Source organism: Stomoxys calcitrans, chromosome 4, assembly GCF_963082655.1.
Source record: "Stomoxys calcitrans chromosome 4, idStoCalc2.1, whole genome shotgun sequence".
Classification (NCBI taxonomy): domain Eukaryota; kingdom Metazoa; phylum Arthropoda; class Insecta; order Diptera; family Muscidae; genus Stomoxys; species Stomoxys calcitrans.
In genome coordinates this window covers 47,316,751-47,388,839 of record NC_081555.1, presented here as the reverse complement: position 1 = coordinate 47,388,839, position 72,089 = coordinate 47,316,751, and positions in this window count along the sequence as shown.

Here is a 72,089-nt window from a genome sequence, read left to right as displayed (position 1 = left end):
AAGAGAAAACTTTGTTCAAAACTTAAGCTAATCGGATGAAAACTTAAGCTTCCAGAGGCTTTAGAAATGAAATCGGGAGAGCGGTTTATATGAGAGCTATTTGGACCGTACTTGACACAGTTGTTGGAGGTCATAACAGAATGATTTGTGCAAACTTTTAGCCAAATCGAATGAAAATTGTGGATTGTTCAGGCTCAAGACGATAAATCGGGAGAACGGTTTATATGGCAGTTACACCAGGTTATAGACTATACTTGACACAGATGTTCAATTTCAATAGAAAACACCATGTGCAAAATTTCAGCCAAGTCGGGCAAATATTGCGGCTTCCAGAGGTTTAAGAAGTCAAATCGCGAGATTGGTTTATATGGGAGCTATATGCACAAATTAACCGATATAGCCCATTTGCAATCCCCAACGACCTACATCATTTTTAAGTATCTGTGAGAAATTTTAAGCGGGTAGCTTTACTCGTTCGACCGCTATCGTGATTTTGACATACTGACGGACATAGCTAGATCGAATCAGAATGTCGAGAGGATCCATAATATACATACTTTATAGGGACGCAGATCAATATTTAGAGGTGTTAAAAATGGAATGACTAGATTAGTTTACTCCCATCCTATGGTGGTGGGTATAAAAAGAAAACTTTTGTAGCGCTATTATCGAAAAACATAGTTTGGCCGGGCCGAACTTTGTATATCCACTACCTCCGGTATATATATAAACCCCCTTTCTTAATTCTTCGCTTAATCTCAAAAATGGTGTCATTCGTTTCGGTTACAGCGGTGCCGAGGTAGATAAAGTTACTGACTGTCTCAAAGTTGTGGTTCCTAACTTTCTCCATTTTTATACCCACCACCGAAGGATGGGGGTATATTAATTTTGTCATTCCGTTCGCAACACATCGAAATATCCATTTCCGACCCTATAAAGTATATATATTCTTGATCGGCGTAAAAATCTAAGACGATCTAGACATGTTCGTCCGTCTGTCTGTTGAAATCACGCTACAGTCTTTAAAAATAGAGATATTGATCTGAAACTTTGCACAGATTCTTTTTTTATCCATAAGCAGTTTAAGTTCGAAGATGGACTGGATGGATATCGGACTATATCTTGATATAGCCCCCATATAGACCGATCCGTCGGTTTAGGGTCTAAGGCCAATAAAAGCCACATTTATTATTTGATTTTGCTGAATTTAGGGCAGTGAGTTTTGTTAGGCTCTTCGACATCCTTAGTCAATTTGGCCCAGATCGGTGCAGATTTGGATATAGCTGCCATATAGACCGATCCTCCGATTTAGGGCCTTTGGCCCATAAAAGCCACATTTATTATCCGATTTTGCTAAAATGTGGGACATTGAGTTGTGTTAGGCCCCTTGACATCCTTCGTCAATTTGGCTTAGATCGACCCAGATTTGGATATAGCTGCCATATAGACCGATCCTCCGATTTAGGTTCTTAGGCCAATAAAAGCCTCATTTATTATCCGATTTAGCTGAAATGTGAGACAGTAAGTTGTGTTAAGCCCTTCGATATCCTTAGTCAATTTGGCCTAGATCGGTCCAGATTTGGATATAGATGCCATATAGACCGATCCTCCGATTTAGGGCCTTTGGCCCATAAAAGCCACATTTATTATCCGATTTTGCTAAAATGTGGGACATTGAGTTGTGTTAGGCCCCTCGACATCCTTCGTCAATTTGGCTTAGATCGACCCAGATTTGGATATAGCTGCCATATAGACCGATTTCTGTATTTTGAGCTGTGTTTTGAGCATATAAAAGGAGCATTTATTGTCCGATGTCGCCGAAATTTGGCACAGTGAGTTAAGTTAAGCCCCTCGACTTAATTTTGCGTTATGGTACAGATCGGTCCAGATTTGGATATAGCTGCCATATAGACCGATCTCTCGGTTTTAGGTTTCGGGGCCATAAAAAGCACATTTATTGTCCGATGTTGCCGCAATTTGGGAAAGTGAGTTGTGTTAGGCCCTTCGACATCCGTATTCAATTTCATTAAGATCGTTCAAGATTTGGATATAGCTGCCATACAGACCGATCTTTCGATTTAATGTTTTGGGCACATAAAATGCGCATTTATTATCCGATGTCGCCGAAATTTGGGACAGAGAGTTAAGTTAAGCCCCTCCACATATTTCGGGAATTTGGTCTAGATCAATGAAGATTTGCATATAGCTGCCATATAGACCTATATCTCAATTTAAAGTCTTGGCCCCAAAAAAGGCGCATTTATAATCCGATTTAACTGAATTTTGATACAGTGACCTATGTTAGGCTTTTCGACATCAGATCGGTTTATTTTTAGAAAGACCAATATTTTGTTATGCACAATTAAACAATGACTTGTACTTATTAGTATTTGGTCGAAATCGGATCTTATTTCGATATAACTGCTATGGGACACAGGGTGGCTATCCATAGTTCGGCCCGGCCGAACTTAACGCCTTTCTACTTGTCTTTATCTGCTCGGTTGTGCAAGGCTTTTTGGGAGTTGAAACCATCCATATATCTTAGCACAGTTCTAATTTTACCATATTTGGGTCTTCCCAGATCGGTCTATATAGCAGCTATGTCCAAATACGGTCTGATTTGGGCCGTTCAAGAACTTAACCAGAGTGCATCAAAGAGACGTCTCTGTGCCAAATTTCAGCTCATTATCTCAATTTTTGAAGGCTGTAGAGTGATTACAACAGACGGACGGACAGACGGATAGACGGACGGATAGACGGACGGATAGACGGACAATCGGATAGACGTACAGAGGGATATACGAACAGAGGGACAGACACACAAACATCGTTAAATCGTCTTAGAATTTTACGACGATCCGAAATATATATACTTCATAGGGTCGGAAGTGGATATTTCGAAGTGTTGCAAACGGAATGAATATACCCCCATCCTTCGGTTGTGAGGTGACCACTTTCATGTTGTCATCAATTTTATATCATTTTATATATGTTTCGCTATATTTTTCCACTTCAGGTGATAGCTTTTACTTTGTACTCTAATACCGATGACAAAAACCAACTTTCACATGTATTAAATGGGTTGAACTTCCAAGGGGAGTTAGTTCCTCCACAACAAATTTGCATCAATTTTTATTTTCTCTTTGTTGGCTTTGTCCGTTTTTAGCGATTACAGGCTGCTATGTGAGAGTGGCGACATGTCAACTTTTAATACCTTGGCAAATGTAAATTCCTTTGCAATCCGCTTAAAAATTATAAGCTTTCAGTGAGTGGTGGTGGTGCTGGTAGTAGTTCCTTGTTACCATAGTGATCGCAGTGGATGTGTCATTTTAGTTGTGTTTTTTTAAGCTTTAGAGACAAACTGTGGTTCATCTTGACCAGAAAGAGTGTTGTCGAAATCGTGATAATATCGGCAAAGGTAAAATTTGGGACAGCAAATTACAAACAACGCGAGCAAACTTAACTACCAGTTTGCCAAAAAGGGAAAGGCTAAACTTTAATGTGAATTTTCTAAAACCAATTATGAGAAAGATTTATGGGTCGAATTTTTTGAGATAAAACCATAACAAAAAAAATGTGATTGTGAAAGAGGCTTTTTTGGGATTAATTATTCGCACTGCACCCAAATTGTCAGCATGCACTTTATGGCTAGAGCTATACTCCTTAACCCATTGCCTGCGGATAGGTGTATATCTCACATCATCAAACAAATAATTTTCCAAATTGACAGATTAACCAAAAAAGTATTCCTTATTGACAAAACGAAGATGAAAAAAAGAACAAACTGGGAAATTTAAAATGCTAAATTTTGTTTTAATGTTGATTTGGCGCTTTAAGCCATCCGAATGCGATAAGCTTTAATAGAAGTCACGTCAGCTTCCTTTGCAGTTGTTCGGCTGTTCGCCCGTTTCCTTTTTGGATTTGCCATTTATTCTATTCATTGCATTTTATTTGGCTCTGCGTTGAGTTTTTGTTCTGCTTTTTTGGCCAAGCTGTCTCAGCTGTCCAACTGTCAGCATGTAGTCCATCAAATTCAATTCGTACATCAGCATCACAATTGGAAAAGAGATTTTTTAAAGTATTCCAATGGAAGTTGAATTCATAATGGCTAGTTGTTGTACCTGGTGGATAGACACTCAACAAAATTACGCAGTTGAAAATGAATACCACAATCGCGAAACACAATAGCAAAGGGAAAATATGGAAGGGAAAACTTAAAAATTGGCAATTAAAGCAGTAATAAGCAGTTAAGTTCGGAAGTTCATAAAATATCCTCGTCTAAGAACATGACAATATACTCGGACAAGTATAACATTGGACAAGAATAACATTGGTGTTCGACATGGAATAAGAACACAGGTAATGGAGGATAAGTTAATGCTTTCGACGGAAGGCAAAGGACTTTTGAAATGAATGCAATCGCCACAATGAGTTGTTAGTTGTTATCGTTGTTTGTGGATCATCATGTATGACAGAATTCTTCGACCAGAATTACCAGAAGAAGCTGCAATGGTTGGATTTGCTGAAGTCATTGATATACCATGAAAGTCAAGTCACTTGAAGGGAGTAGAGCTGAATGCGGCAATATGGAATATTCATATCCTCCAAGCTCCTCTGCAGGACTTTGAATTTTCCATGGTTAGGGGTATCCGACTATATTCGAACTGAATCTTGCTGCAACCTGCAAGTAATTTTGTCAAGTTATTGCCGTAGTACCCGGGGCAAGGCAAGTTATGCGACACCGAAGGCCTGCAAAGCTATAAGCCTAACGTTCTTTCTTCTCAAAACGATGGAAAATATTGTGGATACCATGATAAAGAGAAGGACAATCAGCGAACTGCTCAAATACCAGCAGCATTGCTATGTCAAGGGAAGGTCGGTGGAGACTAGGTTGGGCATAAAATATTGGGTTGCCCAAAAAGTAATTGCGGATTTTTTAAAAGAAGGTAAATGCATTTTTAATAAAACTTAGAATGAACTTTAATCAAATATACTTTTTTTACACTTTTTTTCTAAAGCAAGCTAAAGTCCGGTGAAAATTGCATACCTTATGCCCCATAGCAGTTATATCAAAATATGATCCGATTTGGACCTAATACTATTAAGTACAAGTCATTGTTCAATTGTGTATAGCAAAATATTGGTCTTTTTAGTAGCTATATCAAAAAATAAACCGATCTGAACCATATACTCTGTGTCGAAAAGCGTAACATAAGTCACTATGTCAAATTTCAGTTAAATCGAATTAAAAAAGCGATTTTTTGGGCCCAAAACATTAAATCGAGAGATCGGTCTATATGGCAGCTATATGCAAATCTTGATCGATCTGGACCAAATAGCAGAAATATGTGGAGGGGCTTAACTTAATCCTCTGTCCCAAATTTCGGCAACATCGGACAATAAATGCGCATTTTATGGGCCCAAAACATTAAATCGAAAGATCGGTCTATATGGCTGCATTGTCCAAATCTGGACCGATCTAAGTGAAATTAAAGAAGGATGTCGAAGAGCATAACACAACTCACTGTCCCAAATTGCGGCAAATTCGGACAATAAATGCGCCTTTTATAGACCTGCGACCCTAAATCGGAGGATCGGTCTATATGACAGATATATCCAAATCTGGACCGATCTAAGCCAAATTGACGAAGGATGTCGAAGGGCATAACACAACTCAATGTCTCCAATTTCAGTGAAATCGGGGAAAAAAATTTGGCTTTTATGGGCATAAGACCCTAAATCGGAGGATTGGTCTATATGGGGGCTATATCAAGGTATAATGCGATATAGCCCATCTTCGAACTTTACCTGCTTGTTGACAAAAAAAGAATCTGTGCAAAGTTTCAACTCAATATCTCTATTTTTGAAGACTGTAGCGTGATTTCAACAGACAGACGGACGGACATGTCTAGATCGTCTTAGATTTTTTCGCTGATCAAGAATATATATACTTTATAGGGTCGGAAATGGATATTTCGATGTGTTGCAAACGGAATGACAAAATGAATATACCCTAATCCTGGTGGGTAGTGGTGGGTATAAAAACAATTTTTGGGTACTTTAATCCGTTTGCAAATGTAATATCTTGGAAACTAGATAAGGGATTGTTATTTTTATACCCTCCACCATAGGATGGGGGATTACTAATTTCGTCATTCTGTTTGTAGCTCCACGAAATATATGTCTAAGACCACATAAAGTATGTATATATTTTTGATCGTCGTGACTTTTTATGTCGATCTAGCCATGTTCGTCCATTTGTCCGTCCGTCCGTCTGTCAAAGCACGCTAACTTTCGAATTAGTATAGGTAGCCGCTTGAAATTTTGAATAAGTACTTCTCATTAGTGTAGGTCGGTTGGGATTGTAAATGGGCCATATAGGTTCATGTTTTGATATAGCTGCCATATAAACCGATCTAGGGTCTTGAGTTCTTGAGCCACTAGAGGGCGCAATTATTATCCGTTTAAGCTGAAATTTTGCATGAGGTGTTTTGTTATAACTTTCAACAACTGTGCTAAGAATAGTTCAAATTGGATTATAACTTGATATAGCTGCCATATAAACCGATCTGGGATCTTGATTTCTTAAGCCTCTATGGGGCGCAATTATTACCTGATTTAGCTGAAATTTTGTACAGCAACTTCTCTCATGACCTTTAACATATGTGTCGAAAATGACATGAATCAGTTTATAGCCTGATACAGCTCCCCAATAAACCGATCTCCTTATTTTACTTCTTCGGCCCCTAATGTGCGCAATTCATATTTTTTGGCTGAACTTTTACACAATGACTTTTACTATGGTCTCCAATATTCAGTTCTATTATGGTCCGAAATGAACCATAACTTGATATTGTTCCAAGAACATAGCAATTCTTTTCTTTTATCCTTTGTTTGTCTAAAAAGAGATACCGTGGCAGAGCTCGACAAATGCGATCCATGGTGGAGGGTATATAGGATTCGGCCCGGTCGAACTTAGCACGCTCTTACGTGTTATGAATTGCTTCTTCGTCACGAGCAGAAGTATCTAACCTTGGAAATGAAGTCAATCTTACTTGGTTCATACCCCCTCTGTGAACAATTCGAGTCGGATACTCATTCTCCCAGTGCGCTGTCGGAGAAAACTACCAGAAGCTCCCCACCTTTGATGGGATATAAGAGAGCAATTTCTCTGCAGTATGTCTCGGCCTAGAAGAAGTCTCCGCCACACTACGAGGGACCGTCTACCTCGCGGCAGGCTGCTTCAATCTTAAAATCCACTTTTCACAGACACCTGTGAAGAGCAATAGCGTAGACTTAAGTAAAAAGCTCAACAACTTGCGTATTAGCCAGACAATCTCTGACCTCTAAATATGTTCTACAGTGATAATGTTCGTAGCCAAGAAGCCTTGGAATTTGCTTTTCCTAGCCCTTGTTAAACCCACCACCATAGGATAGGCGTATACTAATCTGATCATTCCGTTTATAACACCTCGAAATATTAATCTAGGACCCCATAAACTATATATATTCTTGATCGTCTAGAAATTCAGACGCTTGAAATTTTGCACAGATACTTTGTACCGATGCAGGTCGTTGGTGATTGCAAATGGGCCATATTGGTTCAGATTTTGATATGGCTCCCATATACACCGATCTCCCGATTTGACTTTTTGAGCCCATGGAAGCCACAATTTTGTTCGTTGTTATGACTTCCAACAACTGTGCCAAGTACGGTCCAAATGGGTCAAGAACCTGATATAGCTCCCATGTAAACCGATTTAACGATTTGACTTCCTGAGCCGCCAATTTTGCCCGAAGCCTCAATTTTGCCCGATGTGGTAAAATTTTGCACATAGTGTTCTATTTTGACTTCTATCAACTGTGCCAAGTTCGGTTTAAATCTGTGTATAACCTGATATAGATGCCATATAAATCGATCTCCCGATTTGACTTCTTGAGCCCGTGGAAACCGCAATTTTCATCCGATTTGGCTGAAATTTTGTAAATGGTGTTCTGTAATGACTTTCAATAACTGTGCCATGTACGGTTCAAATCGGTCAAGAACATGATACAGCTCCCATATAAACCGATCTCACGATTTGACTTCTTAAGCCTTTACAAGCCGCAATTTTTATCCGAGTTTGCTGAAATTTTGCATATAGTGGTCCGTTATGACACTCAACAAATGCAACTAGTACGGTCCAATTAGGTCTATAACTATGGGTTGCCCAAAAAGTAATTGCGGATTTTTCATATAGTCGGCGTTGACAAATTTTTTCACAGCTTGTGACTCTGTAATTGCATTCTTTCTTCTGTCAGTTATCAGCTGTTACTTTTAGCTTGCTTTAGAAAAAAAGTGTAAAAAAAGTATATTTGATTAAAGTTCATTCTAAGTTTTATTAAAAATGCATTTACTTTCTTTCAAAAAATCCGCAATTACTTTTTGGGCAACCCAATAGATATAGCTCCCATATTTTAGCAGAATCCATGATGGTGCCCGGCTGAACTTAGCACGCTTTTACTTGTTTTTTTCTTAGCTCAAACTAATAGACGCCCCAGTCGTGTGGTTTCGCCCTATTGAAGAGCTTTTTACAATCCTTCTTAGACCAACCAACTTTGTTTGGGTTGGTTTGAATTACAAGATAGGCACTATGATTTACACTGATTTAGCTTATTACCTTCTATTAATGTTGAACAGTCACCTTTCTTTGGGTCTATCATTACGTACAATTGGTCAATAATAGTGCTGCAAGAGCAAAACATCATTTCGTCTGTCTTCCGTCACCACCGCCCTGTGTGAAACACCACAGGAAAATTGAATTCAGCTCTGCGAAGAAACAAAATGATGGATTTACTTTTAAAGCTATAAACAGACAACATCAGACCAATGCCGCTGTAGAAACATTTCACAAAAAAAGTAAAGTAGGAAAAAGAGAAAATGAGTAAAAGCAGCAAACTGCACTCACTGGCGACCAATGCGAAGATTGAAAGAAAAATGCGGATATATAAACATTGATTGTTCACCGGGATGACCGAGAAGCAAGGAAGAAGACATAGTAAAACTTTATAAGTTCAGCCAGTAGACAATGAGTTGACTGAAGTAAAATGCTCAATTGATGCATATAAATCGCAGGACCAGTAGTAGCAGGAGTTACCTACCTACCAATGAGACGTAGGCCACGGGGGCACTGGGGAGATGGACAGAACGTATGAAATACAAATAAATTGCATTTGATTGAATAAAAAATGAAGAATTGACACGAAGATGAATTGCATTTAAAATCAATTGATTCGATTTCTTTTTTTTTTGTTTTGCTTCCATCGAAACCTTGCAATAATCAGAAGAGACTTCATTACTACTCTTCCTCACTATAATAGAAAAATGTGGAAAATCAATGTGAATTCATAAATTTCTATGTGCCAAGCAACCATGAGAAAAACGAATGCAGCAATCCATTGATTTATTCATCAAGTTTTCTAGCTGTCAAATATGCATTGTTTGAATTTATTTCGTTTATTGCAAGCCATTCATAAATTCAGAGATTTGCCTGAAAACTTTTTAATTGGAAATTGTTTTTTTGATAATTTTATCGATCAATATAATCGTCATTGAATATTGGATAAATTTCAATAAGCGGGGAGGCTTCAAAATGTTTAAATCTCTTGACATAAATCAAATCATTGTTTGAAATTTCCAAGTTGCATACTGCTTTCAGATTTAAATCAAGTTTTAGGTAGCTTCCTTTTGCAGATAACAGGCAGCACCTCCAATATGAAGCAAACATCTACAAAATACAAAAATGATATGAGGATGAGCATCAAATTTCCCCGTTTTTCCCTAAAGCGAAAAGGGAAGTTCACGCATTTAAGTATGCACTAGAGTTGACGATCGGCTAGGCTATAGCTGCGGACAAGACATTTGGGTTATGTTAGTTTACGTTTAATCCGCCCCATGCCACTATGGACCACTTTTGCCAGTAATCGGATTGCTGTGCGCTCTAACTACTAAAAAGTAATCTCGAAATAATCTAAGCCAGGTGCGCACTGCTAACAAAGTCCTTAATTGTTCTCCATATCACGACCCTAATTCGTTTCATGTCTAGTATTGTGGGCCCACCCAAGTGCCAGTGTGTCTTAGTTGCGACAGCAGGGAAATGCATGGGATATACTCTAACATTTCATCAACTTCCCCACATGCCATTACTTGCAGCACCGATTATTCTGGATAAGTTAACTCGTAGTCTTATGTATCCCGTTATGATACGGAAAGCTATCACTCTATTTTACTTCTCCTAAGTAATACCTGCTCCACCGTTTCGCTGTTCCATAGTGTCACATGTGTTTTCGTCGCCTACACTCTTAACTCGTACTGCGTCGACCCGAGAGAATTTGGAAAACCAGTTTTATTGATAACGGTCCTCTGGTTTAAACTGCCAAATCATCTCTTTTTATACCCACCACCGAAGGATGGGAGTATATGCATTTTGTCATTTCGTTTGCAACACATCGAAATATCCATTTCCGACCCTATAAAGTATATATATCTTGATCAGCGTAAAAATCTAAGACGATCTAGCCATGTCCGTCCGTCTGTTGAAATCACCTTACAGTCTTTAACAAGTAAAAGCGTGCTAAGTTCGGCCGGGCCGAATCTTATATACCCTCCACCATGGATCGCATTTGTCGAGTTCTCTTCCCGGCATCTCTTCTTAGGCAAAACAGGATATAAGAAAAGATTTGCTCTGCTATTAGAGCGATATCAAGATATGGTCCTGTTTGGACCACAATTAAATTATATGTTGGAGACCTGTGTAAAATGTCAGCCAATTCGAATAAGAATTGCGCTCTTTGTGAGCTCAAAAAGTAAAATAGAGAGATCGATTTATATGGGAGCTGTATCGGGCTTTGGTCCGATTCTGATCATAATAAACACGTATGTTGATGGTTATGAGAGAATCCGTCGTACAAAATTTCAGGCAAATCGGATAATAATTGCGACCTCTAGAGGCTCAAGAAGTCAAGATCCCAGATCGGTTTATATGGCAGCTATATCAGGTTATGAACCGACTTGTACTTTATTTGCCATAGTTGTTGAAAGTAACAATAAAAAACGTCTTGCGAAATTTCAGCCAAATCGGATAGGAATTGCGCCCTCTAGAAGCTCAAGAAGTCAAGTCCCCAGATCTGTTTATATGACAGCTATATCAGGTTATGAACCGATTTGAACCATATTTGGCACAGTTATTGGATGTCATAACAAAATACTTCGTGCAAAATTTCATTCCAATCGGATAGAAATTGCGCCCTCTAGAGGCTCAAAAAGTCAAGACACAAGATCGGTTTATATGACAGTTATATCAGGTTATGGACCGATTTGAACCATACTTAGCACAGTTGTTGGATATCATAACAAAACAGGTCATGCAAAATTTCATCCCAATCGGATAAGAATTGCGCACTCTAGAGGCTCAAGAAGTCAAGACCCAAGATCGGTTTATATGGCTGCTATATCAAAACATGGACCGATATGGCCCATTTACAATACCAACCGACCTACACTAACCTACACCGTCCGTCCGTCTGTCTGTCGAAAGCACGATAACTTCCGAAGGAGTAAAGCTAGCCGCTTGAAATTTTGCACAAATACTTCTCATTAGTGTAGGTCGGTTGGTATTGTAAATGGGCCATATCGGTCCATGTTTTGATATAGCTGCCATATAAACCAATCTTGGGTCTTGACTTCTTGAGCCTCTAGAGTGCGCAATTCTTATCCGATTGGGATGAAATTTTGCATGACCTGTTTTGTTATGATATCCAACAACTGTGCTAAGTATGGTTCAAATCGGTCCATAACCTGATATAACTGTCATATAAACCGATCTTGTGTCTTGACTTTTTGAGCCTCTAGAGGGCGCAATTTCTATCCGATTGGAATGAAATTTTGCACGAAGTATTTTGTTATGACATCCAATAACTGTGCCATGTACGGTTCAAATCGGTTCATAACCTGATATAGCTGTCATATAAACCGATCTGGGGACTTGACTTCTTGAGCTCCTAGAGGTCGCAATTATTATCCGATTGGGATGAAATTTTGCACGACGTGTTTTGTTATAATATCCAACAACTTTGCAAAATTATGGTTCAAATCGGTCCATAACCTGATATAGCTGCCATATAGACCGATATCTCGATGTAAATTCTTTTCCCCATATATGACGCATTTATAATCATATTAGTATTTGGTACTCATAGTATTTTGTTCAAATCGGATCATATTTCGATATAAGTGCTATGAGGCATAAGGTGTAAATTTTTCACCGGATATTGACAAAAGGTGGTTTACCCGAGGTGGTGGGTATCCAAAGTTCGGCCCGGCCGAGTTTATCACCTTTTTACTTGTTTTAATTGAAACTGCTTCAGTCGGATCGACTTAGAATGTCAAGACGATTAAGAATATATATACTATATAGGGTCCCAGATAAAAATTTTGGGGTGTATATGGAGGGTATGAAAGAATACTGAGTCTATCCATCTACTTATCAATTGGTCTAATTCTCTTTCTTCTGGGTGTTGATACCTTGCAGTATCAACTACCGCTGTAGTGGTGTAGTGTATACAACTTTGTATTTTATGCGCCAAATAAACGGAATCATGGCATACTTTCTAAAGGTCTCCGGAGACAAATGAGTTTAGAATTTAAAGCGTCTGCCAGGTGAATATAACCAAATCTACAATCAGCAAACAAACTTGTTATATTGGGAAAAAAATTATTTTTTTTTTTAAACAATTTATGCTTTATTTTAGAAAAGTGTTAGAAAAAAAATCTTTCAACTTTACCTAGAAATAGACAACTAGAAATACATATGCCAATGGTTTTTTCTGTCTTGCCCAACATTTGATAGTCGAATTGAATAAAAGTGAAATCACACAAACGAGCCTTGGAGGTAATAGCAAAAGTAGGAAAAACAGTTCAACTCTTCGTTCAAATTTCCTTTCAAATTGACGGACGTTGCTTAGAGCAAATGGCAAACGGCATGGAAGGATGGCTTTTTGCCATATACCACAAACATGGTCCATTTAAGACAATTTATATGTGTATAAAAGAGGGAGTCGCAAAAAGGGATATGATAACTACCAAGGATATGATAACTACGGCTGACCACAGCGTTCTCGCCATGATTTTCGATTAGCAAAATATCGAGGTCGAATATCAAAGTTGAGCGGACGGGCATTATGGAGTTCCGTTGATATGATAGGATGCCAAGATGTATACAGATCAGAAGAACAACACTTATCAAGCTTTGTTAAACTTTTCATCGATAGTCACGCGGCACTCCTGGTCGCTTGGACCTCCGGCCAAAGGAATATCCTCCACCATCAATAGCATTTATGAAGTTTTAAATACAGTATCCCATGATAGCGGTTGGAGTCTTAATATCAGTCATAACAAAGCACTACATGCTCAATTTCAGCCTAATCGGACAAAAATTGCGGTTTGTAGAAGTCAAAGAGGGATATCGGTTTATATGGGAGCTATACTAGGTTATAGACCGATTGGAACACTATATGCAAAAAATTTTTCTCTAAATTGGATAAAAATTGTGGCATCCAAGAGCTCAAGAAGTCAAATCGGGAGATCGTTTTATATGGGAGCTGTATCGAAATCTGAACCGATAAGGCCCAAACGACCTACATTAATATAAAGTGCAAAGATTCATGCTGCTAGCTTTACGGGTTCGACCTCTATCGTAATTTCGACGGACGGACATGGTTTGGTTGCCTTGGCATCTGTAGTCGAGAGTAAAGCTTTAACAGCACAATCAGCCGTCAGACCAACAAATAAGGTAGAGACTTATTAAAGAGAGGGATGCACAGTTCAACACCAGCCTTTAAATAAAGGTGTTGTTTCCGATTCGGGAAACAACACATTGAGTGAATCAATGGAACAGTGATCGCAGGCAAATAGAGAGATGAAGACTGGGATGTAGGCAGTAGTGAGTGGGGGCGTTGCTAAACTCACAAGAAGACAGTGAACACAACGCGATGAAGGAGACTGAGGAGTATGCATCCGCAGCGTTATCAGGCGAAAGTTCAGGATGGTGAAGGGATAGAACCGACATTCCAGGTACTTTTAGGGAAGCTGGAAAGAGTATCAGATCTCCTGAAGAGCATAACACTGTGAAGACGCTGAAGCAGAAAAAGAGGGTGTCCACGAAGAATTCATGTTCTCTGAACCTGTTGTACAATCCTTATATTGCACTTTTTCTACATCGCAATCCACCAAACTATTGAGGCGTAAATCAGTATTGGTCTAATCACTCTCCTGTAGAGCCAGCGAGCATTCCTCGGATTCAAGCCACATTTCGAGTCTACGGCCCGTCTACATAGTGTCCAACATCTGAAAGCTTTATCGGTACTTTACTAAATGTGAAACCTCAAACTCAGATTCCTTCCAACTCAGTTTCCTGTCCAAGACACTCCTATATATTTTACCTTGTCAGATATCGATATCGTTCTTCTGAGAAAGCGTGTTGCGTCAAATTTGCACACATTCGTCTACCTCATGAACAACCAGATTTCAGTCTTCTCTGGGTTAACACTTCAAGCTCAAGCCCAGTTGTATGCCATCTGCCAGACCATTTCGGGACTTCTGCATAGCTTGTTCACATATCCCATCGGGTACACATCCCTCCTCAGTCAGCATCTGCAATGGGTTATTTATAGTGACCACACGTAGAAGGGACGATAAAATGCCGCCCACTTTCTCCCTTATGTCACGGGACCCACAACTTATTTACCTGCTCCATATCATAGGGTTAAGCCAGTCTCAAAGGAACCTGTCCAGCCGGTACTCGTCTACTTAAGACCTCTCGATGTCAGTGCATTCTGCCAATGTGTACGACTTGGCATCAAAGGATTCTTCTATTTTATGCTCAACCTCGTACAGGGTAGTCTTACCGACCTTCTCTTGACATTACCATGCTGTTTATATGTAAGCACTTCGATGGATGTCCTTGTCGTTTGGGATTGTAAATAGACCAAATCAGTCCGTGTTTTGATATAGCTGCCATATAAACAGATCCGGGGTCTTGACTTCTTGAGCGTCTAGAGTGCGCAATTCTCATCCGATTTGTCTGAAATTTTGCACGACTTGTTTTGTTATGACTTCAAACAACTGTGTTAAGAATAGTTCAAATCGGTCCATAACCTATATAGCTGTCATATAAAACGATCTGGGGTCCTGATTTCTTGAGCCACTAAAGGACGCAATGATTATCCGATTTGGCTGAAATTTTGCATGAGGTGTTTTGTTATGACTTTCAACCACTGTTCTAAGAATAGTTTAGATCGGTCCATAACCTGATAAATCTGCCATATAAACCGATCTGGGGCCTTGACCTCTTAAGCCTTTACAGCCGATTTTTCTTAAATATTGTAAGACGAGTTTTGTTATGACTTCCAACAACTGTGTTAAGAATAGTTCAAACCGGCCCATGTTTTGATATAGCTGCCAAAACCGATCTGAGGTCTTGATTTCTTGAGGTACTAGTGGGCGCAATTATTATACGATTTAGCTGAAATTTTGTACAACGGCTTCTCTCATGACCTTTAACATACGTGTCGAATATGGCATGAATCGGTTTAAAGCCAAATACAGCTCCCTTATAAACCGATCTACCTATTTTACTTCTTCGTACCCTAAAGTTCGCAATTCTTAGTAGATTTGGCTGACATTGTACACAAAATATTCAGTTCAATTATGGTCCGAAATGAACTATAACTTGATATTGTTCCAATAATTCTTTTATTTTATCCTTTCTTTGCCAAAAAAAGATACCGTGGCAAGAGCTCGACAAATGCGATCCATGGTGGAGGGTATATAAGATTCGGCCCGGCCGAACTTAGCACGCTTTTACATCATTTTGTCATTCCGTTTGCAACACATCGAAATGTCCATTTCCGATCCTATAAAGTATATATATTCTTGATCAGCGTAAAAATCTAAGACGATCTAGCCATGGCCGTCCGTTTGTCCGTCTGTCTGTTGAAATCACGCTACAGCTTTAAAAATAGAGAAATTGAGCTAAAATTTTGCATAGATTTTTTTTTGTCCATAAGCAGGTTAAGTTTAAAGATTGCCTATATCGGACTATATCTTGATATAGCCCCCATATAGACCGATATGTCGATCTTAGACCCATTAAAGCCACATTTATCATCCGATTTTGCTGAAATTTGGGATAGTGAGTTGTGTTAGGCCCTTTGACATCCTTCTCCAATTTGGCCCAGTTGGGTCCAGATTTGGATATAGCTGCCATATAGACCGATCCTCCGATTTAGGGTCTTAGGCCCAAAAAAGCCACATTTATCGTCCCATTTTGCCGAAATTTCGGACAGTGAGTTAAGTTAAGCCCCTCGATATACTTTTGCAATATGACACAGTTCGGTCCAGAGTTGGATATAGCTGGGCCCATAAATGGCGCATTTATTTTCCGATTTCGCCGAGATTTTGGACAATGAGTTGTGTTAGGCCCCTTGACATCCTTGTTCAATTTGGCCAAGATCGGTCTAGATTTTAATATAGCTGCCATATAGACCGATCCCCCGATTTAGGGACTTAGGCCCATAAAAGCCGCATTTATTTTCCGTTAGGCCCTTCGACATCCTTCTCCTATTTGGCTCTGATCGGTCCAGATTTGCATATAGCTCTCATATAGACCGATCTCTTGATTTATTTATTTATTTATATTGTGCGATTTCGCCGAAATTTGGGACAGTTAGTTATGTTAGGCTCTCCGATATGTTTCTGCAACTTGGCCAAAATCGGTTCAGATTTGAATATAGCTGCCATATATACCGATAACTCGGTTTAAGGTTTTGGGCCCATAAAAGGCGCATTTATAATCCGATTTCACTGAAATTTTACACAGTGACTTATGTGAGTCTTTACGACATTCGTGTTGTATATGGTTCAGATAGGTTTATTTTTAGATCAAACTTTTAACCAACTAAAAAGACCAATATTTTGTTATACACAATTGAACAATGACTTGTACTTATTAGTATTTGGTCCAAATCGGAACATTTTTCGATATAGCTGCTATGGGACATAAGGTATGTATTTTTCTCCTGATATTGACGAAAGTTGGTTTACATATATACCCGAAGTGGTGGGTATTCATAGTTCGGCCCGGCCGAACTTAACGCCTTTTTTCTTGTTGCCATATATACCGACCTGTTGATTAAGAGTCTTAACCCCATAAAAGCTGTATTTATTACCAGAGTTCGCTGAAATTTAAACCAGGGAGTTTATTTAAGCTTCCCGTCAGCCCATTCAAACATGATCCAGATAGGAGCATACTTAAGTATTGACCGATCTGCCGATATAGTGTCTAAATCCCGTAAATTCTTCTTTTACTATCCAATTACAGTGTAATTCGATACAGTGACTTATATTAAACCTTCCGTCATCCGACCAGCCTATGTTCCAAATCAGACTATATTTAGATATAGCTGCCTATATGGATCGATCTTCCAATTTTGAGTCTGAATCCCAAAAAAGAGGATTTATTGCCCGATGTCTCTATGGATATGGTAGTGGAGTGGGAGCCACCGTGGTGCATAGTTTAGCATGCCCGCCTTTTTGCCCAAACGTCCGTGTTCAAATCCTGCCAGCGAGAACACCTTAAAACATTTTTCAGCGGTGGTTACCCCCTCACGAAATGCTGGCAACATTTGTGAGTATATCAGCCATATACAACTTCTCAACAGAGAGGCGTCACTTTTCAGTGACACGCCGTTCGGACTCGTCAAAAACAGGAGGTCCCCTTATCATTGAGCTTAAATTTGAATCGGGCAGCACTCAATTGATATTGTGAGAAGTTAGTTTCCCTCTAATTTGTTCTATAATGGGATGTTTGGGAAACACTAAATCACATTGTATGGTAGTGGTGGCTGGTATCATAACACGTTTTTACTTGCCTATACACAAATTCTAATGATTTTATGTCACTCCACACTAAGGCATTTACATATGTAGAATTGCCACAGCTATTGGTAATCCAAAGCTCTTGGCTCTTTTGAATCCTAATGTGAGACTCACACAAACTTGTGATTGAGTTGACCTGATTCTGTTGGATGTTTCCATGCCATTCGACTTTTCATTCAACATGGATTTAGATCCTCCTTTTCTCTTCTCGGCTTTTCTACTATGGTTGTGCTAGACATTCTCTCCTTTGAATATTAAATGAAAGTTCTTAATAAAAAGTCCTCTAATTGCCTACAAGGATATGCAGGCATGCACACTTCTATGTATTTCCAAAGCGATAGCAGTTTAATTGTTTGACATGATAACAACTATTTCATTCTTTTCATCAATTTAAATAATTTACAAATAAAAGAGTATCAAAAATGATTTGTGAAATTAAAAACCTTTTTGGATACAAACAAAAAAAAAAACAAAAAGAATTTCAACTAAAATATTCAACTAATTGATTTCATGTTTCAAAAGTATGCCATTCATTTTGTTTATTTTTAAGTGTTTAATAACATGTTATTTAAGAATTTTAAATGCAAGGCATTTCTGCATCACAGTTATGGGCATATAGATTTGTTATATCACAACTGTCTTTATTATCTAAACCAATTTGCTGAATAAATTCATGACACATATTATTAGAGTATATAATATCCATAAGCTAGCAAAGTAGTTGGGTTGTGTAAAAGCCAGAATTTGTTTGAAATAATTTATGGTTACATAATAAGCTTAGATATTGGCTACAGCTTCAAGTTTATATTTCACCTACAGTCAACATATCCAAATTTTAACAAAGTGTGTTAGTGTATAGGGCTCTCAAAAATTTGACTTTTGGGTGTAAAGTTTAGCCCAACTTCTGAAGAAAAATACATGTAAAAAGGCGTTAAGTTCGGCCGGGCCGAACTTTGGATACACACCACCTCGGGAATATAAGTAAACCACCTTTTGCAAAAGCCGGGAAAAATGCATACCTTATGCCCCATAGCAGCTATAGCGAAATATGTTCCGATTTGGACCAATTACTAATAAGACCAATTACTAAGTCATTGTGCAATTGTGTATAACAAAATATTGGTCTTCTTGGCAGCTATATTCAAATATAAACCTATCCGAACCGTATATGGTACCGAGTACCGAATCGGACAATAAATGATCCTTTTATGGGCCCAAAATCTTATATCGAGAGATCGGTCTATATGGCAGCTATATTCAAATCTGACACGATCTGAGCCAAATTGAAGAAGGATCCAAATTGAATTTTGGCAAAATCGGACATAAAAAGGCGCCTTTTACGGGCCCAAAGCCTTAAATCGAGAGATCGGTATATATGACAGCTATATCCAAATCTGGCCCGATCTGGGCTAAATTGAAGAAGGATATCGAAGGGTCCAAAACAACTCACTATCCCAAATTTCGGCAAAATCGGACAATAAATGCGCCTTTTATGGGCCCAAGACCTTAAATCGAGAGATCGGTCTATACGTCAGCTATATCCAAATCTGGACCGATATGGGCCAAAATAAAGATGGATGTCGAAAGACCTAACATAACTCACCCTTCCCAATTTCAGCTAAATAGGATAATAAATGTGACTTTTATGGGTCTAAGCCCCTAAATCGGCCGATCGGTCTATATGGCACCTATATCCAAATCTGTACCGATCTTAGCCAAAATGAAGAAGGATGTCGAAGGGTCTAACACAACTCCCTGTCTCATATTTCGACGACATGGGAAAAATAATGCGCCTTTTACGGGCCCAAAAGCTTAAATTGAGAAATCGGTCGATATGGCAGCTATATCCAAATCTGGACCGATCTGTGCCATATTACAGAATTATTTCGAACGGCTTAACTTAATTCACTGTGTCAAATTCCGGCGATATCGGACAATAAATGCGCCTTTTACGGGCTCAAATCTTTAAATCGGAAAATCAGTCTAAATGGCAGCTATACCCAAATCTGGACCGATATGTGACATTTACAGAAGTATATCGAACGGTTTAACTTAACTCACTGTACCAAATTTCAGCGACATCAGACAATAAATGCGCTTTTTATGGGCCCAAAACCATAAATCGAGAAATCTGTCTATATGGCAGCTATATCCAAATCTAGACCGATCTGGGCCAAATTGCAGAAGAATGTCGAAAGGCCTAACACAACTCACTGTTCCAAATTTCAGCTTAATCGAGTAATAAACAAAGCTTTCATGGGCGTAGACCCTAAATCGGCAGATCGGTCTATATGGGGGCTATATCAAGATATAGTCAGATAGAGCCCATCTTCGAACTTAACCTGCTTATGGAAAGAATCTGTGCAAAGTTTCAGCTCATTATCTCTATTTTCAAAGATTGTAGCGTGATTTCAACAGACGGACGGACATGGCTAGATCGTCTTAGATTTTTATGCTGATCAATAATATATATAGTTTATAGGGTCGGAAATGGATATTTCGATGTGTTGCAAACGGAATGACTAAATGACTAATAATTTCCCGTCGACATGGGGGTAATATGGGTCATAAGCACCTTTATTGATGAGAGAAGGGTACATGCATCGACGGTGTTTCTGATGACAGATGCCAAGTTAAGTAGTTATGAGGAGAACTGCCCTCTGGTCTACCCCGATAAAAAATCTTAGCTTTTGTGGTAGAACGGGGTCTTAAGGAGGCTTAGGCTGACTACGAGCTGGCTCCATGATAGGGCAAACCAAACCAATGTTCGAGCAGTTTGAGATATCAACGGAAATCCATAAATAAGTAAAACAGTGAGATGAAGTCGTTAATAAGAGCGTCATTGATCTGAGAAACTCACTCTAAGGATCCTAGAACCCTTAGGAGTGTTGTGAGAGACGATGTATTTTAAGGATCCTAGAACCCTTGGAAGAGTTCTGAGAGACGATGTATTTTATCTTTGAGTAGTTCAGGCTACTGACTACGACACACTTCCCTGGTTGCTCATAAGTAACAGGATAGTCTATGTACCCGGATGTACCGCAGTGCAGTGCCGAGCCCGCGGTTGCTGACATGATAACGAAGGTGAAGGTGGACGGAGAATTCGTTTGAATCCTAAAAGTCATCAGAACCAGATGGCGTACTGCCTTCTAAGCCCCAAAGAACAGGACGGTAAGTATACGACTCTTTGATGCGATTTTTATACCCTCCACCATAGGATGGGGGTATATTAATTTGGTTTCTGTATTTGTAACACATCGAAACATGCGTCTAAGAACCCATAAAGCATATATATCCTTGATCATCATGACATTTTAAGTTGATCTGGCCATGTTTGTCCGTCTGTCTGTCGAAAGCACGCTAACTCCAATGACCCAAAAGATGCGGTGGTGGTATCAGCCCGTAGCATGTTGTCTGCTACTTAAACTAGCCAACAGACGACTGGTCCGCAGGGGCTTTTGACGAAGTCACCTGGTTGGAGTCTCAAGGACAAGGTCAAACCAATTCTACCTTCGCATGCCTATAATTTGTCTAGGCCATCGGCCTTCCCGGGCAAACAAACACGCCGGTTTGCATCGCTCTCAGATTTATTGAGAGGCTTGGTGCGAATGATACTAAGACTCTCACTAATAGGGAGAGAGACTCCCTAGATTGGGCTCGGGAACAGGCTACCCCAAAAACTACACGTCTAGATTCAGAAACTGCACAGCAGCCAGCCAAAGGTTGCGGTCACTTGGAGGGCGTCCTATGCTTAAAAGAACTAGGGTGAACAAAAGAAAGATGTGTCTCAAACCCTTGCTAATATCGCTATGGACAATTAGGTGATGACAGTTGTCGACATGGGAGATGAACAGAGATTTCCTCTGATAAAAAAGATTCCCTCAGATCCTGAATCCATACTTGGAAAACTTAGGGAATGTAATCCCAATCTTTCAACCATCGACTGGAAGATTGATAGATTTGATGAGGCTGAGGGTGACCGGAGACATGCAGTATTCAAAAAGTCTGAAGGTGATGTATCCTACGGATTCAACAAGTTGAAACTGAAGGTCTATACAAGCGGTAGTGTTGAGACATCAGGAGACGACTCAGCAGTTGTTGCTGAACACTTGCCTGAGAAACTATCGAACATATCGTTTAGGTCCGGCGGATTGCAGGAGACTGAAAAGTCCCCTGGCACAATGGAGATAATAGGGGAAGGCATTGAAATGGCTCCCTTTGTGGGTGGGTCTACCGGTTGAACTGGGCTCAAGGTGTGCGCCAGTGGGGAAGGACGGATCTCAAAAAGTACTTCGTCAGCAGCAGCTAGTGAATCATCTAAGGAGGAATCGGCCATAGCGCAAGTGTTTAGTGTCCTGAGTGATTCCACAGCTTTTTCATCCGCCCTTGGATGAGTACGGAAGCTTATCATGACAAGATTTAACGAAATTTGTGATGATGAACTCCTGGCGGAATAAGAAGACGAGGCTAACTGAACAGTGGTGAAAGTTCTGAATCCTGACTCCGGTCCGATTTCTACAGATAACTCATCACCATTGTAAGGCTGGTTCGGTGGCACTAAAGGTTCCCTGATGGCTGGGGGATCTGACGTTGTTCTTACCTAGGAACCGTGGGTGTGTGGAGGAATCGTTCGTGGACTGAGAATTCCGAGCTTTAAACTACTCAAGGATATGGGGAATGGGAGAGCCTGCATTCTTGCAAAGAGTAGTCTAAATGATTTTATACCCACCACCGAAGGATGGGGGTATATTCATTTTGTCATTCCGTTTGCAATACATCGAAATATCCATTTCCAACCCTATAAAGTATATATATTCTTGATCAGCGTAAAAATCTAAGAAGATCTAGCCATGTCCGTCCGTTTGTCTGTTGAAATCACGCTACAGTCTTTAAAAACAGTGATATTGAGTTGAAATTTTGAACAGATTCTTTTTTTCTCCATAAGCAGATTAAGTTAGAAGATGGGTATAGCGGACTATATCTTGATATGGCCCCCATATAGACCAATCCGGCGATTTAGGGTCTTAGGCCCATAAAAGCCAAATTTATTATCCGATTTTGCTAAAATTTCAGACATTGAGTTGTGTTAGGCCCTTCGACATCCTTCGTCAATTTGGCCCAGATCGGTCCAGATTTGGATATAGCTGCCATATGACCGATCCTCCAATTTAGGGTCTTAGGCCCATAAAAGCCACATTTATTATCCGATTTTGCTGAAATTTGGCAAAGTGAGTTGTGTTAGGCCCTTCGACATCCTTCGACAATTTGGCCCAGATCGGTCCAAATTTGGATATAGCTGCCATATAGACCGATCCTCCGATTAAGGGTCTTAGGCCCATAAAAGCCACATTTATTATCTGATTTTACTGAAATTTGGGACAGTGAGTTGTATTACGCCCTTCGACATCCTTCGTCAATTTGGCCCAGATCGGCCCAGAGTTGGATATAGCTGCCATATATACTGATCTCTCGATTTAAAGTCTTGGCCCCATAAAAGGCACATTTATTAGCCGATTTCGCTCAAATTTGACACAGTGAGTAATGTTAGGCTTTTTGACATCCGTGTCGTATATGGTTCAGATCGGTCTATATTTAGATATGGCTTCCAAAAGGGTCAATATTTTGTTCTACAACATTGAACAGTGAATTTACTTATTAGAAGTCTCAATATCCGAGTCCAATTTGCTCCAAATTCGGCCATATTTTCATAAAGCTGCTATGGGGGCCCAAATTATGCATTTTTCACCAGATTATACCCGAGGTGGTTGGTATCCAAAGTTCACCACGGCCGAACTTAACACCTTTTTACTTGTTTTTATATTGTTTTGTATAATAAACTAAAATCAGATTGGAAAATATGTTAAAAATAGTTAAAAAAAAAATTCCCGTTATAAAAGATCATATTTTGGGGGAAAATTGTCTTCTCGAAAATTAGCACATTTTTATAGCTCAAAATTCAGACAAAATTCTCCCTCTAGGTACAAAGTGGGGGCTATATCTTATTCTGAACCAATTTTGAGGGACCTCGGCTTATGTTGTCAGATGGGTTATTATACAATCCGTATCAAATTTAAAGCAAATAATAAAATAATACTCTGTACCACAGTGGTGATTTAGGGTACAAAAATAAATTAATGGCGATAAGCCTACTACTTTTGAAAGCAGGTGCAATTTTATATCAAAGTCACTTTAATCTACAATTCTTCGCTAAATGCTCATAAATTTTAGGAAAAAAAATTTTTTTTTTGTTTGTTTTGAAAACAAATTGCCTTAGGAAATAAAGATAATTGCTTTTTAAATTTTTTCCAACAATGTGTAAAAAAAAAAAAAAAAAATATTGTTAAAAAGTTTTTTAAAACAAGTAAAAAGGCGTTAAGTTCAGCCGGGCCGAACTTTGGATACCCACCACCTCGGGTATATATGTAAACCACCTTTCATCAAAATTCGGTGAAAATTTCATACCTTATGTCCCATATCAGTTATATCAAAATAGGTTACGATTTGGACCAAATACTAATAAGTATACTAGCTAAATCTAAAAATAAACCGATCTGAACTATATACGACACGGATGTCAAAAAGCCTAATGTAAGACACTGTGTCAAACTTCAGTGAAATCGGATTATAAATGCGCCTTTTATGGGGCCAAGACTTTAAATAGAGATATTGCTCTACATTGCAGCTATATCCAAATCTGGACCGATTTGGAACAAGTTGCATAAAAATGTCGAAGAGCCTAATACAAAGCACTGTCCCAAATTTTGGCGAAATCGGACAATAAATGCGCCTTTTATGGGGCCAAGACTTTAAATCGAGATATCGGTCTATGTGGCAGCTACATCCAAATCTGGACCGATCTGTGCGATATTACAGAAGTATGTCAAGGCCCTTAACCTAACTTACTGTCCCAAATTTCGGAGACATCGGACAATAAATGAGCATTTTATGGGCCCAAAACCATAAATCAAGAAATCGGTCTATATGGCAGCTATATCCAAATCTGGACCGATCTGACCGACGGAGGATGTCGATGGGCCTAATACAATTCACTGTCCCGAATTTCATCAAATCGGATAATAAATGTGGCTTTTGTGGGCCTAAGACCCCAAATCGGAGGATCGGTCTATATGGCAGCTATATCCAAATCTGAACCGATCTGGTCCAAATTGACGAAAGATGTTGAAGGGCCTAACACAACTCACTGTCCCCAATTTCAGCAAAATCGGATAATAAATGTGGCTTTTATTAGCCTAAGACCCCAAATCGGCGGATCGGTCTATATGGGGGCTATATCAAGATATAGTCCGATATGGCCCATCTTCAAACTTAACCAGCTTATAGACAAAAAAAAGAATCTGTGCAAAATTTCAGCTCCATATCTCTATTTTTAAAGACTGTAGCGTGATTTCAACAGACAGACGGACGGACATGTCTAGATCGCCTTAGATTTTTACGCTGATCAAGAATATATATACTTTATAGGGTCGGAAATGGATATTTTGATGTGTTGCAAACGGAATGACAAAATGAATATACCCCCATCCTTCGGTGGTGGGTTCGAGTCGAGTTCGGATTCGAGCAATCTTCCCGGAGTTGGAGTCGAGTGAAAATTGCTCGCCTCCGAAGCCCTGATCCTTACGTTATGCTTTTTCTCCATCGTAATCCACAAAATTACTGAGGCGTAAGTAAGTATTGGTCTAATCTGTAGAGCCATTGGATTATTCTACACTGGATAGTCTACATAGTGCTCAAAATCTGTGAGCCTTCTCGATACGCGCCTGAATTTGACATTTCCAATTAAGTTTCCTGTCAGAGATCACTCTTAAGTATTTGACCTTGTCAGATATCGAAATCGTCTTATTGAGGAAACGTGGTACGTCGAATTGGTCCACCTTCGTCTTTCTCGTGAACATAAAGTTTAAGGTTAATTACTGTTGATGAAATGCCCACCTATGGCGTGCCTTATCTTGATGTCATGGGATCCAAAATCTATGCACCTGTTCCTTAGCATATGGTTTATCCAGTATCTATGGACGCGGTCCACCTGGTATCAATGAGTGCTGTCCGATTCAATTTTAAGCTCAATGTTAACATTTCTCCTTTTTATAGCCGAGTCCGAACGGCGTGCCGCAGTGCGACACCTCTTTGAGGAGAAGTTTGTACATGACAAATTACCTTACAAATGTAGCCAGCATTAGTAATAACCACCGCAGCGTCATAGGCGGGCATGCTAACCTCTGCGCTACGGTGGCGACCATACGACATATATGGCTATCTATTTGCAAACACATTTGGATTTGTTAACCATTGCATTTATTTCTTTTCTTTGTTACCTAATTGATGAGAAGGAAATTCATGAATGAACTACTAAGGGCAAATTGCAAGATGTAATTTCTCGCTTAGTTCTGACATGAGACATATGCACAATTCACACTCAAACCTCTATTTGTGTTCCTTAAAAAAATTTATAATAAATTGAAAAAATCAATTACGAACTGAAATGGCTTTGAACACGTATGTTTAACATTTACAAACGAAAAGACTGAAGTGTTATTTTCTTAATTACATACTACACGCACAATTGTAAGCACTTAAAGAATCCGCAGTTGAACGCACAAAGAGGCCGAAACGCCATACAAATTACAGGCTATAAGCTAGGTGGGTTATTACGATTGTTATAATTTAGGCAGTTAATGTTTTAAAACAAAAGAGAAACGGAAGGCCATTGTTAAATGGAGTTTCACAAATGCTCAGAATCACCGAAATGGCCATGGAGCTACGAAAATGTAGTTTGTTAAAAATGAAGATTTTCATATATGTCCCCGACTTTGTTATGTTTGGGTGTATTCGTTAATATTCAATAGATCAATGCAAAAACAAGTAAAAAGGCGTTAAGTTCGGCCATGCCGAACTTTGGATACCCACCACCTCGGGTATATATGTAAACCACCTTCCATCAAAATCCGGTGAAAATTGCATACCTTATGTCCCATAGCAGTTATATCGAAATATGATCCGATTTGTACCAAATACTAATAAGTACAAGTCAATGTTCAATTATGTATAACAAAATATTGGTCTTTTTAGTAGCTATATCTAAAAATGATCCGTCTGAACCATATACAACATGGACGTCGAAAAGCCTAACATATGTCACTGTGTCAAATTTCAGTTAAATCGGATTATAACTGCGCCTTTTTTGGGACCAAGACTTCAAATCGAGATATCGGTCTATATGGCAGCTATTGGGTTGCCCAAAAAGTAATTGCGGATTTTTTAAAAGAAAGTAAATGCATTTTTAATAAAACTTAGAATGAACTTTAATCAAATATATTTTTTTTTATACTTTTTTCTAAAGCAAGCTAAAAGTAACAGCTGAAAACTGACAAAAGAAAGAATGCAATTACAGAGTCACAAGCTGTGAAAAAATTTGTCAACGCCGACTATATGAAAAATCCGCAATTACTTTTTGGGCAACCCAATATATGCAAATCTGGAGCGATCTGAGTGAAATTGAAGAAGGATGTCGAAGGGCCTACCATATCTCACTGTCCCAAATTGCGGCGACATCGGACAATAAATGCGCCTTTTATGGCCCCAAATCTGAGCCGATCCGGGCCAAATTGACGAAGGATGTCGAGGGGCCTAACGTAATTTACGGTCTGAAATTTCAGCAAAATCGGGTAATAAATGTGGCTTTTATGGGCCAAGACCCCAAATCGGAGGATCGGTCTATATGGCAGCTTTAAGCAAATCTGGACCGATCCGATCCTAATTGACGAGAGATGTCGAAGGGCCTAACGCAACTCACTGTCCCAAATGTCAGCAAAATCGGAAAATAAATGTGGCTTTTATGGGCATAAGACCCTAAATCGGCAGATCGGTCTATATGGGGGCTATATCAAGATATAGTCCGATATAGCCCATCTTCGAGCTTAACCTGCTTATGGACAAAAAAAGAATATCTGCAAAGGTTCAGCTCAATATCTCTATTTTTAAAGACTGTAGCGTGATTTCAACAGACAGACGGACGGACATGTCTAGATCGTCTTAGATTTTTACGCTGATGAAGAATATATATACTTTATAGGACCGGAAATGGATATTTCGATGTGTTGCAAACAGAATGACGAAATTAGTATACCCCCATCCTATGGTGGAGGGTATGTAATTTTATGTTTATATTTACCATATCATCTGTAATGTTGAAAGGGTTTAATTTCGGTGGGGAAGTCGTTTGAAACAGTCCATCCCATATCCGCAGTCAATCATCTAAGTCTAATGCAGCTTGTACAGTTGTCACGGTTACAGTATTCTACATAGGAACCATATACGGAATGGAGGCGGGGAACTCACTTTTTTGATACACCATTGTGTGCAGTAATGATCCATATCGCCCCCACCAGAATTACGAACGATTGCAGCATCACACCAGACATCTCTGTTGCACCACCTGGTCTAGTAAATAAGTCAAAGTTCGCAAAACTACACTCAACCAAATTTGTTATTCAAAATAGCAAAAATGTTTGCTAAACCAGCAGTTTTTGTCTGTCAAAAATGGGAAAACAGCCATTGCCAATGATTCATCAAACATAGGGCTGCTGTTTAAGCAAACATTTCGGTCAGCTAAATCAGCAAACAAAATCTGCTGTTTTAAGTACAGAAATCTACTAAACAAGTAAAAGCGTGCTAAGTTCGGCCGGGCCGAATCTTATATACCCTCCATCATAGATCGCATTTGTCGAGTTCTTTTCCCGATATCTCTTTTTAAGAAAACAAATGTTAAAACAAAAGAACTGCTACAATATTAGAGGTATATCAAGTTATGGTCCGGTCTGAACTGAATATTGAAGACAATAGTGTAAAATTTCAGTCAATTCAAATAAGAATTGTGCCCTTTAGGAGAGATTGGGAGATTGGGTTATATGGGAGCTAGATCAGGCTATGGACCGATTTGGACCATATTTGACACGTATGTTGAAGGTTATCGAAGAAGCCGTTCTACCAAATCGGACAATAATTGCGCCCTCTGGAGGCTCAAGAAGTCAAGATCACAGATCGGATTATATGGCAGCTATATCAGGTTATGGACCGATTTGACCCATACTTAACACAGTTATTAGAAGTGATACTAAAACACTATGTGCAAAATTTCAGTCGAATCGGATGAGAATTGCGCCCTCTAGAGACTCAAGAAGTCAAGACCCAAGATCGGTTTATATGACAGCTATACCAGGTTATGGACCGATTTGAACCATACTTAGCACAGTTGTTAGAAGTAATACTAAAACATTATGTGCAAAATTTCAGCCAAATCGGATAGGAATTATGCTCTCTAGTGGCTCAAGAAGTCAAGATCCCAGATCGGTTTATTTGGCAACTATACCAAAACATGGACCGATATAGCCCATTTACAATCCCAACCGACCTAAACAAATAAGAAGTATTTGTGCAAAATTTCAGACGGCTAGTTTTACGCCTTCGGAAGTTAGCGACGGACGGACAGACGGACGGACATGGCTAAATCTACTTAAAATGTCACGACGAACAAGAATATATATACTTTATGGGGTCTTAGTCTAATATTTCGAGGAGCTACAAACAGAATGACGAAATTAGTATACCCCCATCCTATGGTGGAGGGTATAAAAAAAATATTATTTTTTATACCCTCCAGCATAGAAATATATTCTTGATCGTCATGACATTTTAAGTCAATCCAGCCATGCCCGTCCGTCCGTCTGTCTGTCAAACGAAGGATTAAAGATAGCCACCGAGATGAAAAAAAAAATAATTGCTATGCTGTTGGAGCTATATCAAAATCTGTTCCGATTCATACCATAATCGAATTAAATGTTGGACTCTATAGTAGAAGTCATTTTGAAAAATTTCAGCCAAATCGAATAAGAATTGCGTCCTTCCTCAAGGGCCTTAAGAACTAAAATAGGGAGATCGATTTTTATGGAAGCTGTATTAGGCTATAGACCGATTCAGACCATATTAGAGACGAAAGTTGAAGGTCATGGGAGAAGCCGTTGTACAAAATTTCAGCCAAATCGGATAATTATTGCGTACTCTAGTCGCTCAAGAAGTCCAGATCCCAGGTCGGTTTATGTGACAGCTATATCAGGTTATAAACTGATTTGAATTACATTTGGCACAGTTTTTGGAAGTCATAACCAAACACGTCGTGCAAAATTTCAGCCAAATCGGATAAGAATTGCTCCCTTGACACTGAGTATGACACTTCCAATTCAGTTTCCTGTCCAAGGTCACACCTAAGTATTTGACCTTGTCAGATATCGAAATCGCCTTATTGATGAAACGTGGTGCGTTAAATTGGCCCACTTCAGGCATATTTCAGCCTTCTCTGGGTTAACATTGAGACCTCTGGGTCTAGTCCAGTCATATGTCATATGCAAGACCCTTTTGGCCTTTCTGCATATCTCGTTCGAATACTTACCCCTTAGAAGTATTATAACATCGTCTGCGTAGCAGACGGGTTCAAATCCCTCCTCAGTCAGCATCCGTAATAGGTCATTTATGGTAGTCACCCATATGAGTGGCGATAAAATGCCCCCCTGTGGCATGCCCTGTGCCACTTTCTCCCTTATATTTATACCATGGGACACACAATTTATACAACTGTTCCTTAGCATATGGTTTATCCAGTAGCAGACGGGTTCAAATCCCTTCTCAGTCAGCATCCGTAATAGGTCATTTATGGTGGTCACCCAAAGGAGTGGCGATAAAATGCCCCCCTTGTGGCGAGCCCCGTGCCACTTTCTCCCTTATATTTATGCCATGGGACACACAATTTATTCATCTATTTCTTAGCATATGGTTTATCCAGTCTCTAAGGACCGGGTACACCAGGTACTGGTTTAAGGATTGGATCAGTGTGTCGCTCCGCACATTGTTAAAAGCCCCCTCGATGTCAATGCATACCCTCAGTGTGTACCCTTTGGCATCGAATGATTCTTCTTTTTTATGCACAACCTCGTGCAGGGCAGTCTCCACCGACCTTCCCTTGGCTTAGGCATGCTGTTTGCATTCGAGCAGTTCGCTGATATGTCCTACTGTTTATCATGGTGTCCAAAATGCGTTCCATGGTTTTGAGTAGAAAGGACGTAAGGCTTATGGGTCTGTAGGCTTTTGGTGTCGCATAACTTGCCGGGCTTGGGTATAAACACCACCATTTTCGGAGTATATGCAAGTCCTAGGCACGCTGTGAAAATTTTGGCCAGACGAGGCGCCAGATAATCTTCCTCTTTCTGTAGTAACGCCGGAAATATTCCATCAGGTCCGGGTGACTTAAAAGGTTTGAAGCTCCTCAAGGATTTCTTCACTAAAAATTCTGATGTTTCACTAAAAGTTAACGCTTCTTTGTTGCACTAAGTTTCAATTAAGCGGAATTTTTCTCTAAAGCGTTTAAGAGTTATGCGGACGTACTTATCCGTACTCTTTGGACTATAAGCGAAACATTATGTTATATTTCAATGTTGTGATTATGGAATACATGTTAAAAATTGACTTTGGTGCACAATTGACAGGACATAAAGCTGTTCTCTTTGATCTTTTTAATGAACATTTGTATATGTCGTTTGGCTTTTTTTACGATGGGATGATGTTCATTTCTTGGAAGCTCATTATTTATAATCACAGCATAAAGACTACAATAAATAATGAGAATTTATTTCAGTGAGTGCTAAAGGACCCCAACACTAGCGGTTTCCGAGCGACAAATATTTGCGCAGGTATTTCTTCGGCTCACCTGCATAATTGAAATAAATTATCATTTGTTGTGCTATTACATAAAAACTCTCGGAAATATGTTGAAATGACTGTTTGCTTGCGTTTATTTTGTAAGTAAATAGTATTAATTATTTCCATTTGTATTATTGTTGTAATTAATATTAATCATATTTATGTTGATGCTGTTTTCAGATTTTTCGCAAAATATTCTGCCGTAATTTAATCCTTCAATAATTGTGGCTAGCAAGTGGTATGTGCGGGCTGCACACGTTTGGGGGGTAGTGTTTATTTATGTTAATATTGCATAAATAAATTAATTATAATTATGGCAATTATTTGTTTGGCCATGTATGGTCATGTTATTACGATGTTCGATACAATTAACGGCCAATGTAGATTTTTAAAGGGTCTAAGAAAATGACAGAAAATTTAGTGACGACAATTGTAAAAAAACCCATTTGCTGCAAAAAATCCCTTTAAATATGATTAGGAGTTTTTTTACGGGTTCAATAAGGCGAAGCTAAACGAGGGTGGCCTCTCAGGTGACGACTCAGTAGTTGTAGCTAAAGAACTGTTTCAAGAATTTTTACCCACATCCCTAAAACCCGGCGTATTGCTGAAAACGGAAAATCACTCTTGATTTTCGAACAAAGACCAGATCAAAAACACGAAAAGCCCTGTATGAGTGGGTTATTTGGTTGCATTGGATTCACTGTAGGCGATAGCGGGAAAGTAGGAAACATAGACCTTGCTTCAACAGCAGCTGCTGGGGGGAAATATTTAAGGAAGAATCAAACCATATATGTTCAGAGACTGAATCAAAAGTGGCGCCACTGTTTTCTCAACTATGCCTGGGTGCGCGAAGAAACTGATTATAACAAAATTAAACAAATCTTGTGAGGTTGAGCTTCTGTAGCAGAAAAACAAGTAAGAGCGGGCTAAGTTCGGACGGACCGAATCTTATATCCACCATGGATCGCATTTGTCGAGTTATATGCGCGGTATCTCTTTTTTGGCAAACAAAGAATATTGAATAAGAATTTTATGCTATTGGAGCTATATCAAGTTATTGTCCGATTCGGACCATAATTGAATGCTGAACATTGTAGAAGTCATTGTGTAAAATTTCTGCCAAATCTAGTAAAAATTGCACACTTTAGGGCTCAAGAAGTAAAATAGGGAGATCGGTTTATAGGGGTGCTGAATTAGGTTGTAAACCGATTCATGCCATTTTCGACAAGTATGTTGAAGGTCATGAAAGACGCCGTAGTACAAAATTTCCTCCAAATCGGATGACAAATGCGCCCCCTAGAGGCTCAAGATGTCAAGATCCAAGATCGGTTTACATGGCAGCTATACCAGATTATGAACCGATTTGAATCATACTAAACACAGTTGATAGAAGTGATACCAAAACACGACGTGCAAAATTTAAGCCAAATCGGATATTAATTGCGTTTTCTAGAGGCTCAAGAAGTCATGACCCCAGATCGGTTTATATGGCAGCTATTTCAGGTTATGAACTGATTTGAGCCATACTTTTCACAGTTGTAAGAAGTCACAATAAAACACCTTATGCAAAATTTCAGCCAAATCGGATAATAAATGCGTTCACTAGTGTCTCAAGAAGTCAAGACCCCAGATCGGTTTATATGGCAGCTATTTCAGGTTATGCACCGATTTGAACCATTCTTAATGCAGTTGATGGACGTCATAACGAAACACGTCATGCTATATTTCAGCCAAATCGGATAGGAATTGCTCCCTGTAGAGGCTCAAGAAGTCAAAACCCCAGATCGGTTTATATGGCAGCTATATCAGGTTATGAACAGATTTGAACCATACTTTGCACAGTTGTTAAAAGTCATAACAAAACACCTGACGCAAAATTTCAGCCAAATCGGATAAGAATTCTACCCTCTAGCAGCTCAAGAAGTCAAGATCCCAGATCGGCTTATATGACAGCTATATCAAAACGTGGACCGATATAGCCCATTTACAATCCCAACCGACATAAACTAATAAGAAATATTTGTGCAAAATTTCAAGCGGCTAGCTTTAGTCCTTCGAATGTTAACGTGCATTCGACAGACAGACAGACGGACGGACGGACATGGCTAGTTCAACTTGAAATGTCGTGACGATCAAGAATATATATATTTTATGGGGTCTAGGACGAATATTTCGAGGAGTTACAAACAGAACAACGAAATAGGTATACCATAGGATGGATGTGGGAGGGTATAAATTCTCGTCTGATTTGACTGAAATTTTCCACGTAGTGTTTGTGAATCACTTCCAACAACTGTGTTTAGTATGATTCAAATCGGTTCATAACCTGATGTAGCTGCCATATAAACCGATCTGGGATCTTGCCTCTAGATTCGGCCTGGCTTAAGTTAAAAAAAACAAGCTCGGCCGGGCCGAATCTTATATACTGTCCACCCTGGATCGCATTTGTCAAGTTCTTTTCCCGGCATCTCTATTTAGACAAAACAAGAAGTCAAGATCCCAGATCGGTTTATATGGCAGCTATATCAGGTTATGAACCGATTTTAACCCTACTTGGTACAGTTGTTGTATATTATAACAAAACACGTCGTGCAAAATTTCATTCCAATCGGATAAGAATTGCGCACTCTAGAGGCTCAAGAAGTCAAGACCCAAGATCGGTTTATATTGAAGCTACGTCAGGTTATGGACCGATTTGAACCATACTTGGCACAGTTGTTGGATATCATAACAAAACACGTCGTGCAAAATTTCATTCCAATCGGATAAGAATTGCGCACTCTAGAGGCTCAAGAAGTCAAGACCCAAGATCGGTTTATATGGCAGCAATATCAGGTTATGAACCGCTTTGAACCATACTTGGTACAGTTGTTGGATATCATAACAAAACATGTCGTGCAAAATTTCATTCCAATTGGATAAGAATTGCGCACTCTAAAGGCTCAAGATGTGAAGACCGCTGATCGGTTTATATGGCAGCTATATCAGGTTATGAATCGATTTGAACCATACTTGGCACAGCATTATCATGTTATAAACCGCTTTGAACCATACTTGGCACATTTGTTGGATATCATAACAGAACTCGTCCAGCAAAATTTCTTTCCAATCGGATAAGAATTGCGCACTCTAGAGGCTCAAGAAGTCCAGACCCAAGATCGGTTTATATGGCAGCTATATCCAAACCTGGACCGATTTAAACCATACTTAGCGCAGTTGTTGAAAGTGATACCAAAACACCACATGCAAAATTTCAGTCAAATCTGACCAGAAGTGCGCCCTCTAGAGACTCAACAATCAAGACCCAAGATCGGTTTATATGGTATCTATATCAAAACATGGACCGATATGGCCCATTTACATTCTCAACCGACCTACACTAAAAAGAAGTATTTGTGCAAAAGTTCAAGCGTCTAGCTTTACTCCTTCGTGATTTCGACAGACAGACGGACGGACATGGCTAGATCGACATAAAATGTCGCGACGATCAAGAATATATATACTTTATGGGGCCTCAGACGAATATTTCGAGTAGTTACAAACAGAATGACGAAATAAGTATACCCCCATCCTATGGTGGAGGGTAAAATTTTTTTCAAGTAAGAATCAAATTTGAAACGGATGGTCATGTCCATTATTAAATGGGAAAAAGAATTTAAGGAAAGCACCATTATTTAAACGTTTAAGTTGTTTCGTAAAATCCTACAAATAAGGATTATATCACGTTATAGACCGATTTCGCCCATACTTTGCACGGAAGTTGTAACAGAACTGCGTTCAAATTTCATCTCAATCGGATAACAATTGAGGATTCTAGAGGTTCAAGATGTCAAGTCGAAGGGCCACTTTATATGGGAGCTATATGAAACAATTTGGCCCATTTGCAATCCCGAACGATGTACATCCAAAAGAAGTATTTTATGCGAAAATTACTTATTTACCGAATGGTGCAAAATGATTATGAAATGAAAGGCTTTTGAATGTGGAGTGCAACTCTGATATACAAAATATATTCCTCAGTGTTTGGGGGCTTCCCCAAAAACCAACCAACAGGAAATATTTACCGATTGCGACAATATGAGTATCAAATGAAAGGTATTTGAAAGCAGATTACATATCTGATGTAAGAGTTTGGTCCAAGGTGTCTACGGGGCCTACCCATCCCTGAAAACTCCGAAAACAGGCATGTATGCACCGGTGGACTTGGCTTTGCTATAAAAGTGTTGTAATCGAGACAGGCGATCTTCACCCTAAAACGTGTATCAACCCAAATAGAACGAAGGAGGCCAGCGTAGCTCAGAGGTTAGCAAGTCCGCCTATGGTGCTGAATGCCTGGGTTCGAATCCTGGCGAGAACATAAAAAACATCATCAGGTGACGATTGTCAGGTATGAGGATGCTTTCTGCGATCAAAATATTTTACTTGTTTAAATCGCCTGGCCTCGATAATGTATTACAAATTGCGTCCGATATACAAGCTCCTTGGCTTATGAAGATATACTCTACTTATATCAGGATGTCGAATTTACCTTTGGGACGGAGGATCACAAAGATTAATTTCATTCCATCGGCAGACAAACCGTGCTACTGAAAATTAAAAGGCTTTGGTTCTATTTGCAAAATGCTAATTTGCCAAGAACACTCTCTTAAGGAAAAGGAGACAAACTTCTCACATATCAATAAATGTTCTCCGATTTAAGTTTTATGCTCAACGCAAAGGGGGCTCCTTTTAATTGCTGAGTGCAAACGGCACATTGTTAGCTGTTGAGAGTTTCCCGGGAAATATGTAAACAAGAGTATTTCTAGTATTTTCGCCATTGACATAGTCTGTGCGTTTTACATATATTGCCCACATAATGTCCATACATTATCTATTGTATTTGGTTATCCGTAGCTTAAAGGCCTTGAATCTTTCTTTTACATATTTTACCAGGAATAGGCAGATTTTGTCTTTGTATCAGAGAAAATCAGCGGAAATATAATTGAATGGAAAGTTTGGTTGACAATAGCTTCTCTGATCGTCGTTACATAAGTTTCAGCCTGAAAAGGATGTACAAACATTGATATAATGGTCAAGCGAGACACGAACACCCTGAACGACTCACCTAATTCGGATTGTCCTAGAACCAAACCAAGGTAAAATAAACGATGGCCAGGCCTATAGAGCACCACAGGACTGGAACTTCAATAAGGCTGTCCATCGCCTTTTTAAGGACGATGCCAAAAATCACAAAACAAATTCTGGAAGGAATTTTGCAGTTTCGTGGAAAATACATCCGAGGCACTCTTCGACAGACCATATTCAGAAGTCATACAACTTAAGGAGACATTAGAACTACCCATGGATGTACTTCCGAACAATAGGTTTATCAAGGATTATTGTGGAAATTGTGATTGAAAAATTCTTTCGGCAATCAAAAGTTTCGATTCCTTTTAAGTCACCAGGACTTTATAAAATATATATAGTCAGACAAATACCACCATAGGAAAGTTTATGATTAACTAACTTACTAAAAGATGTATTATTGCAATCTTAGGATTTGTAGATCTACACATATGCATCAGTGGAGGAACTCTTCCTTTTGAAATATAGCAATTAACAATCATTTGCTCTGAAGAAATTGATCTACAAGTGGTTGCGTATGCCATTGATGATGGTAATTGCGATCAGGGAAGGTGAGCAATTTTTAATTTTTTGAATTCCATATTGTATGACTTTTAACTGGATAATCGGACTTGGACTTTATTAGAGGCAAAGCCGTTGTAAACTTTGTCAGCATCAAAATGAAAATCGAACCACAAATTCTTTCGTAAATCGCAAAATTCAAAGCCTAACTTGGATATTGACGACCATAGTAGATGTCGTTGGGTAATATTTCAGTCTATTCGGATAAGAATTGCGCCAAACATGGCGTCTTGTTTCTTATCCGACATATATCTGCCATATAAACGGATCGTGAGATCGGTTTATATGGCAGCTATATTAGGTTATGTACCGACTTAAACCATATTGGGCATACTTGTTGGAAGCCATAACGAAGCACTTCATTTCAGTCTAATCAGATGAGAACTACGCCCTCTAGTGGAGTCAAAATTCAAGATCAGTTTACATGACAGCTATATCATGCAATGGGCCAATTAAACCTTACTTGGTCGTCGGAAGTCATGTCGGAACATGTTGTGCAAAACTTCAGCCAAATCGGATAACAGTTGAGTCCTCTAGTGGCTCAAGAAGTCAAGATGCCATATCGATGTTTATGTCAGCTATAACAGTTTTTGTACCGATTTGAAGTCATAGCAAACAAGTAAAAGCGTGATAAGATCGTCCGGGCCGAATCTTATATACCCTCCACCATGGGACGCAATTGTCGAGTTCTTTTCCCGGCATTTCTTCTTAGGCAAAAAGGGATATAAGAAAAGATTTGCTCTGTTATTAGAGCGATATCAAGATATGGTCCGGTGTGGACCACAATTAAATTATATGATGGAGACCTGTTTAAAATGTCAGCCAATTCGAATAAGAATTGCGCCCTTTGGGGGCTCAAGAAGTAACATAGAGAGATCGATTTATATGGGAGCTGTATCGGGATATAGACCCATTCAGACCATAATAAATACATATGTTAATGGTCATGAGAGGATTCGTCGTACAAAATTTCAGGCAAATCGTAAATAATTGCGACCTCTAGAGGCTCAAGAAGTCAAGATCCCTGATCGGTTTATTTGGCAGCTATATCAGGTTATGAACCGATTTGAACCTTATTTTACACAGTTGTTGGAAGTAAGAATAAAATACGTCATGCAAAATTTCAGCCATATCGGATAGGAATTGCGCCCTCTAGAGGCTCAAGAAGTCAAGACCCAAGACCAGTTTATATGACAGCTATATCAGGTTATGAACCGATTTCAACCACACTTGGCACAGTTATTGGATATCATAACAAAACACGTAGTGCAAAATTTCATTCCAATCGGATAAGAATTGCGCACTCTAGAGGCTCAAGAAGCCAAGACCCAAGATCGTTTTATATGGCAGCTATATCAGGTTATGAACCGATGTAAACCATACTTGGCACAGTTGTTGAATATCATATCAAAACACGTCGTGCAAAATTTCATTCCAATCGGATAAGAATGGCGCACACTAGAGGCTCAAGAAGTCAATTAGTCAAGACCCAATATCGGTTTATATGGCAGCTATATCAGGTTATGTACCGATGTGAACAATACTTGGCACGGTTGTTGGATATCATAACAAAACACGTAGTGCAAAATTTCATCCCAATCGGGTAAGAATTGCGCACTCTAGAGGCTCAAGAAGTCAAGGCCCAAGATCGGTTTATATGGCAGCTATATCAAAACATGGTCCGATATGGCCCATTTGCAACACCAACTGACCTACACTAAAAAGAAGTATTTGTGCGAAATTTCAAGCGGCTAGCTTTACTCCTTCGGAAGTTAGCGTGCTTTCGACAGACAGACGGACGGACGGACAGACGGACATGGCTAGATCGACATAAAATGTCGCGACGATCAAGAATATATATACTTTATGGGGTCCTAGACGAATATTTCGAGTAGTTACAAACAGAATGACGAAATTAGTATACCCCCCATCCTATGATGGAGGGTATAAAAAGGGTTTAAAGTTGAAATTCCCCGAGACTAGAATGGATATTGTAGAACATAAGCGGAATTTCAGTGGGGATGCTTGGTTACTATCCAGCAAGAAAGAATTTTGGAAATCGGACTACAAACGAAGATTTGGTGGACCAAACAAAATTTCGAAACGCCGGTGACCAACTTTAGGGAACTGCCAAGAGGCACAGAGGTAGTGAACATTCCAAAATTATGTGGCTTTTCTAAACTTGAAAGTTTAACCGCTTTGATGTCGCTGGCTAGAACAGATGATAAACAGGCTGACAGATTTAAGATTGCAACTAACGATTTTTGCAAAAGCTGTGAGGTCGTCGAGAAAGAAGAGATCATAGCACATCTGCTATATGTTTATGCCACACTGAAATTGCTCGACTACTCAGCATTGGATGAAATAACAGTACCAGTATTGAAGGGGCCGCCGTAGCTCTTAGGTTAGTATAGTAGCCTTTGACGCTGAACGCCTGGGTTCAAATCCCTGCAAGAACATCAGAAAAATTTTCAACGGTGGTCATCGCCTTCTAATGCTGGTGACACTTGTGATTTATTTACCATAGGTAATCAGTCATGTTAACTTCTCTACTAAGTGATGTCGCTCTCCTGCAAACCGATCGCACGCGGCAATAAAAAGGAGGTACATTATCATTAAACTTATTCTTGTATCGGACAGAACTCATTGATATGAAAGAGGTATCCTAGCTGTTCTATAGTGGAAAGCTCATAGGCAAATTTTTTATTTTTAACCAGTATAGAATGTTCGTAGATTTCTATACAAACGCTTGCAGACTGGATGAATAAGTGGTATTTGGCGTATACTCTGAAAAGTTGAGACAGGTCATATTGAAAGGTTACACGTACTCTGTAGTATGCATTAAAAGGAGAACCTTTCAATAAAACAAGTGGTGGACTTTCCGCGGTATTGGTTACAAGGTTATGGAGAGCATAGTTAACCACCATCTTATGATGTTTCTGGAGTCAAATCTTAGACACAAAAAAAAAGTCTGGAAGATCTCCGGTCTCCCGAATTTCCATCTTTAGGGTATAGAGGTGTATTTCTGTCAGATTTTAATGAATTTTGAAATGGTAAGAATTATTATAAAATCTGAACTATCTTGTTGCAGCATTGTCGAAAATCCATAGCAATGAACAGGCAAAACTTTTCCCCGTATTTTTGTTTGTATGGGGAAATACATTAAAATTTATTACTACCCAAAAAGTCAATCACGCCAATATTACAAAAAAAAATTTCATAATAATTACTTTTAAGTTATTTATCCATTGTTAGCGTTTAATTTGCATTTGCCTATAAAGTCCTGTTGCCGTAATTCTGATGACTTTTCCGATACCAAGGAAATTAGCCTCATGACCATGGGACAATTTTATAAAAAGGGAGTCTGGGAAGGTGCGGTAGTATGTATGAATATGGCTGAGCGTTTGATTGTGTGTGTGTGTGTGTTTATTTTTTGCACTGTTAAACATGGAGTAATGAAATGTGAAAAATGAAATATTTCGTAATTACTACAATTTTACGTTTATTAATTTTATTTAAAAAAACAAATTAATTATAATTATAAACCATTATTTTAACGGAAGAATTGTAAACACAATTAAAAAGTTATTATAATGTTTTTATACAGTGCAAGAGGCAACCTCTTCATATACAACCCAAATGAGTTTTACAAATTAATGGGGGCCAAGAGTTTTAAGGCATACCTCGGAGTCGCATGACTTTTTGCCTTTTTCCGTTTCAATAAAATTAGCATATTTCCTAATTCATGTACATCACAAAAAAGACGGAAAAATTACTTGCTCATTCTAAAAAACTCCAATAAACGTAAACGTGGGCAAAATACAATCTCATATTTCTTAAGAATTAGAAAATAAGTAAGAATGCTTCAAACCAATACAAAGTAAAATTTTTCGTTTGTTTCTCTTTCGAGACGAGCTCAATGATCGACGATTTTTGCAATGGAAAAGGAAAGCCAACACACATCAATTTGGGACGCGTTTCGTTATTTGGTTAGAATCACTCATCGGCCATATTGGGTGTGAAGGTAGGTCTTACTTATGTCGATATACGGCGATAACGTGTATGGATGTAAGCACAACACTTACACAAGTCTGACACCTTCCACACTTGCTGTTCTTTTCCCTCATTTTTATTCCCACCACCGAAGGATGGGGGTATATTCATTTTGTAATCCCGTTTGCAACATATCGAAATATCCATTTCCGACCCTATAAAGTATATATATTCTTGATCAGCGTAAAAATCTAAGACGATCTAGACATGTCCGTCCGTCTGTCTGCTGAAATCACGCTACAATCTTTGAAAATAGAGATATTGAGCTGAAACTTTGCACAGATTCTTTTTTTACATATGCAGGTTCAATTCGAAGATGGCTATATCTGACTATATTTTGATATAGCCCCCATATAGACCGATCCTCCGATTTTAGATCTCAGGCCCATAAAACCCACATTTATTATCCGATTTTAATGAAATTTTGGACAGTGAGTTATGTTAGACCCTTCGACATCCTTCGTTAATTTGGCTCTGATCGGTTCAGATTTGGATATAGCTGCCATATAGACCGATTTCTCGATTTAAGGTTTTGGGCCATAAAAGGCGCATTTATTGTTCGATATCGCCGAAATTTGGGACAGTGAGTTAAGTTAAGCCCATTGACATACTTCTGCAATATCGCACAGATCGGTCCAGATTTGGATACAGCTGCCATATAGACCGATATCTCGGTTTTAGGTTTTGGATCCATAAAAGGCGCATTTATTGTCCGATTTCGCCGTAATTTGGGACAGTGCTTTTTGTTAGGCTCTCCGATCTATTATAACTAACTTATGACAATTACATCGTCAAACTACAGCTAGTAAAAGCGTGTTCGGCCGGGTCGAATCTTATATACCGACCACAATGGATCGCATTTGTAAGTTCTTTTTTTAAATATAAAGGGTGATTTTTTTTAAAGCTGTAGGCAAGTTTTTCAAGAAATAGTAAACGCATTAAATTTTGAAAAAAGCTTGAAATCTTTCTTCGAACCCATAGTACGGTGCATATATTTTAATGTTTGAAGATTGCTTCATGCAATTATTGACCGTGACTGCTTTTGAAATGGTCCTTCCGCTTAGTCCTCTTATTGGCGTACTTTTTCCAATATTTCGGCCGGTATCTCACCAATAAATTCTTCTATGTTATCTTCCAATGCGTCAATTGAAGCGAACTTATATGTATAGACATGAGCTTTAACATAGCAAATAGCACAATCTAAGCGACCAATTAACTGGTCCCGAACGTGAAATGAAATGTTCGCGAACTCGCCTCTCAAAAGGTTCATTGCTACGCGTGCTGTGTGGCATGTGGCACCGTCTTGTTGAAACCACATGTCATGCAAGTCAAGCTCTTATATTGTGGGCAAGAAAAGTTGGATATCATCTCACGGTGGCGCTCACCATTCACAGTTACGTTACAATTCGCACCATCTTTCAAGAAATACGGTCCATTGATGCCATCAGCCACCAGATAATAGCTAAACAAGTTAAAGAGTGCTAAGTTCAGACGGGCCGAATCTTGGAAAACCACCATGAATTCTGCTAAAAATTTATAGAAAATTAATTTAGTTGAAGAGCATAATTCTATTCAGCATACCAAAGTTAAAGCTTCTAGGAACCGAACAAAGATAATCGAGAAACTGGTTAATATGGGAGCTATATCATGTTATTTACCGATTCGGACCATACTTGGCACAGTGGTTGAAAGTTATGACGGAACACCACATGCAAAATTTTTGTCAAATCGGACAAAAATTGGGGCTTTAAAGAGCTCAAGAAGTCAAATCGGGAGATCGGTTTATATGGGAGCTTTACCAGGTTATTGACCGATTCAAACTGTACTTGGCACAGTTGTGGGAAGTAATAACAGAACACCACATGCAAATTTTCATCCAAATCGGATAATAATTGCACCCTCTGGAGGCTCAAGAAATCAAAGCGGGAGACCGGTTTATATGAGAGCCATATCCAAATTTTATATGGCCCATTTGCAATCACCAACGACCTACGTCAATATTAAGTACCAGTGCATAATTTCAAGTGGCTATCTCAACGCGATTTCGACGTGTTGCGTATTATACAGTCGGCACCGCCAGACTATTGCCCTTCTTTACTGGTTATGTAATGGAATTATATAACTTGACCTCCAGGAATGAGGAAAATATCCTGAAAATAAGCAATCATTGGGTATGGGCGTAAGTGTCCTATATAACTCGTAGCCACAATATTTAAGCATATTCGCCGGTATACCATCCGGTCCTGGTGTCTTGGAACTCTTTAATGACTTTTAACCATTCAGCACCTCATCCTCAGTAAGAATAATCTGTTGGAAATAATTCAACCTATTAATGTCATAAGCATATTTGGATCAGGAAGAAAATTTGATATAACTACTTTGGGAAAAGTCTGCAATCATATCGCAAATCTATGAATCGTCAGACGATTCCCTACACACAAACTTATAAAAGCTACTGGGATTACTGTAAAGACAATTCGTCATTCTGAAAAGATAGTCAGTATAACATCTCATATTTTCAGCATTGTACTGATGAAGTATTACATATCTTAAAAAGTCTACTTTTGACATTACGCAAGCATCCCAGGTACGAGGTAGCCCATGCTGAATTAAGCGTCACAGTGGGAACAGATATCATTCAGCAAATTATAAAAATACTGAATTCGCATATGAAAGTCGCAATCAGAAACCCAACTGCCAAAATTAAATCGAAATCCAGTATCCTTTACAGGAGGATCTTTCATCAAATCACGCCCCAACTGAACTTCAACAGACAAAGTAGGATGGTATCCATCCTTATGTTCCGCAAATGACAAACATCTACATCAAGAAGCGTCCACGATCGATTTAAACGCCAGGTCCAAACCCCTATATCTTACATCAGCATCAGAATGCATCCATACCAATTGAAGAAACCATTGATGAAACAGGCACATAGCCAACGGCGTTCTGTTTTGAGACCCATGATATCTGGGGTAAGTTGAAGTCGCCGAAACAAAGAAGTTCGGAATCTGCATGCAGATTCCATGCCTCCCTTATCAATTCTGTATGTCTCAGGTAGATATCTATCTGCGAATTCGGTGCAATATAAGAACACGTTTAAAATGAGAATCTGGCCCAAATATTTCGTCTTGAGGCATAAATCATCATCAATATCATTATAATCCGTATGTGTAGCCAATTCAGAAGCCATGGAGTTGTGAACAGCTATAAGCACACCTTTTGAATTAGAATTTTATGATTTCCACTCTCGAGTGTCCCAAAATACTTGGTATCATTTAGACAGCTCTTGATTCTTGTTTGAACCGTTGAGTGGAGCAGACGTATTCTTATTTCACTCCGCAAGAATTTTCCTGTAACTCGTAATAGGTTATTATTTTTGGAGGAATAAATTTAAATCACTCAAGGATAGCTGCAATCCTGGACTCCAAAGACCCAACAGCTGCGGTGCTACAGGCCGTGGCATGCTACTAAAACTGCTACTGAAACCTCGACTGGTGGAGCGGCTGCTCCAGACGAGCGGGAGCTTTTGACACCTGGTTCGAGTCTAAAGGACAAGGCCGAACCTATTCTTTCTCCGCATGCCTATAATTTGCCTAGGCCATCGGCTTTCCCCGGTAAACCAACATGATCTTCAAGAGGTTGGAATAGTAGAAGACGCATCGCTCTCAAGTTTATTGAGAGGCTTGGTGCGAATGATACTAAGACTCTCACTGATAGGGAGAGAGATTCCCTAAATTGGGCTCGGGAATTCGCTGCACAGGCTACCCCAAAGACTACACGTCTAGATTCGAAAACTGCACCGCAGTCAGCCAAAAGGCTACGGTCATCTGAAGGGCATCCCATGCCTAAAAGAACTAGGGCGCACAACAGTAAGATGGGTCCAAGATACTTATTGCCTTCGGCGATCAACGCTCAATTGAAATGTATCGTTGGTGAGACCAGCCATCACTTCCGATGGCTGGGGGATTTGACGTGGTTCTTATCCAGAAACCATGGGTGTGTGGAGGAATGGAACGTGTACTAAGAATTTCGGGATTTAAACCTCTCAAGGGTACAGGAATGGGAGACACGGAGCCTGTATTTTTGCAAAGAGTAGTCTAAATGTTTTTCTTCTTCCGTCGCCAGGCACTGAACATTTAGTGGTAGCCAGCCTTGAAATAAACAAGTCTCATTACAGGCTGGCTTCCCTATATAGGACACACGACTCAGAGATGCCGCCTTCAAACCTTAAGTCGCTGGTTGAAGCTGCTTCTGTAGGGAAGTAATGCTAATGCACGTCACCAGATATGGGGAAGTTCAGATGTCAACGATAGGGATGAGCTGCTTATTGAATATGTTATAAGTTGCAAACTGGTGATTTGTAAAAAAGGGGATAAACCGGCCTCTTTTACCAGGAACAGGCAAGAGGTACTTGATATTACCTTTGTATCGGAAGATACAAGTAGAAGAATGTGCGACTGAGAAGTGTTGGATGACCACAGCTTATCTGATCATCGTTAATTAGTTTCAGCCTTGAAGAAAATACTGAAGTAGTGGTCCCTCGGCTAAACAGAAGAAAGACGGATCGGAATAAATTTCAGCACAAATTCTGCACGTCTATCCCTTCTAGACTAGAAAAGGAAGTGGAAACTACGGAGGATATAGACATAGTGGTCAGGCGGATCACGAAGGCCCTGAATGACTCGCTTGTGTCACCATGCCCTAGTGCCATGCCAAGGGGTAAACAGTGAACGCTATGGAGGGTCCTAAGGAAGGACGGCAGACAACTCTTCAACAGAGCAAAAGCCACAAAAGCACCACACGATTGGGACATCTATAAGGCTCAGTTAAGAAAATATAAGGGCGAACTTAGAAATGCTCAGAACAAATCCTGGGTAGAATTCTGCAGCTCAGTAATGGATACATCTGAGGCCTCTAGGCTAAGGTAGATTCTGTCCTCGAGACCTACTACGGTGGGGTATATCCAGAAGTCAGAGAATGCATGGACAATGTCTATACAGTGGGCATTACACCCTACCTGAGCCGCATTTTGATAAAAATTACTGTACCACTATTCCTGATAGAACCAATTGGAACTATGATATCCCAGGTAATAGAAGATACATAGACTACTTTACGGATGGTTCCAAACTGGTTATAGATCTAAAGATCTGGAACTGGTCATATCGAAGAGGTTACCCGACCACTGCAATGTGTATCAAGCGGAGATCCTTGCAATTAAGGAAGTGGTGGAATGGCTAAGATATAATGTCATTACGACGACAGGCAGCCATTAAATCCCTGGAGAACGTATTTCTGAACACAAAAACCGCCCTCGACTGTCGCAGATCTCTCAACGAGATGGCAGAACAGTTCAAAATTCTCCTGTTCTGGGTGCCGGGCCACAGAGATATCCCAGGGAATTCTAAAGCAGACGAGCTTGAGAGACTAGGAACACTCTAGGGACACTGGAATCTGTGGGTATGCCTCCAGCGACATGTAAGCTTAGTTTTAAGAACCATGCCCGAAGGGCAACGAATGACAGATGGTCACAAAAAGGGGGCTTTGAGCATTCCAAATCTATGTGGCCTCATCTAGACTTGCGTTGCTCTCATTGACTAGGACTGACGTCTCAGTCATTGTATCCGTCATGGCAGGTCACTGTCTAATCGGAAAACATGCTGACAAACTGAAGGTTGTTAGCAACGACTTTTTCAGAAGCTGTAGGGACATTGAGAAGGAAGAGACTATAAAACACCTTCTGTGTGTGTGTGTGTGTCCCGCACTAGCAGTTAGAAGAAGTTCCACTTGAGGTTCTCATTTCTTTGAGAACCTATCTGATTTAGCGGATGTGAACATTCGCAAGTAATTGTGCTTTTTAAAGCTATCTGGATGGCTCAACGGTAGGAACTAGGAGACATCTTCCTTCTTCTGTTCCGGTGGTATCACAATGGATGAAAGCGTCTAAGTGAGTCTGGTGGCAGACTGCCACTTAAACCTAACCTAACCTAGACAGCTCTTACACATTCTCCTCACAAGCCACTTCAATTTGCGATAATGTCAGAAATAGAATTAGAATATCCTAATCGTGGGAAGACATTACTAAATGCTGTCTAAGCAATGCTTTCTGAGCTATTATCGCAGGGACCATCCAAATCATCATCTTGTAAATAGGTATCCACCGCCCAGATGCGAGAGGCGCAACGCTGCAAGAGATAACGTCTAGATAAAGGGGGGCCGGACAACTTTCATGCAGACACGATAGCAGGTGTGGTGAATAGCTACCGGGGAAAATGTGATCCTTGAAGAGCGATCGCCATCCATTGCACCGGCAAACCAGAGTAGTTCTGGCTCAATTACGATACCGCAGATGCAGCCGTCTCATCTCCTACATAGCAAGTATTGATGCCATGTAGAAGTTGATTGATACCAGGGTACCATGTAGAAGTTGATAGGATGCTATGTAGAAGTTGATAGGTACCACATGCTACATACTTTAAAACAATGTTCTATTTGATTTCGTAGAGATATTAGAAAAACCTCTCATTCTTCAAGCACCCCTCCCTATGTCCTTTGAGGCAAACAAATCGGTTTCCATAAGCCACTTGCCATCTAAAGTTACTTTAATTGAAAACAGTTGAATTTTTTGTATTCACTATAACCTACTTTCGAGCTATTTCAGCCACCCACCGTTTGCTCTCTCACATCCTTCACTTGCTGCAGCCATTAAAGGAGAACTCTTTGAATACGTACCTAGTTATGTGTATAGGATTTCCAACACAACAAAATCAGGCCCCATTGCATATCGTTGTTTGCTCTCTTCTTTGCAAAATAACCTTTTTATTTAATCGATAATTACTGCATTAATTACCTGTTAGCTGCAGCAGCAGAGCCATTATCGACATCATCATTAACATTATCTCATCGTCGCCTTCGCCATCGCCATCATCGCGCTAATGGAGCCGTCGAGCAATAGCGAACGCACAGAGGACGTATACGATAAAGGAGGCGCATGGGGAACGGCAACACATCAGTTTCCTTTTTATACTGCCAACTAAAAATTACAAAACGATGAAATCGGTACACCTTTACTATTAGCAACAGCAACTTAAACGTAATGAACAACAACGCCAATTTTCTGTTCCAGATACCAAGGAACGACAAAACTCGATGCGTTCCGTAAGTATATGTATAACTATTAATAATTGAATTTCATCAGTTTCGTTAAATACAAGAATATTTCAACTCTACGGTGAAATGCGTACATCACTAAGCCCAAGGAACGAGGGTGGACTAATAAAAACTGGTTTTAGGACTAACATGTAAGAATGGACCAAGTTGGGATGGGCTGAATTTTGGATAATCTTGCATAACTTTCACAGCCACTAATTTGTGACTGTGGCTCAGTGGGATAGAATCGAAGCTGACACGAAGTGTAACCAATTCGAACCACATTTTTATACCCACCACCAAAGGATGGGGTATATTCATTTTGTCATTCAGTTTGCAACACATGGAAATATCCCTTTCCGATCCTTTAAAAGATATATATTCTTGATCAGCGTAAAAATCTAACACGATCTAGCCATGTCCGTCCGTCTGTATGCCGAAATCACGCTACAGTCTTTACAAATAGAGATATTGGGCTGAAACTTTGCACAGATCCATTTTTGTCTATAAGCAGGTTAAGTTCGAAGATGGGCTATATCGGACTATATCTTGATATAGTAACCATATAGACCGATCCGCCGATTTTGAGTCTCAGGCCAATAAAAGCCACATCTATTATCCGTTTTTGCTGAAATTTGGGATAGTGAGTTGCGTTAGACCACTCTACAACCTCCTTCAATTTGGCCCAGATCGGTTCATATTTGGATATTGCTGCCATATAGACCGATCTCTCGATTTAAGGTCTTAGTCCCATAAAAGGCGCATTTATTGTCATAAAAAAAGCCAAAATAATAAATTTTGACCAATTGTTACGAAGAGACATCTATATTTTGCTCCAAAGCAGCTTCCAATATGATTTCAAGATAAAAAGTCGCATATACTTTGACGCCAGGCTCGATGAAATCCAATGAAGAGGTGCCATCGGGAATCACAGCTGCCCGTACCATCACTTGAGATGAAAAGTAACATCGGTTGGCCGTTCGAAGCTTCAATTTCTCATGCATGCGCTCGGTTAAGTTAACACGATTATTTGGGAGTTTACGAATTGCTCAATGGGAAATGTTTCTCGTCATAGAACACGATGTTCGGAATTGACCACTTTCGTGCAATCCCATCAAATCCTTTGCTTGTTTTGCTTTGGTAACCTGTAACCTGTAAGGCTTTACCTTGAGCTGGCTTTTTATATATGTATGTTGAATGCCTTCATGGGATATTTCACATCTTTAGCCATTTAATTTCCACAAAGGCAAGGATTTCAGTGAATTTGAGCCTTTGATGGCCAAACCATTTCAGGTGTTGTTGCAACTTTTTACCACGGTTCAGGTACCATTATTACAATTTATTGTGTGATGCACAAGCATTTTGTTCATTTTAAGGTATTTAAGTTCGCCGACAATAGCCGGCTGTGACTTTCCAGCCAAATATTAATAACGCAATCACACTACCGCGAATGACATCCTTCACAAATAACTATCTTTTTATACCCACCACCTAACGATTGGGGTATATTTATTTTGTCATTCCGTTTGCAACACATCGATTTATCCGTTTCCGACACTATAAAGTATATATTTTCTTGATCAGCATAAAAATCTAAGACGATCTGGCCATGTCCGTCCATATGTCTGTTGAAATCACGCTACAGTCTTTGAAAATAGAGATATCGAGCTAACACTTTGCACAGATTCCTTTTGTATCCATAAGCAGGTTAAGTTCGAAAATCAGCCGATTTAGGGTCTTAGGACCATAAAAGCCATTTTTATTTTGCTGAAATTCGGGCCAGTGAGTTGTGTTAGACCAGTCGACATCCCTCTTCAATTTGGCCCAGATTTGGATATAGCTGTCATATTGACCGATCTCTCGATTTAAGGTATCGGGTCCATAAAAATCGCAGTTATTGTCCGATATCGCCGAAATTTGAGACAGTGAGTTATGTTAAGCCCCTCGACATACTTCTGCAATATGGCACAGTTCGGTCAAGATTTGGATATAGCTGCCTTATACACCGATCTCTCGATTTTGGGTTTTGGGCCCTTAAAGGGCGCATTTACTGTCCTATGTTGCCGAAATTTGGGACAGCGACATTCTTCTTCAATTTGACTCAAATCGGTCCAGATTTGGATATAGATGCCATATAGACCGATCTCTCGATATTATTGTCCGATGTCACCGAAATTCGGGAGAGTGAGTTGCGTTAGGCCTATCAACATCCTTCTTCACGCATTTGTTGTTCAATGCCGCCAAAATTTGGAACAGTGAGTTAAGTAAGGCCCCCTCGACATATTTCTGCAATGTGGCCCAGATCGATCAAGATTTACATATAGCTGCCATATAGACCGATCTCCCGATCTAAGGTTTTGGGCCCATGAAAGGCGTATTTATTGTCCGATGTCGCCAAAATTTGGGACAGTGAGTTGTGTTAGGCCCTTCGACATTCTTCTTGAATTTGGCTCAGATCGATCCAGATTTGGATATAGCTGGAATATAGACCGATCTCTCGATTTAAAGTTTTGTCCCCGTAAAAGGCGTATTTATAATCCGATTTCACTGAAATTTGACACAGGGACTTATGTTAGGCGTTTCGAAATCCGTGTCGTATATGGTTCAGATCGGATTAGTTTCAGATATAGCTACTAAAAGACCAATATTTTGTTATACGCAAGTTAACAATCACTTGTACTTATTAGTATTTGTTCCAAATAGGAACATATTTCGATATAGCTGCTATGTGGCATAAGGTATGCATTTTCACCGGATTTTGGTGGTGGGTATCGAAAGTTCGGCCCGGCCGAACTTAACGCCTTTTTACTTGTTTTTAAATAACAATATTCTACAAAGGAAGTGATCCAATAATGAAAATTATGTTAATTTAATGCTATATGGTGCACATTATTTCCATGTAATACAAAATTACAAAATTAACAAGTAAAAGCGTGCTAAGTTCGGCCGGGCCGAATCTTATATACCCTCCACCATGGATCGCATTTGTCGAGTTCTTTTCCCGGCATCTCTTCTTAGGCAAAAAAGGACATAAGAAAAGAGTTGCTCTGCTATTAAAACGATATCAAGATATGGTCCGGTTCGGACCACAATTAAATTATATGTTGGAGACCTGTGTAAAATTTCAGCCAATTCGTATAAGAATTGCGCCCATTGGGGCTCACGAAGTAAAATAGAGAGAACGATTTATATGAGATCTGTATCGGGCTATAGACCGATTCAGACCATAATAAACACGTTTGTTGATGGTCATGAGAGGATCCGTCGTACAAAATTTCAGGCATATCGGATAATAACTGCGACCTCTAGGAGTCAAGAAGTCAAGATCCCAGATCGGTTTATATGGCAGCTATATCAGGTTATGAACCGATTTGAACCTTATTTGACACAGTTGTTGAAAGTAAAAATAAAATACGTCATGCAAAATTTCAGCCAAATCGGATAGGAATTGCGCCCTCTAGAAGCTCAAGAAGTCAAATCCCCAGATCTATATCAGGTTATGAACCGATTTGAACCATACTTTGCACAGTTGTTGGGAATCATAACAAAACACGTCGTGCGAAATTCCATTTCAATCGGATAAGAATTGCGCCCTCTAGAGGCTCAAGAAGTCAAGACCCAAGATCGGTTTATATGGCAGCTATATCAGGTTATGAACCGATTTGAACCATACTTGGCACAGTTGTTGGATATAATAACAAAACATGTTGTGCAAAATTTCATTTCAATCGGATAAGAATTGCGCACTCTAGAGGCTCAAGAAGTCAAGACCCAAGATCGGTTTATATGGCAGCTATATCATGTTATGGACCGATTTTACCAAACTTGGCACAGTTGTTGGATATCATAACAAAACACGTCATGCAAAATTTCATTCTGATCGGATAAGAATTGTGCACTCTAGAGGCTCAAGAAGTCAAGACCCCAGATCGGTTTATATGGCAGCTATATCAGGTTATGAACCGATTTTAAACATACTTAGCACAGTTGTTGGATATCATAACAAAACACGTCGTGCAAAATTTCATCCCAATCGGATAAGATTTGCGCACTCTAGAGGCTCAAGAAGTCAAGACCCAAGATCGGTTTATATGGCAGCTATATCAGGTTATGGACCGATTTGAACCATACTTGGCACAGTTGTTGGATATCATAACAAAACACGTCGTGCGAAATTCCATTTCAATCGGATAAGAATTGCGCCCTCTAGAGGCTCAAGAAGTCAAGACCCAAGATCGGTTTATATGGCAGCTATATCAGGTTATGGACCGATTTCAACCATACTTGGCACAGTTGTTGGATATCATAAAAAAACACGCCGTACAAAATTTCATTCGAATCGGATAAGAATTGCGCACTCTAGAGGCTCAAGAAGTCAAGACCCAAGATCGGTTTATATGGCAGCTATATCAAAACATGGACCGATATGGCCCATTTACAATACCAACCGACCTACACTAATAAGAAGTATTTCTGCAAAATTTCAAGCAGCTAGCTTTACTCCTTCGGAAGTTAGCGTGCTTTCGACAGACAGACGGACGGACGGACGGACGGACGGACGGACGGACGGACGGACGGACGGACGGACGGACGGACAGACGGACGGACATGGCTAGATCGACATAAAATGTCACGACGATCAAGAATATATATACTTTATGGGGTCTCAGACGAATATTTCGAGTAGTTACAAACAGAATGACGAAATTAGTATACCCCCCATCTTATGGTGGAGGGTATAAAAATGGTTACAAAAATTTTGATTTGGAACAAAACAGCAATTAACTATTTTCGAAAAATGGGCTAAAAAGCTTTTATATATAGAATGTAGGAATGTCTGAACATGGTGTTGAAGCCAGTTCAACAAAACTATCCTTATGCTTATATGAAGTACCTACATATATAATCGAATTACATACATAACTGAATTACATTGAAATGAATCTTGAAAATAGTTTTAAGTATCTTTAGCTTCACTATTTCCCGCGAATTTGCTTATATTGGTCAACTTGGCAACCCTTTTATCTATTCTATATGCAAAAGGGCCAAAAGCTTTCACTCAAACGGATAAAGAGCGGCCATATTGACCAAATTTCCAATTCGCCTTTTCCTAAATCTAAGCACTTTAAACTTTCTTGCACCGCCATCAAATCACTTGTGCAGCATCATCTCAAGAAGGCGGTAAGGGCATGCTGAAACTGAATAAACTGTAACTGTGAAATCTGATCTGTTGCCTTTTATTTCAACTGTTCTCTTTTTCATATCTTACAATTTGGGAGCTTCAATAAAACCTACAGTCCACTTACAGCTACTGCTATCCAAATTGTACATAGTCCTTCCTGCCGGATCATGTACAATTTGGAGCTATACCAGGTTTAGACCGATTTGGACCGTACTTAACACAGTTGTTGGAAGTCATAACGAAACTCTATGTGCAAAATTGTAGCTAAATTGGACAAAAATTGCGAAAAGTAAGGGGTCAAGAAGTCAAATTGAAAGATCGGTTAATATGGGAGCTATATCAGGTTATAGATCGATTTGAACCGCACATGACACATTTGTTGGAAGTCGTAGGAGAACACTACGTGCAAAATTTTAGCCAAATCGGACTAAATTTGTGGCTTCCAGGGGCTCAAGAAGACATATCAGGAGATCAGTTTATATGGGAGCTATATCAGATTGTAGACCGATTTGAACCGCACAGCTGTTGGAAGTCATGACGGAAAATTTCAGCCAAATCAGGTTAAAAATTGGGGCTTCCAGGGGCTCAAGAGCACAAATCGAGAGATCGGATTATATGGGAGCCTAGAAGAGCGAACCTAGAATAGCCTTCCAAGTGCCTCGATCTAATGCGCTCATTCTAAAATCTTTGACACCCAGTTTCGAGGTGTCTCCCACCACTTGATCTTTCCATCGGGCTTTTGGTCTTCCCGTTTTGCGTGTACCACAGTTTTTGCCTTCAAAAGACTTCTTTGTTGGAGCTTCTTCATCCATTCTGACAACATGACCTAGCCAACGCAGCCGTTGTATTTTGATGCGTGTAACTATGCTATCGTCGTCATGCAGCTCGTGGTTCATACGTCGCCTATACTCTCCATTAACGCAAACTGGTGCATAATTTTAACGGAGAATCTTTCTCTCAAATACTCCAAGCACTGCCTCAACTGCTTTTATAACAGAACACAATATGCAAAATTTCAACTAAATCGGACAAAAATTGCAGCTTCCAGGGGCTCAAGAATTCAAATCGGGAGATCGGTTTATATGGGAGCTATGTCCAAATCTGAACCGATATGGCCCATTTACAATCCCCAATGGCCTAAATCAAAATAAAGTATCTGTGAAAATTTCAAGCGGCTAGCTTTACGCTTTCATCCGCTATCATGATTTCGAGAGACGGACGGACATGGCTAGATGGAAGTCGAAAGTATGGGGTCGCAGATCATTATTTCGAGGTGTTACAAACGGAATGACTTGGTTAGTGTACCTCCACAACCACGGCACAGTTTTGAGTAATTGCGACTTCAATTTAAATTTAGTTTTTCTCGAGTGCACAAAATGGCGTATGGAACAAGATAGCATTAGGCCGACGATATAAACCAGTGTTGCATTGGTGACAGTTCGTGACAGCTACTGGTTCCCAGTGTTTAGGTATAGCCTACTAAAAAAAATCTTCCAAAATATTTTAAAGTTAAGTCCTTCGTGGGAGGGATGGTAGATGAGTGTTCGGCCCTCCTGATCTTAAAGATTAATTCTTTTTCAATTTTCCATATAGATTTCAATTCAAATTCCACAACAGTATTTTCCAACATGGTCTATCCTTTCCCTGTGCTATGGAATGCATATTTAATGAAGATTGTACTTTTATATCGAGCCATATAACGCAAGAGTATAAACCCAATTCTGCAGTTACTCCTACATATGTATTGAACACTTTCATCGGCTTACCAGCCCATGGCATTGGTTGCCGACCTTTTCACACAGACCTTTCCTTCAGCATCGTGTATTAACTCATGGCAATTTTAAAGCGCATTATACGAGGCACTTTGTGTAAAACATCCATACTTACTTGCACATCGATATATGTATGATGCATTTAAATAATTTTTAATGTGAAATGTTATAATTAAATATATTTGCAGTTAAATACGGCACAGTGTGTACTCAATGCATCGTCATGTCAATCACCTGAGGCATGGAGGCAAAGTACCATTCTGTTTATGTTGCATGTCACTTTACTGATACATTATTGCAAACTGACAAAAATACACTCATTATTGTAATTGATGTTTTTAAATTACAAACTTAATTTCGCACAAAAAGTGTTTGTTTACCTACGGGGTATAAGCTGTCAAAAAAGTTTATAATTAATTAAAATATGTGTGGAATTCCACCACGCAAATCAATTGCATAAACAATATTCACAAAACATATGTACATATTGGCCTTGTACATTCTATTTTATTTAGTTAAATGTAAAGTATATTTTAACAATTTTGTGTTTTTTTTTTTTCGTAGGTTATCATCATTTCTAATATTGCATAGAGGGGTCTGTATATATGTATGATATCTATAACTTGTTCTTTCATTTGTTCGGCCGGGCCGAATCTTATACACCCTCCACCATGGACCGCATTTGTCGAGTTCAATGCGCGGTATCTCTTTTTAGGCAAACAAAGAATATTGAATAAGAACTGTTATGCTATTGGAGCTATATCAAGTTATAGTCCGATTCGAACCATAAATGAATGCTGAACATTGTTGAAGTCAGTGTGTAATATTTCAGTTCATTCGGATAAGAATTGCGCCTTGTAGGAGCTCAAGAAGCAATATCGGGAGATCGGTTTTTATGGGAGCTATATCCAGCTATTGATCGATTCAGACCATATTAGACACATATGTTGAAGGTCGTGAGAGAAGCCGTTGTACGAAATTTCAGCCAAATCGGATGAAAATTGTGGCCGCTAGATGATTAAGAAATCAAGACCCTAGGTCGGTTTATATGACAGTTATATCAGGTTATTGACCGACTTGAACCGTAATTCGCACAGATGTTGGATATTATAACAAAACACGTCGTGCAAAATTTCATTCAAATCGGATAAGAATTGCGCCCTCTAGAGGCTCAAGAAGTCAAGACCCAAGATTGGTTTATATGGCAGCTATATCAGGTTATGGACCGATTTGAACCATACACAGTTGTTGGATATTATAACAAAACACGTCGTGCAAAATTTCATTCCAATCGGATAAGAATTGCACACTAGAGGCTCAAGAAATCAAGACCCAAGATCGGTTGATATGGCAGCTATATCAAAAAATTGACCGGTATGTCCCATTTACAATACCAACCGACCTACACTAATAAGAAGTATTTGTTTCAAGCGGCTAGCTGTACTCCTTCGGAAGTTAGCGTGCTTTCGACAGACAGACGGACGGACGGACGTATAGACAGACGGACATGGGTAAATCGACTTAAAATGGCGTGACGATCAAGAATATATATACTTTATGGGGTTTCAGACCAATATTTCGATTAGTTACAAGTAGTAGTTTCGAGTAGTTCGTTAAGTTCGGCCGGGCCGGACCCACCACCTCGGGAATATATGTAAACCACCTTTTATCAAAATCCGGTGACAATTGCATACCTTATGTCCCATAGCAGTTATATCGAAATATGATCCAAATACTAATAAGTAAAAGTCATTGTTCAATTGTCTATAACAAAATATTGGTCTTTTTAGCAGCTATATCTTAAAATAAACCAAACTGACCCATATACGACACGGATGTCGAAAAGCCTAACATAAGTCGCTGTGTCAAATTTCAGTGACATCGGATTATAAATGTGCCTTTTATGAGGCCAAGGCTTTAAATAGTGATATCGGATCGATTTTGGCCAAGTTGCAGAAACCTGTCGAAACGCCTAACACAACTCACTGTCTCAAATTTCGGCGACATATTACAATAAATGCGCCTTTTATGGCCCCAAAACCTAAAATCGAGAGATCAGTCTATATGGCAGCTATATCCAAATCTGGACCGATCTGGGCAAAATTGAAGAAGGATGTCGATAGGCCTTACATAACTCACGTTTTCAAATTTCGGCGATATCGAATAAATATCGGATAATAAATGCGCCTTTTATGAACCCAAAACCTTAAATCAGGAGATCTGTCTAGATGGCAGCTATATCCAAATCGGGACCGATCTGATTCAAATTGAAGAAGAATGTCGACTGTCCTAGTACAACTTACGGTCCCAAATTTGGCGAAATCGGGCAATAAATGCGCCTTTTTTAGCCACAAAGCCTTAAGTCGGGTGATCGGTCCATATGGCAGCTATATCCAAATCTGACTCGATATGAGTCAAATTGAAGAAGATTGTCGAATGTCCTATTACAACTCACTGTACCAATTTTTGGCGAAATCGGGAAATAAGTGCGCCTTTTATGGGCCCAAGACCTTAAATCGAGTGATCGGTCTATATGGCAGCGATATCCAAATCTTTTCCGATCGGTGCCATATTGCACAAGTATGTCAAGGGGCTTAACATAACTCACTGTCCCTATTTTCGGCGATATCGGACAATAAGTGCGCCTTTTATGGGCACAAAACCTTAAATCGAGAGATCGGTCTATATGGCAGATATCCAAGTCTAAACCGATCAGGGTCAAATTAAAGAAAGATGTGGAAGGGCCTAAGACAACTGACTATCCCAAATTTCAGCAAAATCGGATAATAAATGTGGCTGTTATGGGCCTAAGACCCTAAATCTGAGGATCGGTCTATATGGCAGCTATATAAAGGGTGATTTTTTTGAGGTTAGGATTTTCATGCATTAGTATTTGACAGATCACGTGGGATTTCAGACATGGTGTCAAAGAGAAAGATGCTCAGTATGCTTTGACATTTCATCATGAATAGACTTACTAACGAGCAACGCTTGCAAATCATTGAATTTTATTACCAAAATCAGTGTTCGATTCGAAATGTGTTCATTCACCGTAACGTTGCGTCCAACAGCATCTTTGAAAAAATACGGTCCAATGATTCCACCAGCGTACAAACCACACCAAACAGTGCATTTTTCGGGATGCATGGGCAGTTTTTGAACGGCTTCTGGTTGCTCTTCACTCCAAATGCGGCAATTTTGCTTATTTACGTAGCCATTCAACTAGAAATGAGCCTCATCGCTGAACAAAATTTGTCAAAATTTGAACACATTTCGAACCGAACACTGATTTTGGTAATAAAATTCAATGATTTGCAAGCGTTGCTCGTTAGTAAGTCTATTCATGATAAAATGTCAAAGCATACTGAGCATCTTTCTCTTTGACACCATGTCTGAAATCCCACGTGATCTGTCAAATACTAATGCATGAAAATCCTAACCTCAAAAAAATCACCCTTTACAAATCTGGACCGATCTGGGCCAAATTGTCAGAGGATGTCCAAAGGCCTTACCCAACTCACTATCCCAAATTTTAGCAAAATCAGGTAATAAATGTGGCTTTTAGTGGCCTAAGACCCTAAATCGTACGAACGGTCTATATGGGGGCTATATTAAGATATAGTCCTATATAGTCCATCTTCGAACTTAACCTGCTTATGGAAAAAACAAGACTATATATATATAACATATATAACAAGACTGTTGCGTGATTTCAACAGACAGACGGACGGACATGTCTAGATCGTCTTAGATTTGTACATAGATCAAGAATATGTATTCTTTAACATGAATATACCCCCATCCTTCGGTGGTGAGTATAAAAATTTCAGTTGTAGTTATCCCCTGCTAATGCAGGCGACACATGAGGTACTATGCCATACATAGGATCTATGTAAAAACTTCTCCCCATTGAGGTGTAGCTCTGCTTACGCCCTCGTATCGCACTCGGATATAAAAAGGAGGTCCTTTATTTTTGGAAGCCGATTACTGGCTTAGGTCCATAGTGGCATGTGGCAGATTAATACCTTCACCCTCTCTTCAACCTAACCTATCTCAAAGTTGTTGTTCCCAACTTTTCCACTTTCTTTATTTAACTGGTTGTACAGGGCGTTTTGGGAGTTGCATTTCGCTTTGTCTCTATTTACTTTCAGACCCATTTGCACTGACTCCCTTTCAATTCTTTGTATACCTTCTTGAAATACCTTTGAACATATAGGGCTATCGGAAAAAGCTTTGTAGTCAACAAAGAGATGGTAGGTGTTGATTTGTTTGTTAGGTATTTTCCAGGATTTGGAGCAGTGTGAATATCTGTCTATATCCGAATATGACGCTGAAAGCCTGGGTCCGAATCCTGGCGATAAAATCAAAAAAAAAAATTTTGGGCGGTGGTTATCCCCTCCTAATGTTGGCAACATTTGTGAGGTATTAAGCCATGTTAAAACTTCCCCTCGAAGAGTTGTCGCACTACGGCACGCCGTTCGAACTCGGCTGTAAAAAAGAGTCATTGAGCTTAAAATTTGAATCGGACAGCCCTCAGTGATATGTGAGAAGTTTGCCCCAGTTCCTTATTGGAATGTTCATGGGCAAATTAACATTTACAAAACCGCATAGGGACCAATAATCTCATTGAATTCAGGTTTTAATCTTTCACGCAGTACGCTCGAGAGTATCTTGTATGCGATCGGGAGGAGACTTATTCTTCTGTAGTTGGCACATTCCGTCTCGTCTCCTTTCTTGTGTACGGGACATAGTATGCTGAGGTTCCAATCATTGGGTAAGCATTCTTCTAGCCAGATTGCGCAGATAAGCTGATACATACGCCTTATCAGCGTGTCGCTTTCCGTCTTAAATAGTTCAGCGGGTAACGCGTCGGCTCCTGCTGCCTTGTTGTTTTTTAGTCAGGTCACAGCTACATGGACCTAATTCTGACTAGGATTTAAACATTCTATACCATCATCAGGGATTGGTTCTGTGGTAACTTCTTCGCCGACAAAGTCGGACACTAACAGTAGGGTAAAATGTTCTTTCCATATCCTCAGTTCACTGTCTGTGTTAGTTACCAGATTTCCTTCTTTGGTTCTGCAAGTGGATGTGCCTGAACCAAAGCCATCGGTTTGATGTTTTCTTTTTTGGCAGTATTTCCGGACTTTATTCTGACTCCTGTACATCTCAATACGCTCACTCGCATATCTTCCCATTTCCTTTTCCTTCCGGCTGAATAGAGGTTTCCAATCTCTCCTCTTCCCCAGATACTTCTCCGTCATTTGGCTCGTTGCTATCGATTGCTGGGTTGCTCTGTATGCCGCATAAAATTTGAATCGGACAGCACTCAGTGATATGTGAGAACATTGCCCCAGTTCCTTATTGGAATGTTCATGGGCAAATTTACATTTGCAAAGCCGCATTGATTCTGACCAATTATCTCGAAAGTATGTTGGATGTGATGGGGAAGAGTCTTATTCCTCTGTAGTTGGCACATTCCGTCTTGTCTCCTTTCTTGTATACGTATGCCAATCACCGGGTGTATGCGTTCTTCTAGCCAGATCACGCGGACAAACGGATGCATACGCCTTGTCAGAGTGTCGCTTTCCGTCTTAAATAGTTCAGCGGGTAACCCGTCGGCTCCTGCTGCCTTGTTGTTTTTCACTCAAGTCACAGCTACTTGTACCTCATTCTGACTAGGAGGTAAACATTTTATATCATCATCAAGGATTGGTTCTGCGGTATCATCTTCGCCGCCAACTTCGGACACTGGCAGTTGGGTAAAATGTTATTTCCATTTCCTCAGATTTCCGTCTTTGTCTCCTCAAGAGGATGTGCCTGAACCACGCCAACGGTTTGATGTTTAAATCTTTGGTAGAATTTCGAGACTTTATTCTGACTCCTGTACATCTCTATTCGCTTACACTCATGTCTTTCCATTTCCTTTTTCTTCTTACGGAATATATGTTTCTCTTCTTTCCTTTTCTCCCGATACCTCCCCTCCATCTGGCGCGTTGCTGCTGATTGCAAGGTTGCTCTGCATGCCGCATTCTTGGCTTTAGTAGCATCTCGACACTCTTAGTCTTGGGGGAGGCTTCCGGTACCCAGGTACGGAGTTCGCAGCAATTTCCATGAAGTGGGCAATGGATCGCCACTGCACCGTTACGTTATCGAGACAAGAAGTGCTTTCATCAAGCAATTTGGTCAATCGAGTGAAGTTTGATATTGCCATCTGTTGTGTTTGCAGCTTTTCAATGTCTAGCTTCCGTGCAGTGCCAGACGAGGCAGTACTTGGAGTGTTAGTGGATAACATAGGCGTCGTATGAATTACAAGCTGTATGACGACGATAGTATAGTTACACGCATCAGAATACAACGGTTGCATTGGCTAGGTCATATTGTCAGAATCAATGAAGAAGCTCCAGCAAAAAAGCTTTTTTTAAGGCAATTACGGTGTTACACGCCAACCGGGACGACCAAAAGCCAGATGGAAAGGTTAAGTGGTGGGAGACACCTTGAAACATAGTCTCAGAGATTTAAGAATGAGCGCAGAAGATTGAGGCGATTGGAACGCTATTCTACGTTCGGATAATGGGGCAAATGTTCTGTTCTCGCCAAATAAAGTAAGTAAAGTGAAAGCATGTTCAGATTGAGTTCACTTCACCTGTCTCTATAATAATCGAGCAAAAAGGTTCTAACATTTCATGTCATTCATTCGGAATTCATTTAGTCGAAACAGATTAGCATTTGTTTTCCAGCGCTTTTTTAATTGTAATTGTATTGCTGATTTAATAAAAATCACTTTTGAGATTTATATACAGCTAGAGACCTAAATAAATTAATTATTAAGCTTTATTCTCAAAATATAATTCCGTGTTTTAAGAAATAAAATTTAATTAAAAAGTTTTTGGACTTGGAATGTAATATTAGTCTGTTGCCATGTTTATTTTAATATAAACAAGAGGACAAATTTTACTTTTTACTTACCCACTCCATACTTTAGAACGAATAACACGAATTTTGTCAATAGCTATTAATGCAGACGTTAATATGTAATGTGTTGTTTATCGCCTGCTATGATTATCATGTAAAAGCAAGAACAACTTCCATTAAAAAGAAAGTTGAATATTCCTTTACGACTTCTTACAATTCTTTGTGCAATGTACGCAATTTTTAAAAATCACAACCATGGCTTTAGGTAATTCTTAAGGGGTTAATTGAATATTAATTTATTAACAATTAACTTTGGATATTTAGTAACGTTATTTCGATACAAACGGAAATACGAAGTTAGCACTCCCCCCATCCCTAAATGGAGGGTATAATGAATAATAATCATACCCTACACCACTAATGTGGTACATGGTATTGTATTAGTAAATTTGTTTGTAACACCAAGAAGGACGAGAGCTAGACCCATTAATAAGTATACCGATCGACTAAGAATCATTTTCTGACTCGATATAGCTATGTCCGTCTGTCTGTCTGTCCATGTTAATTTGTGAAGGTCGCAATTATTAACCGATTGTTTTCAAATTTGGCATAGTCACCTTTTTTGGCCTAGAAACAAAGCCTGTTGAAATTGGTTCAGATTTGGATATAGCTCCCATATATATGTTCATCCGATTTCGTTCCTAATACTGCAATAGTATCGTCATTTGCCAAACGATTCTCACGAAATTTGGCAGAAGGAAGTCTTATATAAATCTCGACATTACAGATGCAGTTGATAGAATTCGGTTCAGATACAGGTATAGCTCCCATATATATCTACCGTCCGATATCAACTTCCAGAGCATTTGCAAGCGCATGTATCAAACAATCTTCTCAAAACTTTGTACTACGCTTTTTTCTATGGCTACCACAAAACACGCTGGCAACATTTATGAGGTACTATGCCATGTAAAACTTCTCTCCAAAGAGATGTCGCACTGCGGCACGCCGTTCGGACTCGCCTATAAAATGGAGGCCCCTTATCATTGAGCTTAAACTTGAATCGGACTGCACTCATTGATATGTGAGAAGTATGCCCCTGTTCCTTAGTGGAATGTTCAATATTTACAATTACCACAAAACATGCGGATTTCGGTCGAAATCGGTTCGGATTCGAACATAGATACTTTATATATGTTCGCCCATTTTGGACTAATACTATAATAATATCGTGATATGTGAACCGATTCACATGAAATTTGGCACAAAGGATTCCCTTATGAAATCCGACATTGCTGTTGAATTTAATAAAAATCGTTTCATATTCAGATGTAGTCCCTATATATAGGTTAGGTTAAGTTTAAGTGGCAGTCTGCTATCAGACTCACTTAGAAGTTTTCGTCCATTGTGATACATGGAAGAAGGAAGATGCCTTCTAGTTCCTACCGTTGAACCAACCACATCGCTTCACAAAGCCCGACAACTTGCGAATGTTCACATCCACTAAATCAGACAGGTTCTCAAAGAAATGAGAACCTAAAATGGAGCTCCTTCTGACTTCTAATGCGAGACACGCCTTCTAATGCGAGACACGCAAAAGCTTTAATATAGACTCTTCTTCTTCGATGTCCTCACAGCTTCTGCAAAAGTCGTTGCTGGCAACCTTGTTGCCAGCAACAAGGTCACTGTTCAGGTCACTGTTTTTCGATTAGACAGTGACCTGACATGACGGACAGTTCTAGCCAAAGACAGCAAAGCGGTTGACCTCTGCAAGTCTAGATTACGCCACATAGTTTTGGAATGCTTACAGCCCCCTCTTTGTGACCATCTAACATTCGTTGTCCTTGAGACCTGGCTTTGCAAACTTAGCTTACAGGTCGCTACAGGCATACCCACAGATTTAAGTATCCCTGGAATGTGTAGGGTAGTTCCTAGTCTGGCAAGCTCGTCCGCTTTAAAATTCCCTGGAATATCTCTGTTTCCAGGCACCCATAACAGGTGAATTTTGAACTGTTCAGCCATCTCGTTGAGAGATAAGCGACAGTCGAGGGCGGTTTTTGTATTCAGAAATACATTCTCCAGGTATTTAATGGCTGCCTGGATGTCTGAGAAGCTATTGGGTTTCCCAAAAAGTAATCGCGGATTTTTTAAAAGCAAGTAAATGCATTTTTAATAAAACTTAGAATGAACTTTAGTCAAATATACTTTTTTTACACTTTCTTCTAAAGCAAGCTAAAAGTAACAGCTGATAACTGACAGAAGAAAGAATGCTATTACAGAGTCACAAGCTGTGAAAAAATTTGTCAACGCCGACTATATGAAAAATCCGCAATTACTTTTTGGGCAACCAATATTTATGCCATTCGTCGTAATGACATTTTATCTTAGCCAATCCATCACTTCCTTAATTGCAAAGATCTCCGCTTGATATTCCCTGCAGTGGTCGGGTAACATTTTTGATATGACCAGTTCTAGATCTTTAGCGTACAAGCCAAAGCCAACCAGGTCGCCTAGTTTGGAACCATCCGTATAGAAGTCTATGTGACATCCATTACCAGGGACATCGTAGTTCCAATCAGTTCTATCAAGAATAGTGGTACGGTACTTTTTATCAAAAAGCGGCTCAGGTAGGGTGTAATCCACACCTCCAGGAATATCAGATATTATATCAAGGATAACACATTGTCCCTAGCCGCTCCCTAAGCCTCACGGCAGTGGTCGCAGCAATTTGTCTAGCCACAACGTCCAGAGGCATTAGACGTAGCATTAAATTCAGTGGATCAGATCTTCAGTGCGACTGTGATGCACAAACAAGCCATCCTTTGGATCCGGTTGAGTTGAGTATAGAATAGGTGGACTTTTGAAGCTTCGTCCACCAGACCACAACACCATATAGCATTATAGGTGTGATCACTACAGTATATACCCAATCCATGACACTCGGTTCGAAACCCCAAATTTTGCCAATGGCTCTCTTGCAAGCATATAGGGCAAGAGCTGCTTTTCTTGCCCTTTCCAAAATGTTGGACTTAAAGTTCAATTTCCTGTCCAGCAAAACACCCACGTTTTTTTTGTTTTATGTAAATGGAATATTCTCTCCTCCCAGGGAGACAGGTGCCGTTGTAGGTGCCTTGTATCTACTGATGGAGAGAACTACTTCTGTCATGCACGAATTTATAGCTAGACCACATTTAGTAGCCCACTTCGCTGTTCACATAGAGCTTCCTGAAGTATATCTCTTGGAAAACTTTCCCCTAACCGCAATTGCAACGTCATCAGCATATGCGACCACTTTTACACATTTTTCTTCCAGAGACAATAATATATTGTTAATAGCTATATTCCAAGGTATAGGAGACAATACAACTCCTTGAGGAGTTTCTCTGCTGACCGATCTTTTAAGATCCACAGTTCCCAAGCCTGCCGTAATGCATCTTTTAGTAAGTAAGTTATTAATAAACTTTCTTATGGTAGAGTTGATGCCTAGAAACTCCTTCAAGATTGACGTCGGTTTTACATAATTGAAAGCACCTTCAATGTCAAGAAATGCTACCATTGTATTGTATATTCCTTGACAGCGAGAGAACCCTCTATGTAACCAATTAGGTCGTGAAGGGCTGTTTCAGTGGATTTGCCTTTACTATATACATGCTGCATGCTGGAGGCCACCGTCACGCTGAGTTCAGCGTGGCCGCCTATGACGCTGAACGCCTGGGTTCGAATCCTGGCGAAACCATCGGAAAAAAAATTTCAGCGGTGGTTTTCCCCCTCCTAATGCTGGTACAATGCCATATAAAAAACCCAAAGAGGTGTCGCGCTGCGGCACTCCGTTCGGACTCAGCTATAAAAAGGAGGCCCCTTATCATTGATCTTAAAAACTTGGATCGCACTGCACTCATTGATATGTGAGAAGTTAGCCTATGTTCCTTAGTGGAACGTTCATGGGCAAAGTTTGCATTTGCATATGCATGCTTCTGGCGCTACAGGCGAACACCAGGGATCTTTGATCTAAGATATGTGTCTATCAACCTCTCAAGAGTCTTCAGCATAAACGATGACAGACTAATAGGACGAAAATCTCTCTCCTCCGTGCGGTAGGGTTTTCCTGCTTTCGGAATGAAAATGACCTTCGTGTTCCTTCATCCCACATATAAATGACATTCTGATACAAGCAGAGTATATCTCCCTAAGCTAGGGAACCAGTCTATCAGACACAGCTTGTAATTCAACCGTTGATACATCATCAGGGCCTGGCGACTTAAAGGAATCGAAACTTCTTATCGCTCAAAGGATTTTCAGCTCAGACACAACTTTCCTAATGGCCTCCGACCAATGCATATCAGTGACAACCTCTTCTGGCGCCACATTGTCCGTTGGAGAATTTAATGGGAAATGTATATCAACGAGTAGTTCTAGTGTTTCCTCACTAGACATACATCCATACATTCTCTGACTTTTGGATATACCCCACCGTAATAGGTCTCGAGGACAGAATCTCTCATAGCCTAGAGGCCTCAGATGTATCCTCCACAGAGCTGCAGAATTCTACCCAGGATTTGTTCTGAGCCTTTCTAAGCTCGCCCTAATATTTTCTTAGCTCAGCCTTATAGATGCCCGAATCGTGAGGTGCTCTTGTGGCTATTGCTCTCACTACGGTTTCATGTATGACATATCTGATCACTGGTTCATTTCATAGAAATCTGTTCCGATTTAAATATAGCTCCCATATATATGTATTACCTGATTTTTCACTCTTAAGGCTTTTGATAACGCAATTATTAACCTATCTTATCAAAATTTTGCAATACGATTTTTATACCCACCAACGAAGGATTGGGGTATATTGATTTTGTCATTCCGTTTGCAACACATCGAAATATCCATTTCCGACCCTATAAAGTATATATATTCTTGATCAGCGTAAAAATCTAAGACGATCTAGATATGTCCGACCGTCTGTCCGTCTGTCTGTTGAAATCACGCTACAGTCTTCAAAAATAAAGATTTTGAGCTGAAACTTTGCACAAATTCTTTTTTTTTTTTGTAGATAAGCAGGATAAGTTCGAAGATGGGCTATATAGGACTATATCTTGATATAGCCCCCGTATAGACCGTTCCTCCGATTTAGGGTCTTAGGCCCATAAAAGCCACATTTACTATCCCATTTTGCTGAAATTTGGAACAGTGAGTTGTGTTAGGCCCTTCGACATCCTTTGCCAATTTGACCCAGATCGGTCCAGATTTGGATATAGCTGCCATATAGACCTATCCTCCGATTTAGGTTCTTAAGCCCATAAAAGCCACATTTATTATCCGATTTTGCTGAAGTTTGGGACAGTGAGTTGTCTTAGGCCCTTCGACATCTTTCTTCAATTTGGCCCTGATCGGATCAGATTTGGATATAGCTGCCATATAGACCGATCCCTCGACTTAAGGTTCTGCGCCCATAAAAGCCACATTTATTATCCGATTTGGCAGAAATTTGGGACAGTGAGTTGTGTTAGGCCCTTCGACATCCTTCGTCAATTTGGCTCAGATCGGTCTAGATTTGGATATAGCTGCCATATAGACCGTTCCTCCGATTTAGGGTCTTAGGCCACTAAAAGCCACATTTATTGTCCCGGGCCCTCGACATCTTTCGTCAATTTGGCACAGATCGGTTCAGATTTGGATATAGCTGTCATATAGACAGATCTCTCCATTTAAGGTTTTAGGTCATAAAGACCCATTTATTGTTCGATGTCGCCGAAATCTTGGACAGAGAGTTAAGTTAAGCCCAATTCACATGTTTCTGCAATTTGGTCTATATCGATCAAGTTTTGCATATAGCTGCCATATAGACCGATCTCTCGGTTTAAAGTCTTGGCCCATAAAGGCGAATTCATAATCCGATTTCACTGAAATTTGCCACAGTGACTTATAATAGGCTTTTCGACATCCGTGTCGTATATGCTTCAGATCGTTTTATTTTTAGATAAAGCTGCTAAAGAGACCAATATTTTGCTATGGACAAGTGTACTTATAAGTATTTGGTCCAAATCGGAACATATTTCGATATACTGCTATGGGACATAAGGTATGCAATTTTCGACGGATTTTGATGAAAGGTGGTTTACATGTATAGCCCAGGTGGTGGGTATCTTAACGCCTTTTTACTTGTTTCAATTACTCCCTCAATATTTCCGGATTATAGTCGAAATTCTACTTTTCAAAGACTTAACCTGCCTAGTCAATGTGGTGTAATATATCAAAAGGTCAGCTTCGCCCGACTTTAGGTCGTCCTTACTTGTTTTTGTTTTCAAAATTAGAAATTTAATTAAAATTTAGTTTGGCAAATTTTTAAAGCCTATACAAATACGTAATTATAGTGACACATTTGTATTTCTGTGCGACTTTAGATAAATTGTTTTATTTGAAATTTTTGTGTTATTTGTGTTTTCTTAAAATACTCCAATTTATTGAAACATTTTTATATTTCTCAAAAATCTTCGAATGTGTTAAGGTTTGAACTTAAATAAGTTCATTTCACAAAGTATTCCAAAGTGTTTTTGTTTACTTATAAAGGCTCTATTACACGGTATGTAGGAGTCTTATGACATGTCAAATTAAGCACGTGTAGAGTTGTATATGTCGTGTGATACAAATGAAACTAACATATAGGAATCACTTTTCAAAATAGCACATGTAATTTTTTGATTTAGAGCGCGCTATATCCCTTCTGACAAAAATATTAAGATATCAGCTATTTTTGTTGTCAGTCGAATGAAAGCAATTCCAAATTGAATTGCTTTCACCAATTTATTATTTAACCACCTTCCTCACAACATAACAATTTCTACGCATCAAAAAATTTTGATTTTCTCACATTTTTAGATTATGCCATACGAAAATTACATAAAGGTATGATAGTTCAAATGATAATTTGTATATAAATTGACAATTTTGACAAAAAAATTTTAAGTTACACAATATAGAGAGTGGCATGTTATGAGACAACTACATGCCGTGTAATAGCGGCTTAAGCAAAGCAATACCATATGTATGTACATATAACATTAATTTCATTCCAACAAAGCAATATTTCAAAAACGGCGTCTTGGTATTTCACAGAATGTAATTTAGAAAACTTATACTTTAATATGGTACGAATGCGCGTGTAAAACTCACAAAGAATGAATACATACATACTTGACAAGCATTAACAAGAATAACAAATTCCAAAGGTTGTCAGAGAAAGGAGTGTTAAGCTTATTGTTTGGTACCATCATTTTCTGTTATGCATTTATTTATTTTAACACCCTCCGCCATAGGATGGAAGGTTCTTAGTTGTAACACCTCGAAATATCGAAGTCGATTTAGCCATGTCCGTCTGTCCGTCCGACAGTCTGTCTGTCGAAAGCACGCTAACATCCGAAGGAGTAAAGCTAGCCGCTTAAAATTTGGCACAAATACTTCTTATTAGTGTAGGTCGGTTGGTATTGTAAATGGACCATATCGGTCCATGTCCATGACGTGTTTTTTTACGATATCCAACAACTGTGCCAAGTAAGGTTCGAATCGGCCCATAACCTGATATAGCTGCCATATAAACCGATCTTAGGTCTTGACTTCTTGAGCCTCTAGAGTGCGCAATTCTTAATCGATTGGAATGACATCTTGCACGACGTGTTTTTTTTTAAGATATGCAACAACTGTGTCAAGTATGGTTCGAATCGGTCCATAACCTGATATAGCTGTCATATAAACCGATCTTGGGTCTTGACTTCTTGAGCTTCTAGAGGGCTCAATTCTTATCCGATTTGAATGCATTTTTGCACGTTATGATATCCAACAACTATGTCAAGTATGGTTCAAATCGGTTCATTACCTGATATAGCTATCCCATAAACAGATCTGGGGACTTGACTTCTTCAACTTCCAGAGGGCGCTGAAATTTTGCATGACGTATTTTATCATGACTTTCAACGACTGTGCCATGTCAGGTTCAAATCGGTTCATAACCTGATATAGCTGCCGTATAAACTGATCTGGGATCTTGACCTTTTGAGCCTCTAAAGGTCACAATTATTATCCAATTTGCATGATATTTTGTACGACGAATCCTCTCATGACCATCAACATACGTGTTTATTATGGTCTGAATCGCTCTATAGTCCGCTACAGCTCCCATATAAATCGATCTCTCTATCTTACTTGTTGAGCCCCCAAAGGCAATTCTTATTCGAATTGGCTGACATTTTACACAGGTCTCCAACATATAATTTAACTGTGGCCCAAACCGGATCATTTCTTGATATCGCTCTAGAACAGAGCAAATCTTTTCTTATATCAATTTTTTTGCCTAAGAAGAGATGCTCGACAAATGCGATCTATGGTAGACGGTATATAAGATTCGGCCCGGCCGAACTTAGCACGCTTTTACTTGTTTTTATACCCTCCACCATAAGATGGGGGGTATACTAATTTCGTCATTCTGTTTGTAACTACTCGAAATATTCGTCTGAGACCCCATAAAGTATATATATTCTTGATCGTCGTGACATTTTATGTCGATCTAGCCATGTCCGTCCGTCTGTCCGTCCGTCCGTCCGTCCGTCCGTCCGTCTGTCCGTCCGTCCGTCCGTCCGTCCGTCTGTCTGTCGAAAGCACGCTAACTTCCGAAGGAGTAAAGCTAGCCGCTTGAAATTTTGCACAAATACTTTTTATTAGTGTAGGTCGGTTGGTATTGTAAATGGGCCATATCGGTCCATGTTTTGATATAGCTGCCATATAAACCGATCTTGGGTCTTGACTTCTTGAGCCTCCAGAGTGCGCAATTCTTATCCGATTGAGATGAAATTTTGCATGACGTGTTTTGATATGATATCCAACAACTGTGCCAAGTATAGTTCAAATCGGTCCATAACCTGATATAGCTGCCATATAAACTGATCTTGGGTCTTGACTTCTTGAGCCTCTAGCGTGCGCAATTCTTATCCGATCAGAATGAAACTTTGTACGACGTGTTTTGTTACGATATACAACAACTGTGCCAAGTATGGTTCAAATCGGTCCATAACCAGATATAGCTGCCATATAAACCGATCTTGCGTCTAGACTTCTTGAGCCTCTAGCGTGCGCAATTCTTATCCGATCAGAATGAAATTTTGCACGACGTGTTTTGTTATGATATCCAACAACTGTGCCAAGTATGGTTGAAATCGGTCCATAACCTGATATAGCTGTCATATAAACAGATCTGGGGATTTGACTTCTTGAGCTTCTAGAGGGGCGCAATTCCTATCCGAATTTTGCATGACGTTTTTTATTTTTTCTTTCAACAACTGTGTCAAAATAAGGTTCAAATCGGTTCATAACCTGATATAGCTGCCATATAAACCGATCTGGGATCTTGACTTCTGGACCCCTAGAGGTCGCAATTATTATCCGATATGCCTGAAATTTTGTACGACGGATCCTCTCATGACCATCAACAAACGTGTTTATTATGTTCTGAATCGGTCTATAGCCCGATAAAGATCCCATATAAATCGTTCTCTCTATTTAATTCGTGAGCCCCAATGGGCGCAATTCTTATACGAATTGGCTG